The sequence below is a fragment of the Trachypithecus francoisi genome, unplaced genomic scaffold, assembly GCF_009764315.1.
Source record: "Trachypithecus francoisi isolate TF-2019V2 unplaced genomic scaffold, Tfra_2.0 Contig01585, whole genome shotgun sequence".
NCBI classification, from domain to species: domain Eukaryota; kingdom Metazoa; phylum Chordata; class Mammalia; order Primates; family Cercopithecidae; genus Trachypithecus; species Trachypithecus francoisi.
In genome coordinates this window covers 3,807,896-3,868,843 of record NW_022681444.1, presented here as the reverse complement: position 1 = coordinate 3,868,843, position 60,948 = coordinate 3,807,896, and the positions used below count along the sequence as shown (strand labels likewise).

The following is a 60,948-nucleotide window of genomic DNA, read 5'->3' as shown; positions in this document are numbered from 1 at the left end:
TAACATATGTCTTAAGTTGATTGGAGGTTTCATGATATTTTATTACATCATCAATACTGTTTGTGTGTGTAAAATGTCTTATTTTAACATTGCAAAAAAGACTAGTATATACATAATGCATTTTTTTCAGACAATGCATAAAGCTATAAAGAAGAAAATAAAAGGCATCTGAAATTTCATTAATCAGTAATAACCATTTCAATCACTAACTTTTTGGTCTATTTAATTCCAGATTGTTTTTCCATTTTCTGTGTATATACATTCATACACACACATGCAGATATACACATATATATGTTTTAAAATATGTTATATGTATATGTGTATATGTATATAAGATGTGTGCATAAATCTAAGATATTTGTGTGTATCTGACATAAACACACATATATACATCAAAATGTATGTATTATATGTTACATATATAATTATTTTAACAATAGTTTTAAATAATGAGCTTTTTAATATATCATGAACATATTTCTATTTCCATACAGATACATCATCATAATTTTCAGAAAATGTATAGATACCTTTCTATCAATGCATAACATTTTGGTCAGCAAACCCATTTTGTATGTTTAATAATACCTTTGCTATTGGCCATGGAATTTTCCATTTTCACCATAATAAACACCACTCTTGCTCTTTTGTCCTTTAGCATTCATAGATAAATCCTTAGAAAGGATTTCTAGGATTCTCCACCAATTTTTGAGAACGTCTATCAATAGGGAAGTGGAATTGGAAAAGTGGCCAGTGTGGGGGTGGGGTCCAATCATTTGTAAAACCCAGAAAATTCCGGATGGCCCAGGGTACTCGCTTTCTTAGGATAGCCAGTGCTTGGTGGGCATCAGATGGTGACCGGCCAGAATGTGATCCAGAAATTTGGTGTCCAGACTTTAAAAGATTTTTAAAAAGAGGTCTTTTCTTGTGCTTTATTCCAGGGAGTTTATACTCATTATTTCACCTAATCCTTACAACAGCACCGTGAGGTTGATAACTATTACATGATCCATTTTACAGAGAAAGAGACTGAGGACTACAGAACTCAAGACATTCATCCAAGGTCATTTCCTGGGATTATACTGGAGGTTGTGCTGCCACAGCCCAGGAGAACCATGGGTTCTGCTGGAATTATGAGCACAAAGTCAAGAGAGACACTTAGGATGAGATCCTCATCCAAGTGTGTGAGGAACTAAGGTTGAGGGTGCCCTGGAATTTTCCATTCAGAAGGCCCAGGAACATGGCTGGATGACTGCATGGGCCCAAGAGGATCCCCTTTTCTGTAGCAACCCCAGATGGGCCTGGGCTTCCTGTCCCTTGCCGCCCCCTACACATGCTCATTGGTGCTTGCTGGATAGCTGTTCCAGCGTGGGGTCCAGGGATGGCCGGCACAGACCCGCACCTGAGTTGCCCAGTCTGGTAATTAACATGAGCTGGGATTGACTGGCTCCCCTCTGAGGCTGGGGGCTTGGCTATCATCAGCTAAAGAACCTGGAATCCCTTCCAAAGGGAGACTGAAGGATGGCAGAGTTTGCCCCTTCCTCAGCCACACACCCAGGGGCTCATGGCCACTGTTCCTGAAAGGAGGTCCCTGGCCTCCAGCTTCACCTCCTGCAGGAGCGGCCTCTGGGGAGGGGCTGCTTCATGATCAGGCCTAACTCCTTCTCCAGAGCCGCCGCCTCCTCCTGCTGCCACATCACGCAGTCCCGGAAAGCCCCTGCTCCCTGGCAGCCTGGGAAGAACATTTCTCCTTAGTCTTTGTGAGCTCCTCAGATAGCTGCAGGGCAATGACCCAGGGAGGCCCGAACTTGAGTCTCGCTGGAGGTAACACCTCCCAGGGCCTCGCCCTGACCTGATCTCTGGCCTCCAAGAGCTGGCAGCACCTCAGGGCACCTGTGCTAGTTTCTTTTTTTAATTATTTTACTTTTTATTTTATTTTTAAGTTCTAGGGTACATGTGCACAATGTGCAGGTTTGTTACAAATGTATACATGTGCCATGTTGGTGTGCTGCACCCGTTAATTCATCATTTATATTAGGTATATCTCCTAATGCTATCCTTTCCCCCTCCCCTCACCCCCCAGCAGGCCCCGATGTGTGATGTTCCCCACCCTGTGTCCATGTGTTCTTATTGTTCAATTCCCACCTATGAGTGAGAACATGTGGTGTTTGGTTTTCTGTCCCTGTGTTAGTTTGCTCAGAATGATGGTTTCCAGCTGCATCCATGTCCCTATAAAGGACATGAACTCATCCTTTTTATGGCTGTATAGTATTCCATGGTGTATATGTGCCACATTTTCTTAATCCAGTCTATCATTGGTGGGCATTTGGGTTGGTTCCAAGTCTTTGCTATTGTGAATAGTGCTGCAATAAACATACATGTGCATGTGTCTTTATAGCAGCATGATTTATAATCCTTTGGGTATATGCCCAGTAATGGGATGGCTGGGTCAAATGGTATTTCTAGTTCTAGATCCTTGAGGAATCGTCACACTGTCTTCCACAATGGTTGAACTAGTTTACAGTCCCAACAACAGTGTAAAAGTGTTCCTATTTCTCCACATCCTCTCCAGTACCTGTTGTTTCCTGACTTTTTAATGATCGCCATTCTAACTGGTGTGAGATGGTATCTCATTGTAGTTTTGATTTGTATTTCTCTGATGGCCAGTGATGATGGGCATTTTTTCATGTGTTTGTTGGTTGCATAAATGTCTTCTTTTGAGAAGTGTCTGTTCATATCCTTCACCCACTTTTTGATGGGGTTGTTTGATTTTTTCTTGTAAATTTGTTTAAGTTCTTTGTAGATTCTGGATATTAGCCCTTTGTCAGATGGGTAGATTGGAAAAATTTTCTCCCATTCTGTAGGTTGCCTGTTCACTCTGATGGCAGCTTCTTTTGCTGTGCAGAAGCTCTTTAAAGAAGTAAAGGGCGGGAGGCTGAGGCAGGAGAATGGCGTAAACCCGGGAGGCGGAGCTTGCAGTGAGCTGAGATCTGGCCACTGCACTCCAGCCTGGACGACAGAGCGAGACTCCATCTCAAAAAAAAAAAAAAAGAAATAAAGGGTATTCAATTAGGAAAAGAGGAAGTCAAATTGTCCCTGTTTGCAATGACATGATTGTATATTTAGAAAACCCCATCGTCTCAGCCCAAAATCTCCTTAAGCTGATAAGCAACTTCAGCAAAGTCTCAGGATACAAAATCAATATGCAAAAATCACAGGTATTCCTATACGCCAAAAACAGACAAACAGAGAGCCAAATCATGAGTGAACTCCCATTCACAACTGCTTCAAAGAGAATAAAATACCTAGGAATCTAACTTATAAGGAATGTGAAGGACCTCTTCAAGGAGAACTACAAACCACTGCTCAGCAAAATAAAAGAGGGCACAAACAAATGGAAGAACATTCCATGCTCATGGATAGGAATAATCAATATTGTGAAAATGGCCATACTGCCCAAGGTAATTTATAGATTCAATGTCATCCCCATCAAGCTACCAATGACTTTCTTCACAGAATTGGGAAAAAAACTACTTTAAAGTTCATATGGAACCAAAAAAGAGCCCACATTGCCAAGACAATCCTAAGCCAAAAGAACAAAGCTGGAGGCATCATGCTACCTGACTTCAAACTATACTTCAAGGCTACAGTAACCAAAACAGTATGGTACTAGTACCAAAACAGAGATATAGACCAATGGAACAGAATAGAGCCCTCGGAAATAATACCACACATCTACAACCATGTGATCTTTGACAAACCTGACAAAAACAAGAAATAGGGAAAGGATTCACTATTTAATAAATGGTGCTGGGAAAACTGGCTAGCCGTATGTAGAAAGCTGAAACTGGATCCCTTCCTTACACCTTATATGAAAATCAATTCAAGATGGATTAAAGACTTAAATGTTAGACCTAAAACCATAAAAACCCTAGAAGAAAACCTAGGCAATACCATTCAGGCCACAGGCATGGGCAAGAACTTCATGACTAAAACACCAAAAGCAATGGCAACAAAAGCCAAAATTGACAAATGGGATCTAATTAAACACTATTCATATCCTTCACCCACTTTTTGATGGGGTTGTTTGATTTTTTCTTGTAAATTTGTTTAAGTTCTTTGTAGATTCTGGATATTAGCCCTTTGTCAGATGGGTAAGCTAGAACAGGCTCACCAGCTCAGTTCTAGCTTCTGGGTGGAGGAGAGGCCTTTCCCCAGGTAACAGAAGAAACCTGTGCTAGTTTCTTAATGTTGCAGTAACAAACGGCAGCAGGCTGGGTGTGGTCACTCATACCTAGTAATCCTAGCACTTTGGGAGGCCAAGGCAGGTGGATCACCTGAGGTCAGGAGTTTGAGACCAGCCTGGCCAAAAGGTGAAACCCTGTCTCTACTAAAAATACAAAAATTAGCTGGGCCTGGCGGCACGTGCCTGTAATCCCAGCTACTCGGGAGGCTGAGGCAGGAGGATCACTTGAACCTGGGAGGCGGAGGTTGCAGTGAGCCAAGATTGCACCACTGTACTCCAGCCTGGGTAACATAGTGAGACTCTGTTTCAAACAAAACAAAACAAACCCAAAACAAATGGCAGCAGATTTAGTGGCTTAAACAATACAAACATAGTCCCTTGCAGTTCTGAAGAAGTCTAAAAGGAGCTTCACAGGGCTAAGATTAAGAGGAAGGCAGGGCTGCATTCCTTCCAGAGGCTCTAGGGCAGAAGCCTTCCCAGGCCTTTTCCAGCTTTTAGGGACTGCTGTGTTCCTTGGCTTGGGACCTCTTCCTCCATCTTCAAAGCCCATGTCCCAGCCCTCTGACCTCTTCCCCCACTGTCCTGTCATCTTCTCTGACACTCCTGCCTCCCTTTCCCTCATGACTCCTGTGGTTACATTGGGCCTGCCCAGCTTATTTTAAGATCCTCGGCTGAATCATGTCTGCAGAGTCCCCTTGTGCACATGGGTACTGGCATAGTCCCAAGTTCTGGGGATTAGGACATGGCATGGATGTCTTTGAGGGGGCCGTTATTCCTGCCACAGCCCCCACTCCTGGCTTGTTTGCCCAGGGTGAGGCCGCCTCTGTGACATTGTGACAGGGCCATGTTTTAGACCCCAGCACAGTCCTAGCCAACTCAGGCTCACCAGCTCAGTTCTAGCTTCTGGGCGGAGGAGAGGCCTTTCCCCAGGTAACAGGCACGGGTTCAGGAACAGATTCCCTTAAAATGGCTCAGTGCATAAAGCAGCAGAGAGTCAGTGTATGCACAGACACGTGCATGCACACACTCGCACTGGGGGTAGGGTTAACCTGAGGGGGTGATTTCCACCTACTCCTAGATGCTCACTGTGAAAAGCCTTTAGCCCATATAAGCAAATGTAAAAGTAAATGTAGATGCCTGCATATGAGTGTATGTGAGGGGTGTTTTTTAGAGAACGCCCAGGCTGGGTGTGGTGGCTCACACCTGTAATCCCAGCACTTTGGGAGGCCAAGGCCCGGGGGGATTGCTTGAGCCCCATAGTTTGAGACCAGTAGTTTGGGCAACATAGCAAGACCCCTGTGTCTACAAAAAATAAAAAATGAGCCAGGTGTGGTGGCACACACCTGTCGTACCAGCTACTTGGGAGGCTGAGGTGGGAGGACTGCTTGAGCCCAGGAGTTAGAGGCTGCAGTGAGCTATGGTCATGCCTCTGCACTCCAGCATGGACAACAGAGTGAGACCTGCCTCTGAAAAAATAAAAAAATAAAATAAAAGTAAAGAATGGCCAGAAGGCAGCCAGTTTACCATTCTAGGGGACTGACATCATTCATCTCATGAGAGATGGCTCTTTGTTTTGTGAAATAAATTGTCGGCCCCCTTGGGTGTTGTAAGTGGCCTGGCAAGGTCTGCAAGGTGAAGGAGAACAGAGAGCTCAATTTCTTGCATAATTTCTGGGGTCAGCCTGGGAGGCAGGGGATGGAGGATGCAGAGACAAGACAAAGGGAGAGGGGAGGAAAGGCCAGAGGGAATGAACAGGACCCTAACAGGGAGGGAGGGAGGGATTCCAAGGGAAGTCATGGCCAGTACAGAATTCCCTGTACAGGCAGTACAGCTGATAAATTTCTAGGAACAATGACGCCTGATATTGAGTTTTAATTTGCTTCCTGTTGTGTACTGTAACTGTCCCTACATTTTACTAGAAGTCTGCTACACACGACAACCTTTGTTGGTGCCATTTGGGGAAAATAAATGGGGCAGGGTGTGGATACAATCAGCCAAAGTTGGAAGTCAGGACCACAGTTAGGGGCTGGGGCTCGTGCTGAGGGTAGCTACAGTGCGATCTGACTCAGGAGAGTCTTCCTGGAAACCCAGGGATAGAAATATTGGAGGAGGTCTTCCACAGCATGGGGATGAGTGCTTGAACTATCTTATTTTAATATTAGGCCAGGCACAGTGGCTCATGCCTATAATCTTAGTGCTTTGGGGAGCCATGGTGGGTGAATCACTTGAGCCCAGGAATTTGAGACCAGCCTGGGCAACATAGTGAGACGACGTGTTTACAAAAAGTTAAAATAAAAAATAGCCGGGTGTGGTAGCATGCACCTGTAGTCCCAGCTACTGAGGAGGCTGAGGTGGATGGATTGATTGAGCTGGGGAGGTAGAGCCTGCAGTGAATTGTGATCACATCGCTGCACTCCAACCTGAGTGACAGAGTGACACCCTGTCTCGAAAAAAAAAAAAAAAAATTAAAGTAAGGGCTAATCTTTGGGGGTTCTGAGTTATAAGTGTGCCTGTAAGGATGCTGTGACTGTGTGACTATGTTGAGATTTGTTCCAGTCGGGGTCTCTGTGCTGGATATATCTGATGTGAGACCAGTGTCAACCTTACCCCATCAACTACTTCTATCTGGCATCCTCAGTCCCTCCCTAGGAGAGGCTCACCTGCATTAACAGGCTTGTTGCCTAGCCCAGGGTATGTGATGGGAACTCAGAGCTGTGTTTATAACCTCCTGTCTAGCATCTTCTCCTCCCTGCCTCCCAAGCACCTTAAACTCTACTTGTCTCCATCTGAGTCCACTACTGCCTCCTAACAACTTGATTCTTGACCAGGATTCTCAGTGGAGGGCCACTGTCCACCCACATACACAAGCAGGAAACTAGGTGTCCTCCCTGGATCCCCATCTTTCTCACTATCCCTTCACCCAACCCACCAGAAAGGACTGTTGGTTTGATCTCCTAATGGCGTTTTCTCCATCATCTTGTCCTTATCTCCACCAACCACAAATCTAGTCCAATAAACCTTTGTTTCCTGCTGGTACTGATGCAATAGTCTCCTAACCAGTTTCCCTGAATCTGTTCTTGACCACCTGTAATCAGAGTTCTACTCTGCAACCAGAGTTAAAGGCCATTAAAAAAAGACATCAGTGTGTTATATACATTGGTTAAAAAAATACATCTCTGCCCACATCCACCCTAAATCCCTAGTTCTCATCCCAGAAGCCACTTTCAGCTCCTTTACAGCTCCTAGTTACAGTATCTCTGATCACTTGCAATAATGTGCTTCCATTTCTGTTTCTTGATTTATTATGTATCTTTCATTAGTCATTGTATTCCTGCTGTGATAGGTGAGCATTTAGCTTATGCCCCTCCACACAAAAAAACACTATTTAAATACTGTTCCTTTGGAGAGCCAAGTCATGTATTATGATTGTATTTTACTTTTTTAATACCATTCCGCACCCCCAACCCCCAACCTGGAATTTCTACCTGCCCTTTTCCCCTTGTGCCATTTGACATTATCATATTTTCATTTGTTTCCAGCCTTCCCATCCAATTCCATATTTTATTATACCCTTCCCTTCCAGGAACTCCATCTACAATGTGGATTGGCTCCTCTTTGATTCTGTGCATTGCTTCTCTTCTGAGATTTCTCTTTGCTGTTTTTCTGGGTTGGCACATTGTTTCTTGGATACCATGTATCCTTTTCCTTGGTTTAGTCCCTCATTTTGCTGGAGCACATTCTCAAATAATTTCCTTTAAAAAGAGTGCACTGGAGGTAAACTTTCTGAGACTCTTTCTTTCAATCTCACATTGATCAATAGTTTGGCTGGGCATATAAATTCAGTTGAAAGTGATTTCTCTCAGAATTTTGATGATATTGAAAATATTGCATCCAATGTTAGTTACTATTGAAAAATTTGATGGCATTTTGGTACTTAATCCTTTGTGTATGACATATTTTTCTTTCTTGAAGCTTTTTATATTGCCTCTCTATTTTTGGTGTTCTGACATTTCACGGCGGTGTGTCTATATGTTGATTATTTTGCATTCATCTTTGTTGGGCATTCAGTGGTTCTGTCTATTCTGTAGACTTGTATTCTTCAGCTGTGAGAACATTTTTTGTACTATATCTTTGTTAATTCTTCCTCCACGTCCCCTTTTAAAATAAATTTTTTCTGGATCTACTATTAGTCAACTATTGAAACCCTTAAATAAATCCTTTATGTTTCTTATTTTCTTGTGTTTTCTGCCTCCTTTATCTTGATCTTACCTCCTGGGAAAATCCCTTAAATTTATCTTTTAATTCTATTGAATTATCCACTTCAGCACTTCAATTTTTGATTTCTCAGAGTCCTTTCTTATTGATAGTTCCTTTTTTTTATGGACAGTACAGTACAGTCGTCACAAGTTTTTCATCTTTAATTTTTCTGAGCACACTAATTTGATTCTTTTGAAATACTCTTCTACTTTGCATGTTATCTTGATTTCCTCTGGAGTCACGTTTTCTGTTTATACACTTGATTTCTCTATTTTATCTTGGTTATCTGTTTATATTTAAGAGGCAGGCAATGAAAAGCTGACTGGGAGCCCTGTGTACGTGAGTAGTTGGGCCGAAGACCCCAAATGAGGTAGGGCTAGAATGAGGTAGTCTTTTTTGCTGGGGCCTTCTCCAATGAGGAACCCTCTGACCTCTTGCCTGGTGGCTAGACACTGGAGTTCTGGGTGTTCTGTGTGTAGGAGTAGGGTTGGGTGGTCTAGGAATAGATAGCATTATCCACCAGCGTTCAGTCAACCCCCTTGTTTTAAGCCCCATGTGCTACTCCCACTTTCCCTTACACATGGCGTCTTTGAGGCCAAGTCTCTCCAAGGTTCTATGATATCAGACCCTTTTGTAATTTGCTTATTTGCATTTTTGTATAATATTTAAATGCATGAATATACCACAATTTATCTATTTTGATAAATTTTTTCATTCTATTATTTATGGGCATTTAGATAGTTTTGAGTTTTTGACTATTATAGACAGTACAACTATGGACACTTTAGTACATGTCTATGATAAACATTTAGGGTGGCGTATACCAAGGAGTGGAATTGCTGGGCCACGGGTATGCATATATTCAGCTTTAGTAGATAATGAATTTGCCGAAGTACCCACCTACAGTGAATGGGAGTCCTTGTTCTCCATGTCCTCTTTAATATTTGATGTTTTGTCTTTTTAACTATCATGGTGGGTAGTAGCGGTATCTTGTAATTTTAGTTGGTTTGCATTTCTCTTATGACTAATGAAGTCAAGCACCTTATTATATGTGTATTGGCCTTTTGAATATCTTCTTTTGTGAGATGCCTGTTAAAGTTTTTTTCTCCTATTAAAAAAAGTGGTTTGTCTTTTTCTTATTGAGTTGTAGCAAATTTTATGTATCTTATGAATCTAAGTTCTTCATTAAATGAGCTGTAAACATCTTCTCCCACTCTTTCCATTAGCTTCTCACTCTCTTGCTGGTATCTTTTCGGAATAGAAATTTTAATATGTTCAATTTATAAATTGTTTTCTTACATAGCCTTTTTGTGACTTGTTTAGGACACGTTTGCTTACTCCAAGGTCATAGAGCTGTTCTATGTTTTCCTCTAAAACTTTTATTGTTGGCTGGGTCAGGCACGGTGGCTCATGCCTGTAATCCCAGCACTTTGGGTGGCTGAAGCCAGGTGGATCACTTGAGGTCAGGAGTTCGAGACCAGCCTCACCAACATGGTGAAATCCCATCTCTATTAAAAATATTAAAAAATTAACTGGGTATGGTGGTATGCGCCTGCAATCCCAGCTACTTGGGAGTCTGAAGCAGGAGAATTGCTTGAACCTGGGAGGTGGAGGAGGTTGTAGTGAGCTGAGATTGTGCTGCTGCACTCCAGCCTGGGTGAAAGAGCAAGATTCCACCTCAAAAAAAAAAAAAAAAAAAAGCTTTATTGTTTTTCCTTTCACATTTAGTTCTGTAAAGTTCCACAGTAATCTGGAATAGATTTTTGTGTGCGATGTGAGATAGGGGTTAAGACACACTTATTTTCTGATGGATATCCAATGGACCCAGCACCATTTACTGAAAAGATCACTCCTTTCCCATTGGGCAATGATGTTGTCTTTGTCATTATAGGAATCATGTATGTGTAGGTCTGTTTCCAGACTTTCTTCTCTGTTCCATTGGTCAGTTTGTCCACCCTTGCACCAATACCACACTGTCTTCATTACCATAGCTTTATTAAAAGTCTCGGCATACAGTTTTGTTTTCCTTCTTCAAGTTTGCCTTGGATTTTTCTTAGACTCATGTATTAGCTGTGCTCTCCCCACCCCGCCCCTCCAACCCCAGGGCCTTTGCACATGCTCCCTCTGCTGAAACACCTTTCCTTTCTGTTATCACCTGTTAGCTCTTACTCACTCTTCAGATCACACCTCAGTTGTTATTTTCTCAGAGAAGCTTTCCCTGAACTCCCCAGCCAGGTGAAACACCCCACAAAGCCCTCATAACACAATCCACCTCCCTCTGCAATATTAAATGCAATTCAACTTTTCATGTATTCTTGCGGTAATTTGATCAATGGGTTTTCCTTCTGTAATCTGTTGAGCTCCACAAGGAAGGGAATCACTGTTTTATTTATTGATATATTTTCAGGGCTTAGCACAACTAGACACTTAATCAAAGTTTTTGAATACACAAAGGCAAGAGTCCCTTATTCATGGAGGTCTGTGTGTGTGTGTGTGTGTGTGTGTGTGTGTGTCTCTGCATGTGCCCTTGAGTGCATGTGTACGAGCAAAACTTTATCAGTGCATGTGTGTGTGTGTGCAAAAACAGAGCCCACTTAGGAGCCACAGATCAGGGGAGCTGGAGCCGTCCTCTCCTCTTGGGCTCTTCTCCTCCCCTTCCCCTCCCCACCCTTCCCTGTCCAGCACTCCCAGCAGCCTCCTCTCCTTCCTGAGTGACTGGAGGAAGATGCTGGTCTCCAGCTGCCTCCGCTCGGCTGCCCTTGTGCAGTTGTCTGCCAGTTGTGCACGCCGATTACTATGAATGCCACCATCTGGTACGCCACGTGGACATCATAATCTTTTCTTAATTACATTAGCAGCGCAATCAGTTACTGCATTACAAGGCCGGCGATGAGCTTTTAAATCTTGGTGGAAATCATAAATAATTGCACTAAGTACCAGGCGCCAGATGTGTGTGCCAACTTCGGTTGCACTAGATAAATAGTAACCTTACAAGGGTGTGAGACAGCAGGCGGTCCGGCCGGCCACCAGGCCACACTACACCTGGGTCTCGCCGCAGGAAGGCCCTGGCAGCCATGCACCTGAAGAGAGGCAGTGGAAGGAGGCGGAGGCACCTTCTGAGTGCGTGGGTACCAGGGAGAGAGAGAGAGAGGGATCCTCAGAGCCAGAGCCAGGGAGGGCGTGGGAGGAACGTGGAGACAGACAAAGGGGAAATGAGGTGGGTGGACAGGAAAGAAGAGAGAGAATGGGAGAAGAGAAAGTGGGTGGGGAGGAGGAGGAGAGGAGAAAACAGAGCCAGGGAGAGAGACACTGAGACGGAGATAGAGAGACACAGAAAGTGACAGGAACAGAGAAAAACAGAGTGCAACAAAAAGATTCAGGATGTGTGGGGAGGCTGGGAGAACAAAGAGAAGGCCTTGTTCCAGCTGACCTCTTGCTCTTGGCCAGCAGCTGGAAGGGATCCCAGGGACGGGCTCAGCTACTCAGGGCAGCAGCCAGGCATCGGTGCAGAGGGTGAGTGAAGCCCAGGCCGGAGGGGCTTCCTGCAGGGTGCTCCAGGCTCCGGGAAGGAAGCTCTCCTGGCTTCTCTATCTCTTTCTGAAAACCTCCTGAGTCTGAGAGAGAAAGAATGGGTCACAGAAGATTCAGGAGCAGCAGCGCTGGTATGTGACAAGTTAGTCACTAGAACCGCTTTAGGTAGGCAGGAGGCCCGGGACTGGGGGAGCCTCTCTGAAGGGCGACTTTTAAGCTGACACGTGTCTGGTAAGTCACTGTGAGCCAGGTGACGAGCAGGTAAAAGGAGGGGAGCGTGTTCCAGGAGGGGAGGCAGCACACACAAAGGCACAGAGGCAGGACGGCTCTGGCATGTTTGAGAACTGCAGAGGAAGCAGATGCTGCTCACACAAAGAAAACCATGGAGAAATGTCAGGAACGTTAGATAAGATGGCTGTTTGAAGATGTGTTTTTCCTACTCGCTCCTGAAACCTCACCAAAATGGAATTTAGTGGAATTTAAAAATGTATAAACCCACAGAATAAAGAGAACAGGAGAGGAGACCAAAGCAGACAGGAGATTTTCACAAGATTTGGAAGCTGGAGGGCAGATGGATGATGGTAAGGGACTTGCAAAGCAGAGAAAGCTGACATCTCAGCCTGCAGGAAGGGGAGCCTGCCAGGAGCAAAACAACCAGCCCCTGGGACCTGGCGACCTGGGAAAGGCTCAGACATGGGAGGCTGTCACTTCTTTCTCTATCTGAAACAGACTCTCCCTCTGTCACCCAGGCTGGAGTGCAGTGGCATGATCATGGCTCACTGCAGCCTCAACCTTCTGGGCTGAGGCAAATCCTTCTGCCTCAGTCTCTTGAGTAGCTAGGACCACAGGCATGGACCACAGGGCAGAGAGAGGGAGCGACAGGAGAGGACAGGTTGAAACCTCATTTAGCCAGGCGAGCAACTATACCTCCCAGCACAGCAGAAGACAAGAAGTTGACTCTTTGAGAAGCTGACTGGAGGCGACTCAGGATTTGGGGCGTTTGCAAAGGAAAGAGTGAGTTCCAGACTAAAACTGGGAGGAAAACAAACCCTTTTGTGTTATCTCAACATTCCCTTAAAAAATATATGTGTAACATCTAAATCTTATTTTATAACTACAATGTATTGTCTCTTTTTCCTCCTAGTTGCCTTTTTCTATTTTCCTGAATCTTTGGTCTCTGGCTTTCATTATACCACCCGCTTTGGGCTGCATTCCCAAGCAACCCGACTCCGGGAAGACCCGGGCCCGGCGCGCCGGGGGCCGCTACCGGCCTCACACCGTCCACGGGCTGGGCCTCGATCAGAAGGACTTGGGCCCCCCACGAGCGGCGCCGGAGAATTCCTACCTTGTCCTCCCATGCTGTGTATGGGATGTGGGCAGTTAGGCTTCAAGCTGTTTCCATGTCTCCCTCCCTCTCCAGGTCGGGAGACTAGAGAATTCTTTTCTGGCGAAAACACCTGGCATGGGGAAAGGTCTACAGAGACCATGATTTGATATTTGAAGCCCTCTAATGAAATCTCCAGTCTCGGCCTGGTCCCCCTTAGGCCCCACCCAGGTGCCTAGAGCTTGTTTTTTTGTTTGTTTGTTTTTTTGAGATGAAGTCTCCCTCTACTGCCCAGGCTGAAGTGCAGTGGTGTGATCTTGGCCTGAGTTCAAGTGATTCTTCTGCCTTAGCCTCCCCCGTAGCTGGGACTACAGGCAAAGGCCACCATGCTCAGCTAACTTTTTTATTTTTATTTTTACTAGAGACAGAGTTTCGCCATGTTGGCCAGGCTGGTCTTGAACTCCTGATCTCAGGTGATCCACCCGCCTCGGCCTCCCAAAGTGCTGAGATTACAGGCGTGAGCCACTGCGCCCGGCCCCAGTCAGCTTCTTACACCACACTTTTAAACATGAATGACAGTCAAGAGTCACCAGGTATTTGTGGAAAACTCTATAATGAAAGCCAGAGACCAAAGATTCAGGAAAATAGAAAAAGGCAACTAGGAGGAAAAAGAGACAATACATTGCAGTTATAAAATAAGATTTAAATGTTACACATATATTTTTTAAGGGAATGTTGAGATAACACAAAAGGGTTGGAAGATACAGTTCAGAAAACCCAGAAGTTAGAATAAAAACAGATTTTTTTCTTTTTTTTTTTGACACAGGGTCTTGCTCTGTTACCCAGGCTGGAGAGTAGTGGTATAATCATGGCTCACTGTAGCCTGTACCTCCTGGGCTCAAGTGAGCCTCCCACCTCAGCCTCTCAAGTACCAGGGGCCACAGGCATGTGCCACCACACCTGGCTAATTTTTCTGTATTTTTTATAGAGACAGGGTCTCACCATGTTGCCCAACTAAGAAAATTTGTTGTTAAATAGGGTATAAAGTATGAGAAAATCAAAGAATCAATCCAGGAGGTCCAACATCCAACTATCAGAGACCAAGAAAGAGAGAAGAAATAAATCAATTCAGGAGGTCTAGAATGATGCTAATAAGTGTTCTAGAAAAAGAGAAGGGAAAGCAAAAAGGAGAACATAATCAAAAAAATACAAGAAAGTTTCCCAGAATTGAAGGACTTGAATTTCAGGATTGAAAGGTAACACTCCAGGCCAGGCACAGTGGCTCCTGCCTATAATCCCAACACTTTGGGATGCTGGGGCGAGAGGATCGCTTAAGCCCGGGAGTTTAGGACCAGCCTGGCTAACATAGGGAGACCTCATCTCTACAAATAATTTAAAAAGTAGCTGGGCATGGTGGCATGTGCCAGTGGTCCCAGCTATTCGGAAGGCTGAAGCAGAAGGATTTGCCTGAGTCCAGGAGGTTGAGGCTACAGTGAGCTGTGACCACGCCACTGCAATCTAGCCTGGGTGGCAGAGTGAGATTCTGTCTCAAAGGAAAAAAGAAAAGCAGGAAGGCAGGCAGGCAGGCAGAAAGGAAGGATGGAAGGAAGGAAACACTAACCCAATGAAAAAAGACCCACACTTAGGCATATTGTTGTGAAATTTCAGACCACATATAAAGAGAAGATCCTGGAAACTTCCTGAAAGGAAAAAGTTACACACACAGAATTGGGAACCAGAACAATATACCTTCCCGACAGCAACCCTGCAAGCTACGTGACACAAAGACTTAAAAATTATAAGAAAAAACTATTTCCAACCAAGAATTCTGAAGCTCATGTAGCTATAATTTAATTGTCCCTAAGAGTAGAATAAACACATTTTCAGATATGCAAGATAAAAAGTAAAGTTAGCTCTTACGTGTTCCTTCTCAAGATGCTACTGGAAGATATATGACTATAGCTAAACGAGGAAGAAACATCAAGAAAGAGAAAGCATGGGATCCAGGAAATGAGATCCCACAGAAAGGCAAAGGGAAAAACAGGTGAAAACTAGCAAATGATAAAAACTAAGCAATTATTAACTCTGGAAAAAACAAAAATCACACAAGAAAAGCATATATTAATAGTACACTACATGACTCAGCTATGGTCAATATTTATACAGTTTTTATATAAATATTGAGTACTCAACAAAAATTGTGATGTAACTATGTTGGAAGGATGGGAAGAGGGGGATATGTGTGATGTGGTGTAAGATAACTAAATACTCTTCTTTTTTACTAAAAAGTCAACAGATTTTCTTTAAAAATGTGAAACTAGCAGTATAAACCGTTATTTTGAAGTACAAAGGTAAATAGCAGACCAGTGAAAGCATGAAAAGTGACTGTCTTGTGGGAGAGTAAACTGAAGATATAGTGGGGACTATTGCTTTTGTTGGAAGTTCATGCTGCTATTTGACTCTAAACCATATACATGTACTTTGATACACATTTAAAAATTCAATTAGAAAAAGAAATTAGGAGGTGACTTGAAATGAGACTAGCAAGGTGAATAGGTACCAGACATGGCAGAACCTCATGGGCCATTTTAAACAGTTGCAACTTTCCCTAAGAGCAATGTGGTACCATATAGGGGTTTTCAGCAGGGGAGTGACAACGTCAGATTTGTTTTTCTAAAACAAAATTGTGTTTCCAGTTGCAACGTTCGGGGCTGACTTTCCAGAATTACGCAGGATTGACAGGATTGACCTATGGGAGATGTGTGGGCCCCCCGTGCCTTGCAAAGCTTCACATGGGTGATGATATTGAAGGCCAGGTGCAGATCAGTGGGGGCTCCATAGCAAATGAGAAACAGAGGAAGAAGAGCTAAACTTCCTACCCACCAGTGCTCACTGGCCGTCAACCACAGCATTGCTCTTGTTTCTGGAGGAAGGGCCATTGGGATCAACTCAAGAACATGGCAGAACAGAGATGCTTGCTGAATTAGTTGATTGGAAGCACAAAATTATTTTAGTAGTTGTTGCAAATTGCTTCACTTCTCCGGGTTTCAGTGTAAAACTCAATGGTAATGCGAATAGACTTGATCTCCATAGGGTCATTGCAGGGACTCAATGAGATAGATTCTGTAGAACTTTGGGCTTGATTGGTGCACCGTGTTCAATGAGTGTGCTGGGAGAAACTCATCTCCTCACTTCCGGTGTTTCCTTCCAGGAGGAGAGAAGTCCCTCTGGGTAGCACCCCTGGCCTCTGTCTGCTCCTTGAGTTCTGCCTGTGGAAGTGGGATATGCTTGGTAGGGAAGCTTGAGGGCAGGAGCTGGGTCTGGGTAGCTCAGCTGCTTCCTCTTTCATTCTCAGGAGCCAGCTGTCTATGGGAAGCACCCATTCTGGTCACCCCCCGTAAGCCATAAGTGTACAGGGGCAGGCTGGATCCTTCGGGGGAAGAAGGCCCCAGTTAGGGTGGTGAAGTTCGCATATTCAGGATAGTGTTCCCAGCTGACACATTGGGCCTAGTGCCTAGTGAACACGCAGTTGAACATGGGGAGCAAATTAATACTCAAGGACTGAGGCTTTTGAGGGGACCAGGTCATCAGATTTTTTTTTTTTTTACAGGCAAGCTGCTATTTTTATACAGGCATAAGCCTTGGCAAAAGTAGGTTGAGTTGGTTCCTGAGGCCTTAGGCTAAGAGCTGCTGCAGCCCACCCTGGGCAAGGCAGTGCCTTCCTTAGCACTGGCCACGAGGTTCTCTGAAGATGCCAGTAGGCCTCAGGGCCCCTGTGGACAGGCATTGCAGACAGTATGCTTTGATTGTAGGTAAAATAAAGTTTACCCATATATGGACTCTGTTAGTGTCTGACTGCTGTTGTAACAAATTACCACACTTAGTGGCTTAAGACAACACAACCTTCTTATCTTACTGTTCTGGAGGTCAGGAGTCCAAAAGGGTTTCACTGGGTCAGAATCAAGGAGCATAGTCACCTTGAAAATATAGGTGCATATTCACGTTCCCGCCAGAGGCTCTAGGACAGAATCAATTTCTGTGCCTTTTCCAGCATCTAGAATAAATTTCCGTGCCTTTTCCAGCATCTAGAAGCCCTCCATCTTCCTTTGCTGGTGATCCTTTCCTCCTCCTTCAAAGCCAACAGTGTAGCATCTTCTCATCTGTCTCTGTTCTGTTGTTATACCAACTTTTCCTCACTCTGAGCCTCCAGCCTCCTCTTAGAAGGACCCTGATGATTACATTTAGGACCCACTGGGGTAATCTAGCATAATCTTTCCATCTCAATATCTTTAATTTCATCACATTTTCAATATCCCTTTACCATAGCCATAGGCTCCACAGACTAAGCCATAAACATCTTTGGACAGAAACATCGTTATTCAGGCTACCATACAGATCTTTTTAAAAATTTTTTAATTTTTATGAGTACATAGTAGGTATATATATTTATGGGGTACATGAGGTACTTTAATGCAGGCACATAATGCATAATAATCCCATCAGGGTAAATGGGGTAGCCATCACCTCAAGAATTTATCCTTACTTTAGTGTTACAAACAATCCAATTATACTCCTTTAATTATTTTTAAATGTATAATAAATTTGTATTGACTATCATCACCCTGTTGTCTATATTTTTGTCCACATTAACTATCCCTCCTCTCCCCAACATTACCCTTACCAGCCTCTGGTAACCCTCCTTCTACTCTCTATCTCCATGAGTTCAATTGTTTTAATTTTTAGCTCCCACAAATAAGTGAAAACATGTGAAGCTTGTCTTTTTGTGCCTGATTTCTTTCTTTCTTTTTTTTTTGAGATGGAGTCTTACTCTTGTCGCCCAGGCTGGAGTACAATGGCACGATCTCAGCTCACTGCAAGCTCCACTGCCCGGGTTCACGTCATTCTCCTGTCTCAGCCTCCCAAGCAGGTACCTGGCTTGTTTCACTTAACACTTCATTATGTCCTCCAGTTTCATCCATGTTGTTACAGATGACAGGATCTCATTCTTTTTTTATGGCTGAATAGTACTGCGTTGCATGTATGTACCATATGTTCTTTGTCCAGTTGTCTGTTGATGGACACTTAGATTGCTTCTAAATCTTGACTATTGTGAGTAGTGGTGCAATAAACATGAGAGTGCAGATATCTCTTTGATATCCTGCCACACAGACCTCCTTTTTTTTTTTTTTTCCTTTTTTGAGATAGAGTCTTGCTCAGTCACCCAGGCTGGAGTGCGGTGGCACAATCTCGGCTCACTGCAAGGGCTCCGCCTCCTGGGTTCACGCCATTCTCCTGCCTCAGCCTCCTGAGTAACTGGGACTACAGGCGCCCGCCACTACGCCCGGCTAATTTTTTGTATTTTTAATAGAGATGGGGTTTCACCATGTTAGCCAGGATGGTCTCGATCTCCTGACCTCGGCCCATCTCAGCCTCCCAAAGTGCTGGGATTACAGGCGTGAGCCACTGCACCCGGCCCACACAGATCTTTTGTACATTAAGAGGAGGAACAATTACCTATCGCTATTATGATTTTTCAGTACAATTTATACTGCATCCAAGTTCCATGCCTTACAATACCACTTGTGAGCCTGCACCACTGTATTGCTATTGTGAGGCTGAGGTAGACAGCGGAGGGAGGCTGCCAAAAACCTCATGTCTTTCTATGTTGCCTTGTGGTACAGGGCTAAGGAGAACTGGGAATTAATGTGGCTTCCCCACAGGCTCCTGGGGTTCACACACCCCACCATATGGTCTACAGTTGCCTCTGGAATAATCATGGCCTTGGATTTAGAGATTCAACTCCAGGCTCCACTCTCAAAATAGTGTATTTTGTTAACGTAAAGAAGGAACAGGAAATCTGTTATAAAGAGATGTGTTATCATCTTAGGTTCACAGAGGAACAACTCAGTAACGTCGCAAACACAAAACATTACAAAAAGAGCTAAGGAAGCTCATACTTGAAGGACTCTGTCTCTGAGAATTAAGTTGTCCAGGAAATCAGGGTGTCTGGAGCAAAGTATGCCTCAGATGATCAAAACAGACACAGTAGAAGAAAGGAAACAGAATTAAAAACAGCTCCACTAAGCTGGAGGAAGAGACAGATTTTCTGAAGAGAAACATTGAGATCTTGGGAACAGACTGGATGGATATGAAATGGCAAATGTGATCTTGAAGGCAGAATAGACTTATAGGAAAGGGAAATAAACGCAGGCACAGCATTTGAGAAGGGGCCATGTCTAAGTTGTTACTAGACCAGAAATGGTAATTGAGGGCCACAGAAATTCACTAAGGAAGAGAAGCAAGGTCTCAGAGAGGAGACTAGAATGATTCTTCCCAAGGGAACCATATCCAGGAAACCCCTTACACACACACACGCACACACACACACGCACACACACACACACACACGCACACACACACACGCGCACACACACACACGCACACATACACACATGCACACACACACACGCACACATACACACACAGAGAGACGGGGATGGGGAGGGAGAGAGAACAAGAGAAGAAAGAGAGAAAAAGAAGAAAGAGAGAGAAAAAGAAGAAAGAGAGAGAAAGGGAGAGAAAGAGAGAGGGAGAGAGAGCACATACCATTGGAGTAAATGACAACTTTCCCCTTAGATACTGGGGCACCTAATCCCAGGAGTTACAGAAAATCCAGACAAATTTAAGAAAAGAGGAAGATCAGTATAAAATATTAGAAGCATCACTAACTAGGTGAGTTTCAAGTTGCCAGAACCACTGTAGCTGGAGATCAAGGTATTACTCAGTCCCCAAGAAATGGCCTGTTAAGGAATTAGGACCCTCTAAAGCAGTGGTTCACTGCCCTGGTTGCACGTAAGATTTACCTGGGGAATCTTTTCAACCTAGTGATGCTTGAACACCACCCCAGGCCAAATTAATCATCATCTGATGCTCTCAGGCAGGGGTGCTCCAACTTGAGTAGGCATCAGAATCATCTGGGGGGCTTGATAAAACACTAATTGCTGGGTCCCGCCCACAGAGTTTCTGCTTCAGTAGGTCTGGGGTAGAGCTTGAGAATTTTGAATTTCTAACTAATTCCCAGACGATGCTGAGGTTACTGCCTGGGGATCCACTTTGAGGACCACTTTTTCTAAGGAAAGGCACTGCAAAGATAAAACTGAATAAAGGGGGGTCAGGTAGGACAATGACAGATGGAGGCAGGCCTCGGTTCGATGCTGGATGATGGAGAAGATCTCCTGGGAAGATGATCTGATTTAGAAAGTAAAGATGGGGTGAGATATATTTGCTCAATGGATGCTTTCAGCATAGCCAGAACGTTCTGATTTTGTTCTCTCTCACTCTGGGAGATACCACAAGACAAAAACAGTGCCTTCCTGGTAGAAGGGGAACCCTGAGGGAGCATGAAACTTCAGGGACATGCCCCATGATTGCAGAATAGGACAAAGTGAGAAGCATCTTCAGGGCCTGGAACTTTCCAAGGCAAAGAAAGCCTACTCTGAGAAGCACATGGCAGAGATCTTGGTGCTCTCTAGGACGCCAGGGGAAAAGCCTACCAAAGCCGCACGCACTGCATCCATCCAAGCACCTGCTGAGTGTAACTTTGCAGCAAAAGCAAGTGTGGAGATGAAGGAGACAGCATCTGTAGCACAGTGGTTCTCAAATTTTATTGCATATTATAATTACCTGGGAGCTTTTCAACTGCTCTGTGTGTAGGCTGCAACCCATACCAAATCAGAATTTCTGGGAGGTGTTACCCAGATATTAATATTTTATAAAACTCCCCAAGGGATTCCAAAGTACAGCCAAGTTTAAGGACAGGCCCTTGCCCCTCAAAGGGTGGCCCACAAACATCACTCTGGTTACTTTGTTAGAAATGCAGAACCAGCTGGGTGCGGTGGCTCACGCCTGTAATCCCAGCACTTTGGGAGGCTGAGGCGGGTGGATTGCCTGAGGTCAGGAGTTCAAGACCAACCTGGCCAACATGGTGAAACCCTGTCTCTACTAAAAATACAAAAATTAGTTGGGCGCGGTGGTAACACCTGTAATCCCAGCTACTTAGGAGGCTGAGTCATGAGAATCGCTAGAACCCAGGAGGCGGAGGCTGCAGTGAGCTGAGATCGCACTATTGCACTCCAGCCTGGGCGACAGAGTAAGACTCTGTCTCAAAAAAAAAAAAAAAAAAAAAGAAAAGAAAAGAAAAGAAAAAGAAATGCAGAATCTTAGGTCTTACACCAGCCCACTGAATTAGAATCTGCTTTTATCAACACGCCTCGGGATCTGCGTGCACATAGACGCCTGATAAGTACTGCTCTAGAAGGCAGGCTTCTTAGCCTTAAGCACTTTCAGAGCAGAAGGCATTGGCAACAGGCCTGGGGTAGGGTTTTGAGAACACCCGCTCCAAGATGTGATGGAGGCTGTCATCAGATAGAGCCCACGTTCAATTCATCACTGAAGTTCCAGAAACAGAAGCTTCTATGGGACAGCACTGGAGGTAAAGAAGGTTACTCAAGATAAAGCCTGCCGATGGTTAACAGTGGAAAGAGGGAGAGTGACACAGAAAACTTGAGTTTTTGTTTTCAGTGTTTCTCTACCATTTGTATTTCCTAGCCGTGTGTGTGTGCATGCATGGGCACACACAATGGGGGTTAGCAAAGATGATGTTGATGGTGGGATTATGGGATATTCTTTAACATTTTCTTTATTAAAAAATCTAAAAAATGGTATTTTTAAAAAAGCAATATACGAGCAAAAGCTATGAGAAATACCAAGATGAATTTTGCAAAGTCACAATCTTAATAGGATACCTTAATATTATTGCATCGCTTAGTCTTTGTCAAATCAAGTAGGCAAAAAGAAATAAAAATATGAGAGATATGAATAATTTCATTAATAAGGTTATTTACTAGATACATTTCAAAATCAGCAATCTACAAATATAGACTATATAATCTTAACACGTTCCAGTTAGCATTTAAAAAAAAATTGGTCATTCTTCTAACCCACAAAGGAAATGCTAATAACTTTCAAAAGGTAGGAAGTTTAAGTCACAAGAGAGCAGAGAAAATGTCTGTCTCATCACCACTCAATCCTCAGAGTCTAGTACAGTGGCTATATAACTGAGTAGGTTCTCAATTAGCATTTACTGCTGGGAGAAGGCTGTATTTTCTTGTATGCAATAAAACGAAAAATTCATAACAGAAGTTTAAGCCAATAAAAAGCTTAAAGCATTTGGAAAACAAAATAAATTATTTCAAAATAGCCTTTAAAATCAATGAGATATCAATTGCAACTCAATATGATTTTTCATGGAATTTTACAAGCTGGTTCTAAAATTAATATGGAAGAACAAATGTGCATGATTTGACCAGAGGAATATTTAAAATAATCGATTTTTTGTTCTATAAGAGTCATAATTTTATAAAATAATAGGAATTAAAAGGGTGTGCTATTGGTGCTGGAAAAGGCAATTCAATTCACAGAACTGAGTAGAGTTCAGCTATACCGTGTTCATTGATTTATTAATTTAAATAAGATACAATGCCAAATGCTTGAGGAAACTATGTAGTGTTCAATAAATGATATTGGAAAAATTGTATACTATTTGGAAAGAATAAAATTAGTTCCTACCTCACACTATCCATAAGGAAAAAGTTCAACAAATTAAAATCCTAAGAGCAAAATGTAAAACAACTGTATTAGAAGAAATGTAGGAGACTTTAATATCAACTTGGGGCATAGGCAGCTTCTTAGATAAAGCACAGAAACCGAAAGCCATAAATGCAAAGTTTAATAAATTTGACTACACTATAAGTCACAATTCTGTGTGATAAATGACACTACAAAAGATTCTGAAAAATGACAAGCATGCTAAAAATATTGACAACCTATTTAAGAGACAAAGGATTAGGATCAAGATGAAAGGACTCTTACAAATCAATAAGAAAAAAAAAATCCAGCAATCTAACAGAAAATGGACAAAGGATGTGGATAGGCAATCCACAGAAAAGGAAATTAAAATGGTCACTAATCCTATTTTAAAAGATGCTTCATTTTACTAATAATCAGGGAACTTGCTGCAAAGTAAAATAAAGAGGTACTACTATTCACTCACGACCTTAGCAATTTTTTTTTAAGTTTGAATGTAATAAGTGTTGGCAAGATGGGGGTAATACATTCATACATTATAAGAGCAATATAAAGTTTGTATAATATGTACTCAAAATGGCATTCCCACTTTTAAGGGCATTTGGGCAGGACTAAGATGAAAAACTGTACACTCTATAACATATTTCCATGTCTTTGCTACCTTAGAGCAAGAAACATTGTCATTCCTAAGGCAGCTTGTACATGCTGTCTGCTGCAGCATTCTCTATAATAGCAAAACTTGGAAATAATCTAAGTGTCCATTAAACAGAATGTGGTTCAATAAACTATTTTAAATCCATACTGTGCAATACACTGTAATCATTAAAATGAATCAGATTGATACATAGATATTGACAAGAAAAGATGCTTATTACTGATAGAAAAAAGAAAGATGCAGGAAAGTGTATACAATATAATACTCTATATGTTTAAAAAATTTTCTTCTCTAAGTTCATGTATATGAATGCCTAGAAAATCTTGACGTGACATTCAATATAGGAAATAACAAACTGAGATGACGTGGTACCCCTTTTTCTCTCACCTAGAATCCTCCTAGAAATCCTGGATCAAATATTCCGTAATGCTTTCAAAGTACGGGTTCTATTTATTCCCTTACACATAAACACACACACACACACACACACATATGCACACACACACACAAACACCCAGATGATAGAAACAAAGAGGGAAGTTTTCAAAAGCCAGAACTGTAGGAGTACAAATTAAAGTTCAGTAGCTGTTCAGTGAGAAGAGTAGATATGACATAGGGCATTAATTTGGATAAGTTTTAAAACAGTGTGGAATTAAATTTCTAGACAAGGATAACGTGGACAATGTGGAAGGGAGTGGTTATCAGATCCCTGAATGGTTTGAGACAAGGGCATGAATACTGATTAACTCAGACTTTGGTCATTCAAGCGTGCATTTTAAAAATTTAAGCATACCATCCGAAAGCAGAGAAATATAACAGATGTTAAATAAAGCTTTCCAAATAATTAGGAGAAGAAAGGAGGAGAGGAAATAAACAAATCTGATTGATCAAACAGAAAGCACGAAATGAGGGGGTGAGGTGGAGGAGAGGAAGTAAGGAAAAAGGATGGCAAATAGAAAGTTCTCAAAATAAGATCAAGGAAATGTACGTTAGTACTCAAAATAAGTGTAAATGGAATAACTTTGCCAGTTAAAAGACAACGATACTTAGATTGGGGGTGGGGAAGTGAACAGGTGTATAGTGAAGGATTATGTGTCAGAAAGATTGGATTTCTTTTTTTCCTATTTTAAAGACAGGGTCTTGCTCTGTTGCCCAGGTTGGAGTGCAGTGGCACGAGCATTGCTCACCGCAGACTTGAACTCCTGGGCTCAAGTGATTCTCCCACCTCAGCCTTGCAAAGTGCTGGTATTACAGGTGAGAGCCACCATGCCCAGTGATGACTGAATATTTTTTTAAAAACTGGAAAGTGTTACGTTAGAGAAATTTAATCCAAAAACAAATTTAAAAGTTATATTAAAATCTGGCAAAATAGATTTTGAGACCAAAAAATAAAAAATGGAAACAAGGAGTAATGTTATAAGATGATAAGAAACAACCCGAAACATGTAAGAATCCTAAACTTGTATGCATCTAACAACAAATTCAAAATATATAAAGCAAAATATTTCTGGAATTACAAGAAAAAGACAAATCCACAATCATGGAGATATTTAGTGTGCTCTCTCTTATTAATACATCAAAGAGATGAAAAGTAAAACTAGTAAGGATGAGAAGATTTGAACAACACAGTTAACAAAGTTGAAAGAATAAAGTTGTTTAAAACCTTATATTGAAAATTTTGAGAATAATTAGTCTTTACAAGTATCTATGGAATAGTTATAAAAGTCAACCTAGCACTCGACCAGACTAGTTTTTAAAAATTGCGATGTCATGCAGATCATACAGTCTGATAACAGTGTAGTAAAATTAGAAATCAATTATAAGTAGATTGCCAAAATGCCCCATTAATTTAGGAAATGAAACAAAAATAAAAGTGCCATGTTTTAAAAAAATATGAGCAGCAATACTGACAGAAGAAAGTACTTTAAACAGATGGAACATCAATGACTTAAGTATCCAATTCCAGAAAAATAGAGATAAGTAAACTCCAAGGACAATGATAACAATGAGAACAAAGAAAATCATAGAAATCGATTAAATATGAAACAAATTAACAGAAGAGAAGAGAAACAAGACCCTAAATTGATTCTTTGCAAAGATTAATAAAATATATAAACTTCTAGCATGATTTATCAAGAAAAAGGCACAAATAAATAATATTAAAAATGAAAAGGGGAACAAAACTTCAGATATAATAAGTCGAAGGAGGGTGCTATGAAGAATTTTACAACAATAAATTAAAAGTTTGAACAATGTTCTAAGATAAATGGAATTTATAAAACTGACCCAAGAAGGGGTTGCTTGAATAGATCTACAACCATTAATAAAATTGTATCAGTATTTTAAACTATAACCACAAAAACAAGACAAAATAAAATTACTAGGTATAGATGATTTTATAAGTGAGATATATCCAAACCTCAAGGACTAGAAAATCTTTATCCTGTACAATATGTTCTAGTGAATAGAGAGAGAAGGAAAGCGCCTTATCATGTTTTATGAAGCTGATGCAACCTTAATACCAAAACAGAGAAGGAGACTGCTAGGATCGCCTGCTCTAGCACAGTTACTTATGACCACAGAGGCAAAGATCCTTAACAAAGTATTAGTGAAACAAATTGAGTAATACATGAAAAATGGAAGAAAACATTATAACCAAGTAGAGATTATTTGAGGAATGAAAGTTTAGTCTTAAAAAGTACTTACATAGTTAACCCAGTAACATATGAAAAGAAAAAAACCATATTATCAGCTCAGCAATTGTGGGAGAAAGCAAGTGACAAAATCGAGTGCTCATTTATGAAACGTTATCTGGGGAAGAGAGAGGAACATGCCCGGTTTCATAAGGGGTATTGTATTAGTCTGTTCTCACACCGCTATAAAGAACTGCCTGAGACTAGGTAATTTATAAAGAAAAGAGGTTTAATTGACTCACAGTTCCCCATGACTGGGGTGGGGGAGCGTGCCTCAGGAAACTTACAATCACGGCAGAAGGCACCTCTTCATAGGATGGCAGGAGAGAGAAATGAATGCCAAACGACTGAGGAAGCCCATTATAAAACCATCAGATCTCGTCGGAACGGGCTCACCCTCACGAGAACAGTATGGGGGAAACTGCCCCCATGATTCAACTATCACCACCTGGTCCTGTCCTTGACACGTGGAGATTATTACAATTCAAGGTAAGATTTGGGTGGGGACACAGATCCAAACCATATCAGGTATGTATAAAAAAGTTACACTATACATACTATCTAGTTGTGAATAGCAAAAAGCATTCCTATTAAATGCAAAAATAAACAAAAATGGGTGTGGTGGCTCAGGCCTGTAGTCCCAACACTTCGGGAAGCCAAGGCGGGAGGATTGCTTGTGCGCAGGGGTTTGAGGCCAGCCTGGGCAATATAATGAGACTGTCTCTATTTAAAAATAAAGAAGAAGGAGAAAAAAACAAAAACAAAAAAACAAGTAAAACTGATTGCTATGACCACTTGTATTCAATATTGTACTGGACAAACACAATTAATAAGGCAAGATCAATACATGGATTAGAAAGGATAGAAGTGTCATTATTCCCAGGTAAAAATACCCTTGCTCACATTTGAAATAAGTTTTCAGGAAATCTACCAACAAACTATCAGAAAAATAGAGTTTGCCAAGCCCAATAACTACAAATTCCATGTACAAAAATTGATTGCATTCCTCTATACCAGCAACAAGTCATTTAAAAATGTAATTTTTAAAAAGATTCCACTCACAAGATCTAAAGATATGCAAGAAGTTTAAAAAGAATATCCTGCAACTTCTTTGAAGGATATAAAAGACTTCTTTGAAGGATATAAATCCATGGATAAGTCACCTTAATGGCTGTGAAGACTCAATATCATAAATATGAAAATTTTATCTAAATTAATATATAGATTTGATGCAGTACCATTCCAAAACAAAAAGAGAGTTTTCTCTTGAACTTGATAAGCTGATTTCAAAATATGTTTGCAATCACAGAGAGTCAAGAAGAGCTATTTTTTTTATAAGTGTGTGTATCGGCCTATGAGTTCAGTGATAGGTTCTCCTGCCAGCTAAGAAAATGGAGTAATTTAAATAATGTGGCATTAGTGCCAAGACACACAAATAGGTCGAAAGAACATAAAAGAGTCTGGAAACCGACCCATGTGTATAAGGGATTTGCACAAATGGTGAGAACACAATGGAGTATTTAATAAGTGAGGCTGTAATAAATAATCAAGGAGTAGTGGAATTAGAATATCACCTTCTGAAAAAGCCCTAATGAAGCGATGGATCCAGAGAATAATCTCCTATGGTTGCTAACATCCCAAAAATGTGATTTTAGATATTATATCTTTTACTGATGGAAGTACACAAAATCCTGTCGGAAGTGCTCCTACCAGACATCAAACCTGAATGTGATCGAGTCGCTAGGCTGACTGACTGACTGACTGACTTTCAGCTTACAGGCAACACAAGGGCAGATGAACACGTTACAGGATACCAGAGAATACAATCAGGCAAATCTAGAATGTGGGACTCTGTACAGAACAAGCAGTCCAGTTTCTTAAATAAAGAATTTTCAAGAGGAAAAATGAGAAAGGAGATACTTACAGATTAAAATACATTTAGGAAACATCCAACCAAATGCAGTGGATGGACTTTATTTGGTTTTTGATTAAAACAAACTGCAAAAAGAAAATGATATAATTTGTAGAAATTTGTTTATTGATATAAAGGGGTTGTTTTTTGATTTAATAGTGTTATGGTGGTTAGATATCTAAACTTTTAAAGGTTCATGCTAAAATATTTACAGGTGAAATTGTTTGATGTCTGGATTTCCTTTGAAATAATTCAAGAGAAGGAGTATTTGGAGGTAGAGGTGAAATAAGATTGGCTGTGATTTGATCATTACTGAAGTTGGGTGATGAGCGCATGAAGTTTATGATCCTATTCTCTCTTTATACTTTGGTGTATGTTTGACATTTTCTAAAATTAAACAAAGGGAGAAAACAATGCTGGGGTGATTTATTCACATAGAAAAGATAAAATTAGATTCCCACCTTATTTTGTATAAAAAATAAATTCCAGGTAGATTAAAGACTAATTTGCAAAATTTTGAAACTTTTATAAAAATAAATATAGGAACACATGTTTAGAACATTGGGATGGGAAGGATTTGCTAAGTAAGATAGAAAAAGCACTACATCATAAAAGCAAATTGATACATTTTAGTACCTAAAAATAAAATATTTATGTAGAATAAACTTATCATAAAGTGAAAGACAAACCACCATCTGGGAGAAACTATTTGCAACAAAATATTAGTCTCCACAATATATAATGAACGTTTACAAATCAATAAGAAGAAAAATGGGAAAATGGGCAAAGGCTCTAAACAGAGAATTCTAAGAGAAAATCCAAATGGTAAATAAAAGTGAAAAACTCTGCAAACTCACTGGCAATCAGGATAATGAAATTAGAGCAACAAGGAGATACATTTCACATCTATCAATCAGCAAAACTTAAAAGCTGATGATACCTAGTGATGGAGAAGATTCAGGGGAACAAGAACTCTTGCTGGTGGGAGGGTAAACTGGTGCAACACTGGAGATATTCTGGTAGTATTGGACTAATCAAGACGAAGGTGCACCTAACTTGTGACTTAGCAATTCCACTTACATGTATCTCCCCTAGATAAATTTTCCCATGTGCCTAAGAGACATGAATAAAAATGTTTCTCATGTACTGCATGAAATAGTTGAAAAAGAGAAACAATACTACAGTACCTTAAAAAGGAAATGGAAAAATATTCAAGCAATAAAATACTAGCAAGCAGATACAAGGAATGCACTAAATCTTTATGTATCAACATGAGTAAATATAAAAATCAGATTTTAAAAAGATATGAAGAGTATGCCACTGTTCATATAAATTAAAAAAACACCAAACGACTTGTATACACTGCCGTGGATATACACTTATGCTGTAAGCACATGGGAATGACATCCACCAACTCTAAGAGAGTGGTATTCGTGGGGGAGGCAGAGTGAGAAAAGAATACGAGAGGGATAGGTATGGCAAAGTGTTAAATGATAACGCTGAAATGGGTGTCTGTCATCACTTTCTATACTTTTTTTGTATATTCAACATATTTCATAACTAAAATTACTTTTTAAAGAAAACGCACTGATTTAACTCTCCAGACATTACCTTGTCATACGTTAATTAAAGATGAGATGATTTTTCTATCTGGGAAACCCCAGATAATTAACTGAAAAATACTTAGAGCGAATAAGAAATCGTGGTTACCCCAAGAGTAGACTTACTGAAGGGCTTTCACTTTCTACTCTTCTAAGTTCTTTGCATTTTAAAATGATAAATGGGTAGTACTTTTATATCCAGAAAACAATAATGATACTTTCATTTTGGAAATTAAATAAAATGGAGGGGTAAAAAGTCAAAAACTAATATGATTTGGTAAAGTAGCAGTTTATGAAATAAATATGGCAGGAATAAAAATGTATAAAGTAATATTGGGATAAAAATATAACTCAAAAAACCAACCCAAATTATTAAACAACTAAAACATATGTGCAGACCTATGTGGGAAGAGCCATAAAACTTTATATGAAAGGACACTTGAATGAATGAGAAATATCTGAGAATCAGCAAGAAATGTTCCGGAATGAGAACAGTGGACTGCAGATCTTCTGCAGATGTTAATTCTCCCCCAATTAATCTAAGAATTTTTGAAACTCCAAGTAACACACATGGAATTTTATTCTAAAACTCATCTGGAAAAATAAGTGGATTAAGACAACAGCTTTGGAGGGCCACAGATCATTGCAATGTCTGAGATACTTTGTCCCTCAAGAAGCAATTTTTGCTCTCTTGGGGGCCATATCACACCCTTTGAGAAATGTATGCATTGCAGCCTTTGTACATTCCCCCCTCTTGGGGTTGCTCTTATTCTTTTCAATTTTCAGGAATGCTTCATTTGTTCTATGGGTTACAAATAATCCCATCCAGTTTGCAGTTTCTTGGGATTTAACTTCTTATGATTTTTGCTTTACAAATGTTAAAAAATGTAGCCGAATTTACAAATCTTCCTATGGCTTCTGGGTGTTTTTTTTGTGTGTGTCATATTAGAAAGTTCTTTGCCATTCCAAGATTATAAGTACAGTCTCCTGTAGCTTATGGTTTCATTTTCCATGTTTAAATATCTGAGCCACCAGAATTTATTTTGATCATTTTGGGGTGTTTGTTTTAGAGAGACAGGGTCTCACTCTGTTGCCCAGGCTGCAGTGCAGTGGCACAATCATAGCTCACCGTAACCTCAAACTCCTACCACTTCAGCTCCCTGAGTAGCTGGGACTGTAGGTACACACCACCATGCCCTGCTAATTGTCTTAGTTTTTGCAGAGATTGGGGGGTGGTCTCCTTGTGATGCACAGGCTGGTCTCGAACTCCTGGCCTCAAGGGATCCTCCCGCCTCAGCCTCCTAAAGCGCTGAAATTACAGACATGAGCCACCAGGCCCAGCCTGGAATTTATTTTCATGTAAAATACAAAGTCTAGGTTCAACTTTTTCCCCCCAGATGACTGCTTGGTTATCTCAAGATCTATTGTTGAATGATCAATATTCCCCTCCCCATCCCGATTTTAAATGCCGCCTCTATCATACATTAAACTACCGTTGACATCTGTGTATGTAAGTACTGTGCCATTACTGCACTGTTTTACTTATTACAGCCCTACAATGTGTTTTATTATCTGGTGCACTATTTTCCCCTAATTTCTTGGCATTTAAGAATTAGTTTCTTATTTTGGTTTGTTCATTTTTATCTGAACTTTAGAATTGGCTGGTTTCATCATACTATACAGTTGGCATTTTGATGGGATGCTGATACATTGTAAATTAATTTAAAAAGAACTGACATATTCATACTGAAACTGCCTACCCAAGAACATAAAATAACTTTCCATTGTTAAAGTCATCATGTGTGGTCCTCAGTAGTATCTCAAGGCTTTATTCACTTATCTATTACACATTTTTCATTATGAGTATCTCATTATGATAAAATCCTGAATATTTTATCTGATTATGATAAAATTACTAAATATCTCATTATGATAAAATACTGAATATGTGCATATGGGTATGAATAATACATGTATACTCTTGATTTTCCTTTTAATTTTGTTGCCAGCTACATTATTGAACAATCTTACTGTTTATAACAGTTTTTTAGTTGAGTCTCTTGGGTTTTCCAGCTATACAATCATATCATCTTCAAATAAAGATAATTTAATATCCCACTTTCTTATTTTCATACCTCTAATGTCTTTCTTTAATTGCATTGGTTATTTATTCCAGAACAACGTTAAATAATAGTCCAATAGAGTAATATTGGACATTTTTGTTCTATCCTGACTTTAATGGGAATGCTTGTAGTGTTTTTCCCATTAAGCATTAAGAATAAATTATTTTTTTCCTAATAAAAGTATCAACTAAGGCTTATGGGTTGAGATGAATCTATTTTATATGCTAAAGAAATAACTATTTCTTTCTATGTTATTAAATGTCTTAAAAATTAAGAATATATATTGGATTTTTTCAAATGCCTTTTCAGTGTTTAGGAGATGATTCTATGAGCCTTCTCCTTAGATCTATTAATATGATGAATTATATTAATAGATATTTCCCAACATTTTATCATGAAATTTTTCAAACGTATACCGAAGTTGAAGGAATCTTACAGTGAACAAACATATATACCTACCACCTGCATTCTACCATTAACATGTTACTATACTTACCTTATCACAGAATAGATAATAGACTTTAAAATATTGATTTTAATTGATCTTAAAATATTGAACCATTCTTGTATTACTGTAGTAAACTTCACTTGGTCATGGTATATTAGTTTTATTTTGTTTTGAAGTACTGCTGTATTTCCTTTACTATTTTAATTTGGACTTTTGTATTAATCTTCACAAGTGTGTTTTTGCATGTGGGCTGTATGTGTGTGTCTCTTTGTTGGGTTTTGGGGGTCAAATAGTTTTGTCTCACAAAAACAGTTTAAATATCTTTTTAAAAATAGGCACTGGAAAAATTTAAGTACCATTGGAATTACCTGTTTCTTAGATAATTGATAAAATTCCTCTGTAGAACTGTCTGGACACGTTTATTTTCTGAGAAGACGGATAAATCTCCACCACCATTTTATATTTCCTCTATGGTCATTTGTCTGTATATTATTTCTTTCTCTTCTGGAGTCAGTTTTGATAAATTATTTCTACCTAATAAAAGTATTGATTTCTTCTAGTTTTCAAATTTATTTACATAAAGTTGAGCCAAGTATCTCTTACAATGCTTATAATTGTCTCTTTATTTGTGTTTATTTTCCAATTGTCATTGTTATTTTGTGTATTTTTATTTTCTTATTTTTGGGTTAGGTTACCAAACCACTGATATATTCTTTTTACCCCCAGAGTATTAGCACTTGGATTTAGTGGTGCTATATTTTTTCTCTTTTCTATTTTACTGGTGTCTGCTTTTCTTTTTATGATTCCTTCCTTTTGGTTTTCTTTATTTTTTTCCCCCTAATTTCTTAGGTTAAATACTTAGAGCATTTTAGCTGATTCTTTCTTAATCATAAATATGACATCAAAGGCTATGAATTTTCCTCTGAGTGCTCAAAAGCTATGAATTTTCCTCATAGATCTAATCTTCAGGATTTTCACTATTATTATTTTCTAAACACTTTCCAGTTTGGGGTTTAATTTCTTCTTGATCCAAGAATTGTTTGAGAGTTCTAAATTTTACAGATAGAATTTTTTGTGTGTGTTTGGGTATTAGAATTAATTTTTAGTCTTACTGTGATCAGAGAGTATTGTCTTATTATTCCTATTGTTGTTGTTTTCTTTTTGAAGTAATATATGATCAATTTTGTGAATCAACAGAAGCACTAGAAAGGAAAGTATAGTCAGTATTTTTTTTTTTTTTTGAGACAGAATCTTGCTCTGTCACCTAGGCTGGAGTGCAGGGTGCAATCTCGGCTCACTGCAACCTCCGTCTCCTGGGTTCAAGCAATTCTCCTGCCTCAGCCTCCTGAGTAGCTGGGATTACAGGCACGTGCCACCCTGCCTAGCTAATTTTTGTATTTTTAGTAGAGACGGGGTTTCACTGTGTTGGCCGGGCTGGTCTCGAACTCCTACCTCGTGATCTCCCTGCCTCGGCCTCCCAAAGTGCTGGGATTACAAGCATGAGCCACCACACCCGGCCTATAGTCTGTATTTTTTATGATTAGTCAACGTGATTATATGAGACTTATCTCATTAGCTATGTTTTTAGGTCTTTTTTATTATTATTTTGTACGTACATGTCATGAACTTAGAGAAGTGAATTAAAATCTCCCACTACTAATGTGTTTCTGTTTCTTCTTTTATCTCCTATTAGTACACAGATGTGCATAACTATGTTTTCATTAAGAGTTGTAGCTTTTGACATAAATTGTTCACCTTTGTATATCATCTTTTTTAAAATGTCCGAGAATACCGTTGTGTCACAATTTATTTAGTTACATTCTATTGTTAGGCATTGAGGTCTTCTCAATTTTTCTTCCACTTGAAGGAATCCTGTTAATTCAAAAAGGGCAAATGGTATTTCATCACTGTTTTGAGTTGCATTTCCCAATTAGTGTTAAGATTTAACACTTTATATTTGGCGATCATTTGCATTTATTTATTTATAAATTATTAATATTTATAGTAGCTAATAGTTGGAAATAACCTAGATGTTCAACAATAGGAGGTTGGATAAATAAATTTCAGTATATTAAAATGATGGAATGATAATTATTTATTGTACTTTATATACATTATATCATTTGATCTCTATAACAGTCCTGTAAGGTCATTATTACAATTTTTATCTGATTTGAAGATTAACAGATTTTCATATATCAAGATACATAAAATTGATTGCTAGTGTGTCTAGTTTAATTAGCTGTGTCTTTTTCTCTTAATGGTAGCAAAAGGTAATTCTTACAATTGATTCCATATTAGATTCAACAAAATGTAGCATTTCCCCTGTTTCATAATAATGATACTGAATCTCCTAGAAGCATGTAGATCAAACTGTTAAAATGATTCTCTCTGTGTGGGAAGATTATAATAAAATTGTATTTTGTTTCCTTTTGCTTGTCTATATTGTATGCTTTCTTCAATATGTACATGCAAGTTTCATAATAAGAAAAAGTAGAATTGCTTTAAAAACATGAAGAAATAAAATTAGATTTCCAGTTCACATTATTCACCAAAATTAATTCCACATAGTTTACAAAATTAAATATAGCAAGTGAAGGAATTCTAGTCATACTGAGATTGTGGCAGCAGCATAGTTTTTAATTACACCAAAATTTTTCCTGAAAATCAATAGAACAGCAAAAGGGAAAAAAAAAGCCCACAGGCAATCTCTTTAATGAAACTAGATGATGAAGATTCTCTGTAAACCCCAGTGTTAGGGGCAGACATGGCCAAACTCCTGGGAGTACCAGGAAGTACTGGACAGGGTAGCAGCTGTGAATCAGGAGCACCATAAGTGAAGATAGACTGTTGAAATGAAGATAGACTGTTGAGGGACACTCTGAACCACAGAACCCCCAAAATCTCTAAAGAATTTACATACTCCATCCAGAGCAGGCTCTGGGCAAGCAGATCTGAGAATCCCTGTCAACACTGGGATGTGGCTCCCTAAAATGCCAGTTAGGGGTAAGTTCAAAAAAGGTGATGCTGAAGGATGAATTATATGAGGGGTCTAAGTCCTGAAGGATTTAATCCTTATCCACAAGACTCATTCCAGAAGTTTAATATTGAAATAAAATGTCTAGAAAATAAATCCAACAGGGAAGGAAGCCTAGGGGTCAGTGAGAGAAAAGGTTCAGATAGTAGGAAGGAAGTCTTCGAGAGCAGATTTTGTCATATTGTAATAGCAAATTTAAAAATAAAAGTCTAAAACAGTGCTGTCCAAATGAAATATGATGTGAACTGCAAATGCAAGCCATAATTTTATGTTTTCTAGTAGTAACTACTACTTAAGAAATGAAAGCAAACATGTAAAATTAATTTTAATAATATATTTTATTTAATCTAGTATGCTCAACATGGTATCATTTCAACATGTAATGTATTGGTCTGTTTTCATGCTGCTGATAAAGACATACTTGAGACTGGGAAGAAAAAGAGGTTTAATGGACTCACAGTTCCATGTGGCTAGGGAGGCCTCATAATCATGGAAGAAGGCAAGGAGGAGCAAGTCATGTGTTACATGGATGGTGGGTGGCAAAAAGAGAGCTTGTGCAGGGGAACTCCCCCTCATAAAACCATCAGATCTCATGAGACTTATTCACTATCAAGAGAACAGCATGGGAAAGACCTGCTCCCATGGTTCAATTATCTCCCACTGGGTCTCTCCCAAAACACGTGGGAATTCAAGATGAGATTTGGGTGGGGACACAGCCAAACCATATCAAGTCATCAACAAAAGAAGTATTAATGAGCTATTTTACTTTTTTCCATACTGTCTTTGGTATTTTATATATCTCAATTCAGATTTGACACATATTAAGTGCTACAAGTGGCTAGTGGCTACCATATTGGACAACGAAAATTTAAAGCTTAGAGCATTACCTTGAAGAGTAAGTCCCATAGCACTCTGGGAAACCCAGGGCTAGAGGCAGTATGCCTTTTTGACCCAGGCTTAATTCTGAGAAGCTAAAAAGCAGTTGCATAGAGAGACCACCATTTGAGTGTTTCATAATAATAATAGAAAAGGTAAAGAAAGCCATCTGGCCCATCTCTGCCCCTTCTATAGAAGCTTTCTTCTAAGAATCCAGGAAAAATCAGCTTTTTAAATTTAAGAAACAACAACAAAATACAATCTAACTCCAAGTAATAGTTTTTACAAGAAAGAAAAGGAAATCAAAATAAACCAAATACTATTGTGATAGACAACAAGAACATATGTGGACACAAAGCTAAATGAGCTGAAAGCAATTACAAAAATAAAAGAAGCTTTGAAAGAACAGCACACACCAGAAAGAGAAGAGAATGGAAATGAGATGGCTCGACAACAGGAGGATTTCTAAAATTCAGATAGAATTGGAAAACAGAGAGAAAACAATATTTTTTTCAGAAATGAATATTAAATTAGAAGAAACACAAGGGTGAGTAAACATCTCCAAAGAACAGTAATAAAAATAGAGAAAATAGTCCAGGTGTGGTGGTTCACGCCTGTAATCTCAGTACTTTGGGAGGCTGAGGTGGGTGGATTGCTCGATCTCATGAGTTCGAGACCAGTCTGGGCAACATGGTGAAACATTTTTGTATTCTAATGAAAATACAAAAGTTAGCCAAGCGTGGTAGCCCACACCTGTATTTCAGCTACTAGGGAGGCTGAAGTGGGGGAGGTTGCAGTAAGCCAGGATGGTGCTACTGCGCTCCAGTCTGGACAATAGAGCCAGATCTTGTTTTGAAAAGGAGAATAGAGAAAATAGAAAAGTGAGGAAGATCAAACAGAAATAAAGAGATAACAAGGATTTGAGAGAAAGTGATAGATACAGAAGTTAGGCAAAGGAGATCCAACATACATATAATTCAAGACTCTAGCGAATAAAGCCTAAACAACAGAACAGAATACATATTTTAAAACCGAATTTTAAAAGGTATTTCTTGAAATATAAGAAGGTTTAATCTCAACAGTGAAAGGGTACATTCTGTCCTAAGAAACTTAGCTTAAACTGGTCAACACTGAGACTTTGCTTGGTGATATTATGGTTCCTTAAAGACAAAATGAAAATCCTTTAGGCATGCAGGTTAAAAACTCCAAGTTATTTCTGAGAAAAAGAAAATCAGAATGGAATCAAGATCCTAGACAGTAACATTCTATGTTTTAACAATAGAGTAATATTTCAAAGATATTTAAGGAAAGAAAATGGGCCAAAGATTTTGTATCTGGGCAAACTGTTCCACAAATATGAAGGCTGCCAACCAACCAGTTATGAACATGCAGGAACCCAGAGAATATTATTTTCGTGAGACTTTGCTAAGGAGAATAGTAGAGAAAGATATTTAGACAATTAACAAATCATTGGATTTATAAGTTTTGTGGTCAGTATTGAATATATTTAACTGAAAACCTAAAATGAAAAGATAAGGATAAAGGTGATTGAGATGGTTTGGCTGCGTTCCTACTCAAATCTTATCTTGAATTATAGCTACCACAATTCCCATGTGTTGTGGGAAGGGGAGGTAATTGAATCATGGGGCAGGTGTTTCCTGTGCTGTTCTTGTGATAGTGAATACGTCTCATGAGATCTGATGGTTTTATAAGGGGGAGTTTCCCTGAACACACACTCTCTTTGCCTTCTGCCATCCATGTAAGATGTGACTTGCTCCTCCTTACTTTGTGCTATGATTGTGAGGTCTCCCCAGCCATGTGGAATTGTGAGTCCATTAAACTTCTTTCATGTATAAATTACCCAGTCTCAGGTATGTCTTTATTAGCAGCATGGAAATGGACTAAGACAGTGATAAATCTATATGTATCTAATTCTGGGTCCCAGTAGGAAGTAGAAGGCACATTGGCAAAAAGAAAGTCTATTTACAAAGGGATGACTGACAAAGATAGGATTCAGGGACTATCAGGAATGGTGCACTAACCCCGGGCCTACCACTAGATCCCAAGGGATGAGAGAAGTGGTTTTTGGATCTAAAGTCAACTGGGCTGGGTGCGGTGGCTCATGCCTGGAATCTCAGCACTTTAGGAGGTAGAGGCAAGAAGATCACTTGCATCCAGGAGATTGAGACCTGCCTGGGCAACATTGCAAAACCCCATCTTTCCAAAAAAATATAAGAATTAGCTGAGCATGATGTCATGTACCTAATGGTCCCAACTACTTGGAAGGCTGAGCCAGGAGGATCGTTTGAGCCTGGAAAGTTGAGGCTGCAGTAAGCTGTGATCATGCCACTGCACCCAGCTTGGGCAAGAGAGTGACACCCTGTCTCAAAAATAATAATAAATACTATAAATAAATAATAAAAATGAAAATAATAAAAATTAGGTGGAGAAACACTGCCAACCTAAGAGGATTAGACAGGAAGCCTGGGAATCACTAACCTGAGTTCACTGAATTCACTCTCCTCCCATCTTTCAATGTCCTTTGGGCTCCTCCTCAGCTGAGGTGGAGGTGGAGGACACGGGAGGTGGTGGACATAGGAACTGTTCATGAAATCCACACAGGTCAGAACAGAGAAGGGCAGGGAGTGTGGATCCAGAGGGCAAATGGAAGGGCTCAGAGACAGTGTGTGAATGCCGTGTACACTGGCAGTGTAGAAATAGCACAGCCAACACACATGGGGCACAGGAGGACTGAAGTGTGGGGACTAATTGCCTCAGAGGCACTAGCTGGAAGTAAAAGGATGTCACCTGAAGCCTCCAAATCAAGAAGGAAACTTAACTGTACTCAAGGGTACAGAGAGAAACTCCAAACTAAGAGTGGTGACTAAAACTGGGTGGGGAGGGAAGGAGAGATGGGGGAAGAGTTCACGAGCTGATGTCAGTATTGCTCATAGTAGGGAACCAATATAGTCTCCAGAAAGAGAGAACCAAGAGCATTACATGAGCCACATTCCTATACATAAAAGGAATACAAAGAGCAAGCAGAGCACATAGTGAAAGATTGTGTGTGTGCGTGTGTGTAGGCACATAGACATCGAAAGCCAAATGACAGGACAAAACTTAACAAACATGTCCAATCAAATTTTAAAAAAAAATTAAATTTACAAAAGAATGTGATATCAATAATGTAAACAGGGCTTTAACTCACCTTTTAATGGTAGAAAATCATAAGAATATTAGATAATATACTTCTTTTCTTAGGGGTAGAGCCGGGAGTTTGTGGAGGTAGGGCTTTTGGAGCATATATGAGAAGATATTAAGTATCTCCAAAGAAAAAGATGGAGAAACTTGACTTCTTAAAAATAAAATCCTAGGCCAGTCACGGTAGCTCACGCCTGTAATCCCAACACTTTGGGAGGCCGAGGTGGGTGGATTGCCTGAGGTCAGGAGTTTGAGACCAATCTGGCCAACATGGTGAAACCCCTTCTCTACTAAAAGTACAAAAATTAGCCAGGCATGGTGGCCCACACTACTCCAGAGGCTGAGGCAGGAGAATCACTTGAACCTGGGATGGGGAGGTTGCAGTGAGCTGAGATCGCACCACTGCACTCCAGCCTGGGTGACAGAGTGAAACTCTGCCTCAAAAAATAAATAAAATAAAATAAAATAAAATAAAAATAAAATCCTTAAAGAGCATTAATAGGACAAATGAAACCATAAAACAAGTCACAAAGTAAGAAAACCTATTGTCAATATATGTGACATATAGAATTGGTATCAACATATGAAGAACTCTTACTAATCAGTAAGGAAAAGACAAAATACTCAATGTCAAATAGGCAAACGGTACCTTGATAATTCACAGAGGTCGAAATACAAATGGCCAGCAAAGTTCAGACTCTCTAGAAATCAAAGAAATGACCATTAAACTAATAATAGGAAATTCTGCCTATTAAATTAGAAGATTTTTTTTTAAAAAGAATTTGGTAAGGGGCGGAGCAAGATGGCCGAATAGGAACAGCTCCAGTCTCCAACTCCCAGCGCGAGCGACACAGAAGACCGGTGATTTCTGCATTTTCAACTGAGGTACTGGGGTCATCTCACTGGGGAGTGCCGGACAATTGGTGCTGGTCAGCTGCTGCAGCCCGACCAGCGAGAGCTGAAGCAGGGCGAGGCATTGCCTCACCTGGGAAGCACAAGGGGGAAGGGAATCCCTTTTCCTAGCCAGGGGAACTGAGACACAACACCTGGAAAATCGGGTAATTCCCACCCCAATACTGCGCTTTAAGCAAACCGGCACACCAGGAGATGATACCCACACCTGGCCGGGAGGGTCCCACGGCCATGGAGCCTCCCTCATTGCTAGCACAGCAGTCTGCGATCTAACCAAAACGGCAGCAGCGAGGCTGGGGGAGGGGCGCCCGCCATTGCTGAGGCTTAAGTAGATAAACAAAGCCGCTGGGAAGCTCGAACTGGCAGCTCAAGGAAACCTGCCTGTCTCTATAGACTCCACCTCTGGGGACAGGGCACAGCTAAACAACAAAATGGGAAGCAGCAGAGACCTGTGCAGACGCGAACGACTCTGACAGCTTTGAAGAGAGCAGTGGATGTCCCAACACGGAGGCTGAGATCTGAGAACGGACAGACTGCCTGCTCAAGTGGGTCCCTGACCCCTGAGTAGCCTAACTGGGAGACATGCCCCCACTAGGGGCAGTCTGACACCTCCCACCTCACAGGGTGGAGTACACCCCTGAGAGGAAGCTTCCAAAGTAAGAATCAGACAAGTACACTCGCTGTTCAGCACTATTCTATCTTCTGCAACCTCTGCTGCTGATACCCAGGCAAACAGGGTCTGGAGTGGACCTCAAGCAATCTCCAACAGACCTACAGCTGAGGGTCCTGACTATTAGAAGGAAAACTATCAAACAGGAAGAACACCTATACCAAAACCCCATCAGTACGTCACCATCATCAAAGACCAGAGGCAGATAAAACCATGAAGATGGGGAAGAAGCAGGGCAGAAAAGCTGGAAATTCAAGAAATAAGAGCGCATCTCCCCCTGCAAAGGAGCGCAGCTCATCGCCAGCAACGGATCAAAGCTGATCAGAGAATGACTTTGACGAAATGAGAGAAAAGGCTTCAGTCCATCAAACTTCTCAGAGCTAAAGGAGGAATTACGTACCCAACGCAAAGAAACTAAAAATATTGAAAAAAGAGTGGAAGAATTGATAGCTAGAATAATTAATGCAGAGAAGGTCATAAATGAAATGACAGAGATGAAAACCACAACACGAGAAATATGTGACAAATCCACAAGCTTCAGTAACCGACTCGATCAACTGGAAGAAAGAGTATCAGCGATTGAGGATCAAATGAATGAAATGAAACAAGAAGAGAAACCAAAAGAAAAAAGAAGAAAAAGAAATGAACAAAGCCTGCAAGAAGTATGGGATTATGTAAAAAGACCAAATCTACGTCTGATTGGGGTGCCTGAAAGTGAGGGGGAAAATGGAACCAAGTTGGAAAGCACTCTTCAGGGTATCATCCAGGAGAACTTCCCCAACCTAGTAGGGCAGGCCAACATTCAAATTCAGGAAATACAGAGAACACTACAAAGATACTCCTCGAGAAGAGCAACTCCAAGACACATAATTGCCAGATTCACCAAAGTTGAAATGAAGGAAAAAATCTTAAGGGCAGCCAGAGAGAAGGTAGGGTTACCCACAAAGGGAAGCCCATCAGACTAACAGCAGATCTCTCGGCAGAAACTCTACAAGCCAGAAGAGAGTGGGGGCCAATATTCAACGTTCTTAAAGAAAAGAATTTTAAACCCAGAATTGCATATCCAGCCAAACTAAGTTTCATAAGTGAAGGAGAAATAAAATCCTTTACAGATAAGCAAATGCTTAGAGATTTTGTCACCACCAGGCCTGCCTTACAAGACACCCTGAAGGAAGCCCTAAACATGGAAAGGAACAACTGGTACCAGCCATTGCAAAAACATGCCAAAATGTAAAGACCATCGAGGCTAGGAAGAAACTGCATCAACTAACGAGCAAAATAACCAGTTAATATCATAATGGCAGGATCAAGTTCACACATAACAATATTAACCTTAAATGTAAATGGACTAAATGCTCCAATTAAAAGACACAGACTGGCAAACTGGATAAAGAGTCAAGACCCATCAGTCTGCTGTATTCAGGAGACCCATCTCACATGCAGAGACATACATAGGCTCAAAATAAAGGGATGGAGGAAGATCTACCAAGCAAATGGAGAACAAAAAAAGAGCAGGGGTTGCAATCCTAGTCTCTGATAAAACAGACTTTAAACCATCAAAGATCAAAAGAGACAAAGAAGGCCATTACATAATGGTAAAGGAATCAATTCAACAGGAAGAGCTAACTATCCTAAATATATATGCACCCAATACAGGAGCACGCAAATTCATCAGGCAAGTCCTTAGAGACTTACAAAGAGACTTAGACTCCCATACAATAATAATGGGAGACTTCAACACTCCACTGTCAACGTTAGACAGATCAACGAGACAGAAAGTTAACAAGGATATCCAGGAATTGAACTCATCTCTGCACCAAGCGGACCTAATAGACATCTATAGAACTCTCCACCCCAGATCAACAGAATATACATTCTTCTCAGCACCACATCGCACTTATTCCAAAATTGACCACATAATTGGAAGTAAAGCACTCCTTAGCAAATGTAAAATAACAGAAATTATAACAAACTGTCCCTCAGACCACAGTGCAATCAAACTAGAACTCAGGACTAAGAAACTCAATCAAAACCGCTCAACTACATGGAAACTGAACAACCTGCCCCTGAATGACTACTGGGTACATAACGAAATGAAGGCAGAAATAAAAATGTTCTTTGAAACCAATGAGAACAGAGATACAACATACCAGAATCTCTGGGACACATTTAAAGCAGTGTGTAGAGGGAAATTTATAGCACTAAATGCCCACAAGAGAAAGCTGGAAAGATCTAAAATTGACACTCTAACATCACAATTAAAAGAACTGGAGAAGCAAGAGCAAACACATTCAAAAGCTAGCAGAAGGCAAGAAATAACTAAGATCAGAGCAGAACTGAAGGAGATAGAGACACAAAAAACCCTCCAAAAAATCAATGAATCCAGGAGTTGGTTTTTTGAAAAATCAACAAAATTGACAGACCGCTAGCTAGACTAATAAAGAAGAAAAGAGAGAAGAATCAAATAGACGCAATAAAAGATGATAAAGGGGATATCACCACGGACCCCACAGAAATACAAACTACCATATACTATATATAATACATTATATTATATATAATATAAATATATAGTATTTATAGGAATACTATAAACACCTCTACGCAAATCAACTAGAAAATCTAAAAGAAATGGATAATTTCCTGGACACTTACACTCTTCCAAGACTAAACCAGGAAGAAGCTGAATCCCTGAATAGACCAATAGCAGGCTCTGAAATTGAGGCAATAATTAATAGCCTACCAACCAAAAAAAGTCCAGGACCAGATGGATTCACAGCTGAATTCTACCAGAGGTACAAGGAGGAGCTGGTACTATTCCTTCTGAAACTATTCCAATCAATTGGAAAAGAGGGAATCCTCCCTAACTCATTTCATGAGGCCAACATCATCCTGATACCAAAGCCTGGCAGAGACACAACAAAAAAAGAAAATTTTAGGCCAATATCCCTGATGAACATCGATGCAAAAATCCTCAATAAAATACTGGCAAACCAGAATCAGCAGCACATCAAAAAGCTTATCCACCATGATCAAGTGGGCTTCATCCCTGGGATGCAAGGCTGGCTCAACATTCGCAAATCAATAAACGTAATCCAGCATATAAACAGAACCAAAGACAAGAACCACATGATTATCTCAATAGATGCAGAAAAGGCTTTTGACAAAATTCAACAGCCCTTCATGCTAAAAACGCTCAAAAAATTCGGTATTGATGGAACGTACCTCAAAATAATAAGAGCTATTTATGACAAACCCACAGCCAATATCATACTGAGTGGGCAAAAACTGGAAAAATTCCCTTTGAAAACTGGCACAAGACAGGGATGCCCTCTCTCACCACTCCTATTCAACATAATGTTGGAAGTTCTGGCTAGGGCAATCAGGCAAGAGAAAGAAATCAAGGGTATCCAGTTAGGAAAAGAAGAAGTCAAATTGTCCCTGTTTGCAGATGACATGATTGTATATTTAGAAAACCCCATTGTCTCAGCCCAAAATCTCCTTAAGCTGATAAGCAACTTCAGCAAAGTCTCAGGATACAAATTAATGTGCAAAAATCACAAGCATTCTTATACACCAGTAACAGACAAACAGAGAGCCAAATCATGAATGAACTTCCATTCACAATTGCTTCAAAGAGAATAAAATACCTAGGAATCCAACTTACAAGGGATGTAAAGGACCTCTTCAAGGAGAACTACAAACCACTGCTCAGTGAAATAAAAGAGGACACAAACAAATGAAAGACCATACCATGCTCATGGATAGGAAGAATCAATATCGTGAAAATGGCCATACTGCCCAAGGTGATTTATAGATTCAATGCCATACCCATCAAGCTACCAATGAGTTTCTTCACAGAATTGGAAAAAACTGCTTTAAAGTTCATATGGAACCAAAAAAGAGCCCACATTGCCAAGACAATCCTAAGTCAAAAGGACAAAGCTGGAGGCATCACGCTACCTGACTTCAAACTATACTACAAGGCTACAGTAACCAAAACAGCATGGTACTGGTACCACAACAGAGATATAGACCAATGGAACAGAACAGAGTCCTCAGAAATAATACCACACATCTACAGCCATCTGATCTTTGACAACCTGAGAGAAACAAGAAATGGGAAAGGATTCCCTATTTAATAAATGGTGCTGGGAAAATTGGCTAGCCATAAGTAGAAAGCTGAAACTGGATCCTTTCCTTACCCCTTATACGAAAATTAATTCAAGATGGATTAGAGACTTAAATGTTAGACCTAATACCATAAAAACCCTTGAAGAAAACCTAGGTAGTACCATTCAGGACATAGGCATGGGCAAGGACTTCATGTCTAAAACACCAAAAGCAACAGCAGCAAAAGCCAAAATTGACAAATGGGATCTAATTAAACTAAAGAGCTTCTGCACAGCAAAAGAAACTACCATCAGAGTGAACAGGCAACCTACAGAATGGGAGAACATTTTTGCAATCTACTCATCTGACAAAGGGCTAATATCCAGAATCTACAAAGAACTCAAACAAATTTACAAGAAAAAAACAACCCCATCAAAAAGTGGGCAAAGGATATGAACAGACATTTCTCAAAAGAAGACATTCATACAGCCACAGACACATGAAAAATGCTCATCATCACTGGCCATCAGAGAGATGCAAATTAAAACCACAATGAGATACCATCTCACACCAGTTAGAATGGCAATCATTAAAAAGTCAGGAAACAACAGGTGCTGGAGAGGATGTGGAGAAATAGGAACACTTTTACACTGTTGGTGGGATTGTAAACTAGTTCAACCATTATGGAAAACAGTATGGCGATTCCTCAAGGATCTAGAACTAGATGTACCATATGACCCAGCCATCCCACTACTGGGTATATACCCAAAGGATTATAAATCATGCTGCTATAAAGACACATGCACACGTATGTTTATTGTGGCACTATTCACAATAGCAAAGACTTGGAATCAACCCAAATGTCCATCTGTGACAGACTGGATTAAGAAAATGTGGCACATATACACCATGGAATATTATGCAGCCATAAAAAAGGATGAGTTTGTGTCCTTTGTAGGGACATGGATGCAGCTGGAAACCATCATTCTTAGCAAACTATCACAAGAACAGAAAACCAAACACCGCATGTTCTCACTCATAGGTGGGAACTGAACAATGAGATCACTTGGACTCGGGAAGGGGAACATCACACATCGGGGCCTATCATGGGGAGGGGGGAGGGGGGAGGGATTGCATTGGGAGTTATACCTGATATAAATGACGAGTTGATGGGTGCTGACGAGTTGATGGGTGCAGCACACCAACAGGGCACAAGTATACATATGTAACAAACCTGCACGTTATGCACATGTACCCTAGAACTTAAAGTATAATAATAAAAAAAAAAGAATTTGGTAAAAATTCACACAAGTGAGATCCATTGTTCACTGCTGTTTCAAACTAGTACTACATTTTGGGAGAATATTAAAATTGTTCAAATTATATACTTTTTGACCCTGACAGTATACCCGTAAGAATTTAAGAAAATTATTGTGAATTTATGATTGCATTTATCCAACCAATATTTGTTGATTTGTAAGAGGAACGTTTTTGTTGCTCTGTGCTGAGTGTTCATGAAGATTTATCAGCGCATCGCTAATAACTCTGAAAAGCTGAAAAAAGGGGGTCACTGAATTGTGGTCTAATGTTAGAATGTTAGAATAATACATAGCTATTAAAATGTGTTTAAGAATGGTTATTAGCAAGGGGATGTGTTCATAATATACTATTTGAAAACATCAAGCTACAAAGTGTCTTGTGAGCATGATTCGTACTTTACACACACATCCACTCAATAGGAGGACCTTGTCCTCTCAGTGAGGAATGATGTCTGGGAGAAAGGCAGGAAGAAGACAGCACTCTGTAACAGTCTGGCTTGTGAATAAACAGTAAAGACTGAGAAGGCTGAGTGAGACCTTCAGGAGATGATACTAGATCTGGCTAGTAATTTGCAGGGCCCAGTGGGAAATAAAAAATGCAGGACCCCTTGTTCATAAAGCAGGGGAAACATTGGATAAAAGGTACAAAAGGTACTGAAATATAAACCTTTTTCCTTATTTCCATGGTCTCTCTCTGGGCTTGTCATGTTATTTTGTTTCTGAGATGGAGTTTCGCTCTTGTTGCCCAGGCTGGAGTGCAATGGTGCGATCTTGGCTCACTGTAACCTCTGCCTCCTGGGTTCAAGCGATTCTCTTGCCTCAGCCTACCGAGTAGCTGGGATTACAGGCATGTGCCACTACGCCTAGCTAATTTTGTATTTTTAGTATAGGCAGGGTTTCTCCACGTTGGTCAGGCTGGTTTCGAAATCCCGACCTCAGGTGATCCTTCCGCCTTGGCCTCCCAAAGTGCTGGGATTACAAGCGTGAGCCACCGTGACTGGTGATATTTTTTAAATAAACAATTTAATGTTATTCTAAGTAAAAACAAGTTTAAAAATGTAAGTTATTAGAATCCATTTTTCTATTTATCTTTATACTGTGCAATGGCAGTTTTAAATGCAAATATAAGGACATTTAACTAGCATGCAACACATCAAAATTATACAGTTTGTCATTTGTGGCTCAGACTTACATACAGACTTCTCTCTGTTTTGAGACAGGGTCTTACTCTGTTGCCCATGCTGGAGTGCAATGGCACAATCATGGCTCACTACAACCTCTGCCTATTGGGTTCAAGTGATTCTCCTGCCTCAGCCTCCCAAGTAGCTGGGACTACAGGTACATGCCACCACGCCTGGCTAAATTTTTGTATTTTCAGTAGAGATGGGGTTTCACCATGTTGGCCAGGCTGGTCTCGAACTCCTGAGCTGAGGTAATCCACCTGCCCCAGTCTCCCAAAGTGCTGGAATTACAGGTGCCCATCACCGCACCTGGCTAATTTAGACGGGGTTTCATCATGTTGGCCAGGCTGGTCTTGAACCCCTGAGCTTAGGTGATCCACCCACCTTGGCCTCCCAAAGCTCTGGGATTACACACATGAACCACTGTCCTCATACATACAAATTTCATTCTTACCAGAACAGCGGAAATGATGCACAAAAGTAACTTAATTTTTTTTTTCACTTCTTGATATGCACACATTCTACTAACATGTCTACCTTCAGCTTACTGCTGGGTAAGAAAGTACTAAAAGGAAAAAGAACAATATAGACTGTCATATCCTTCCCTTACCTTCTGTCATCATTTCAGCCTAAGTGGTTGGTTACAGGGAGGTCACATGCATAAGAAAGTCTATGATACGTTTCCTTGCTCATTTGCATTTCTGAGAACACCATTGCTCCTCCTCTGCATTCAAAGCAGCTTCTGGTTGTGACAGACAGCATGGCCTGAGTCATCGATGTAACATATCTGCCTTGTTCTGGCTTTGATTTTCACTGGACTCCCACACATTGTGGGCCCACCATCATCCTGTGCTCATGGGGCAGCACACACACTGTATGCCACGGGGCAGTGAGGAACTGTGGCTGGCACACAGACTGGGCACACCTCCCCTACACGTGCTCATGTTTCTTGGTCCCATTGGTCCAAGAAACAAGTGCAAAGAAACACAAGTGCAAAGAAAAAATTATTAAGTGCAAAAAAATTATTAAGTGCAAAGAAACACAAGTGCAAAGAAAAAATTATTAAGGATTTCAAGATAACAAACGCAGGGCATTCAACCAAGCAAAGGTTTCCTTGGCGTGTGGGCCCCTGTGTGACTGCACAAGTTTCACGCCCATGAAACCAGCCCTAGGGAACACCAAGCGTCTGGTGGGGCCAGATCCCTACCAACTTGTCTCTTTCCTCTCCTCTCTCTTCCTACAACCCATTCTCCATGCTGGAGTCAGTGGTATTTCCAAAACACAGAATCAGTCATGTCCAACTCCCAGTGCTCGTTTTGCACTCAGTAACACTCAAACTCTCCAAAATGACTTACCTTGACGTGCCTGCCTTTTTTTCTCTCTCATCCCTTCCTCTCCTGCCCTGCTGCCAGGCTCCAGGGCCTGGACCCACTGATCCCAAGTATCATGTGTCCAAAATTGAATCCCAGTTCTGCTCTCCCTCTCCCAGATTGTCTCTTCTCAGGTTTCCCCATCTCAGGAACCAGCACTTCAGTTCACCTAGTTGTAGACACCCTGGGGTTCTCCCAGATTCTGCTTCTCCCTCAATTCCCACATTTAATCTGCTCTGCCTTTCATGAACCATCCCTTGAGCCTCTTCTTGCCAGAGTCCTTGACCTTGATATTCTTGCCTGTTTGTCCTTCCTTTTCATTCACCTTGCAGTCTTCCACCCTGAAAGCAGCCTGGCTTCTCCACACTCACACTTTGCAGTAAAGCCTTCAGGGGAGCACACCACAGTGGTAAAGATTGGTGTCTCTAAAAAATCAAGTTCTCCAACCTTACATGTTCCCTCAGTTTCTCCCCTCTCTGTCTCAGAAGAAGCCAGGAAGCTTCCCCCATCTAAGAGTAATATCTCACTAGGAATTAACAACTAAAGGAGAGCTAAAATGTTCCATATGTTTGGAACCTTTAATAGCTAACAATTACATAGCACTTGCTCTATGCAGGCATGTTCTGTGTTGGTCATTATATGAGCTAATACTCATTTAAATGGACTGTTTTTAAATGAAGAAAGTAAGGCACAGAGAGGTTAGTAACTTGCCCATGGTTAAACAGCTAGTGAGTGATACAGCAGGGATTCAAACCCAGGCAGACAAGCTACACAGCCTCTGAATTTACCACTTACAGTATAGTACTAAATGTACTGAAGAAGTATTTTACAAGTAAATGAGAATGGAAACAGTACTTGTCAAAACTATGGGCATAGCCAAGAACAACAGTTAGTAAGAAATTTATGGCATCAAATAAACAGATTTGTTTATCAAGAAATTAAAAAATAAAAAGAATAAAACAGCACAAATCCCCCAAAATAAGGAAAGAAACAATAAACACATTTATCAATGACATAATGAAGAAAAAAATGGAGAAAATAAACAAAACCAAAAGTTTGTTTTTGGAAAAAACTAATTAAAAGAGATAGAAATTAATAATAATAAAAGACTGTTAGGAAGACCTAGATGCTAACAAGTTTAAGAATCTATATAAAAACTGTGTAGGATAAAAAAAATTAAAAAATAAATTTAAAATGTGTAGGAAAATATAAAAGGCCAAAATTTGTGCAAGGAGAATTGGACTTGAACAGACATGAATCAACTTGAACCAACGAATAAATATTTAAAATATTGAAATGGTAGTCAAATATCTCTTTTTTTTTTTCTTTTTTTTTTTGAGACAGAGTCTCACTCTATTACCCAGGCTGGATTGCAGTGGCACAATCTCAGCTCACTGCAACCTCCTCCGCCTCCCAGGTTCATGCCATTCTCCTGCCTCAGCCTCCTGAGTAACTGGGACTACAGACACCCGCCACCATGCCTGGCTAATTTTTTGTATTTTTAGTAGAGATGGGGTTTCACCGTATTAGCCAGGATGGTCTCGATCTCCTGACCTTGTGATCCGCCTGCCTCGGCCTCCCAAAGTGCTGGGATTACAGGCGTGAGCCACCACACCTGGCCAAATATCTCCTCTTTCTATCAACATTTCTTCTCTGCCAAAACTTAGACCCAGATGGTTCTACATATGAATTCTGCTAAACTTCTAAGGAATATTTATTTTCTGTTTTATTCCAGTTTTTTTTTTTTCAGAAAATAGAAAAAGAGAGAAGTCTGCCAGCTAATTTTATGGAGCTAATACAATCCTGATTCCACAGCCAGATGGTGACCATGCAAATAAAGAAAACTGTAGCCCTGTTATAAACATAGGTGCAAGAATTCTAAAAAAGGTTGCTAACTGAATCCAGCAGTGTATTAAAAATAATACATCATATTCAAGGAATGCAAGGATAGTTCAACATCAGAAAATGTTTTCATTTAATTCAATATAATAGGAGAAAATTAATATATGATAATGTCAATGCAGAAAAAGTATTTGATAAATTTGAATACCTTTTATGATTACAAAAACTTATAAAACTTGGAGTAGAAAGAAATTAATTTAATAAAATTTATACATCCCCAAGTAAATAATACACATAATAGAGAAACTTCAGACATACAGCTTTAAGACCTCAGTATCTCATAACTGATGTGGTTTAATACAGTATTACAGATTCCAATAAATACTATAAGGAAGGAAGAAAGGAAGATTGTGGAGTCTGGAAAAAAAGACATGAAACTGTCATATTTGTAGATATGTAACCCATCTAGATGAGTACAAAAAGAATGTACAGACCAATTATTAGAATGAATATGAGAATCCAGCTAAGGATGCCCAGGTACAAGAAATCGATAGGATTTCTACATCAGCGATAACCAATTAGAAAATGTAATTTAAAAATTCAGTAGAAGAAAAGATGACAAATATAATATGTAATTGTAAGAAATCATAATAAAAGAAATTTTAAATGTAAGTAAATGTAATCAAAATAAAATATCATCAGAGCAATGAAAATTACAAAGCATTTGGGAATTAAACCAAGATCATATTAGATCTCCATGAATTGAGCTTTAAGTCTTGTGTAATTGATGTCTCTTGATAGGATGACATAATCTCATAATTAAGTCAACTCTAATCAGATTAATTCATAAATTCACTGCCATTCCAATAATAATTACAGTTGTGTGTGTGTATTTAGAAAATTGATAAATCTACTCTAAAAATTATGTGGAGTAATGGAAGTTCCATGAAGAACTAAATCAACTTAAAAAAAGAAGAATGAAGGGGGATGACTTTCCCTACCAAATATTGAGAATGACTATAAAGCCATAGTAACTAAAAACTTTGGTGTTTTTAATTACACCACAATTTTTAATTACTATGAATAGACAAATTATATCAATGAAACCCAAATGGAGAACCCAAAGACCTACCTATGGGAACTCAACAGGGATAAAGGAGGTGTTTCAGCAAATCCATGGGTAAGGGATGGATTGTTTTGCACACAAAGTAGGAAAAACTGCCTCAGACTACCAAGAAAACTATAACTGGACCCCTGTTTCCCCTCATGTGTGGCGTGGGGTCTCTAGGTACATTAAAAATTTAAATGTGAAAGTTAAAAAGCATAGGGTTAATAGACACAAATGTGGAAGGATATCTTTGGGCTTAGGAAAGGGAAGGAGGCTTGTTTAACAAAACTTCAAAAGCACAAGCCACAATGCACAAATTTGCTGAATTTGATTACATCAAAATTCAGAAACTGTGTTTAACAAAAAAAGAATGTGGACCAATTAAGCATCAGATGATAGGATTAAGATTTTTTTAAGTCTAAAATTGACAAGGGATTAACACCTAGAATATACAAGGAGCTCTGCAAAGCAACAAGAAGAGAACATCAACTCCAATAGAATAATGGGCAAATGATATGACAGGCAATTTACAGAAAAGGAAACCCCCAAAGCTAATAAGCACATGAAGCGATGCTCAAACTCATTAGTAGTCAGAGAAATGCAAATTAAAACGAGGTATCACTTTACACCTTAGACTGGCAAAAACTAGAAAGCTGGGTAATACCAATTAATGGCAGAAATGAGGAAGATAGGATTCCTCACACATGGCTGATGGGAGTGTAAATTGGTGAGGCCTTTTTGGAGAGTGATTCCACACTACTTATGCAAATTAAGCACATAGGTACCCTAGGACTCAAAGAAATTCTAACACAGCTGTGCATTGGGAAATCTACAAAGATTTCTGTTGCAGATTTGTGGGAGGAGGACAGACAGTAGCCATCTGGGTTGGCCCTCACTATTATGAAGCAAAGGATCATATATGTACACATAGCAACATGGATAGATCTTAAAAACACAGTGCCAATCGAAAAACAATTAGTAAGAGAATGGCAACATTATACAATACCTTTACACTAATTATAAATACATGCACACCTTCTGGTGTGCCTGTGTCTTCCCAAGACCTCCAAAGAACTAGCACTTTTTGCTTGTCTGTATCAACATGATGTCGTTGATGTAACGGATCAATGTGATGTTCTTTGCAATCTGGAGGCAGTCTGTATCTCCTTGGACAATTTTACGACCGGGGATAGAAGAGTTAATACAGCCCCTGGGCAAAACTACAAACCTACAAATAACTATTGCAGTCTGTTTCAGATCCTCTTTTTGACTGGAATAGAAAACAGTGCGTTCATGAGGTGAATGGCCACATTCCATGTACTTGAGGCTTTATTAATTTACTCTAGCAATGATACCATGCCCAACCTGGCAGCTGCAGTGAGGGCCACAGTGATTGATAGGTGCCATGAGTTTCCCTTTGGAGAGAGGGAGTACCTCAAAGATGGGTAGGGGAAGCTCCTCCATTCAGCCTGGTGGGAAACAAAGAGAGTATAGTATGGGCACAGATCCTATTCTATAGCCAAGATGTTTGGCAGCTATGAGTTGAGGGAGTATTCATTAGATGGCTTCTCTTTGTGAAGAATTTCATTAGCTCATATCAAAGTTTATTATTCTTTGGGGACTTTTTTTTCCCCAAATAATCCTTTCCTTCCTTCCTTCCTTCCTTCCTTCCTTCCTTCCTTCCTTCCTTCCTTCCTTCCTCCTCCCTCCCTCCCTTCCTTCCTTCCTTCTTTTTCTTTCCTTTCTTTCTCTCTTCCTTTCTCTCTCTCTCTCTCTTTCTTTCTTTGACAGGTCTTACTCTGTCACCCAGGCTGGAGTGCAGTGGTGTGATCACGGTTCACTGCAGCCTCAAACTCCTGAGCTCTAGAGATATTCCTGCCTCAGCCTCCCACATAGCTAGGACTGCAGGTATGTGCCACCATGCCTGGCTAATTTTCTTTCTTTTTTTTTTTTTTTTTTTTGTAGTGATGGGGGTCTCACTATATTGCCCAGGCTTGTCTTAAATTACTGGCCTCAAGTGATCCTCCTGCCTTGATCTCCCAAAGCACTGGGATTACAGGCATGAGTCACCACACCCAGCCAACTATTTCTTAAAGATGTCATTTTTTGAAGGCAAACCTACATTGCATCCTGTGGAGACTCCCAATCCACTTGACCAACTCCCCCCTTGTTGGCATGTGGGTACCACCTGGTGCAGCTGGAGCTCTGCACCCATCCATGGGAGGCCTACCTCTCTTTCAGCACCTCCTTCTCAATGAGAACCTGGATGAACAGACTCTTCCTGTCCTGGGGTCTGGCTTCAAAGAGGTTTCTGAGTGCAGCCCTGCCTATGTAAATCCCACCTCCATCCTGTCCACCCAAGACAAGTCCATTGACAGGGGACTGGCCTCCCTGCACTGTCCCTCCAGAGCACTTCACACACACATGCATGCATGCACACACATGCACACGCACACACACACACGCCCCTCCACGGATATACACATACACTCTTCAGGCACACACACTACAAAAAGTCACATAAATGCACACACATATGCAAACACATTGCAGATACTCATTTAGATTCTCCTTTTTTGTTGTTGTTGTTTTTTTGAGAAGGAGTCTTGCTTTGTAGCCCAGGCTGGAGTGCAGTGGCATAATCTTGGCTCACTGTAACCTCCACCTCCCGAGTTCAAGTATTCTCCTGCCCCAGCATCCTGAGTAGCTGGGATTACAGGTGCCCACCATCATGCCCTGCTAATTTTTGTACTTTTAGTAGGGATGGGCTTCACTATGTTGGCCAGGCTGGTCTTGAACTCCTAACCTCAAGTCATCCGCCCTCCTCGGCCTCCAAAGTGCTGAGATTACAAGGGTGATCCACTGTACCCAGCCTAAATTCTTTTTAAAGACAAAAATGTCTATCAGTAGACACATACAAAAGCACCCAGACCTATCTGAGTGCATAATGCACCTGAAGATATATGCAGACACACACATACACACTTATGCACTCTCACGTACACATAATGCATATGATGTGATATATACACACATTTCCTGGTCTATCCCAATCCCAGACCTGCTCCTTCCACAGCTGTCTCCATCTTGGCTGATCATGACTCTCTCCTTCCCGTTTCTCAAACCAGGGATCTTGGAGTCCTCCTTGATTTCTGTCTCACACCCCACATTCCAATGCATCCGGGAGTCCTGTCGCCTGGACTCCTAAAATATATCCATAATAAACCACCTCTCACCACCTCCACCACCACCACCTGGTCCAAGCCACTACATGGATCATTGGATTATCGCACCAGGCTTCTAATTATTCTCCCTAATCTGCCCTCCAACCCAGAGTCTATTCTCAAAGCACCGAGAGAGCCTTTTCAATCCTGGTTAGAATATATGATGCTCAGAACCTTGCAAATCTCTGTTTCACCCACAGTGAAAGCCAAGTCCCTGCAGTGGCTCAAGGCTGTGTGAATCAGCCCCTGTCACCTGGCTCACCGGTCTCCTCCTCCTCTCTCCCTGCCCACCCACTTCTTTGTTGATCCTTGAACCTGCTGCTCTGCTCATTGCAGGGCCCTCACACCGGCTGATCCTCCTGCCCAGACTGCTCCTCTCCCAGATCTCCATGTCATTCACTGCATCAGTCTGCTAGGGCTGTGTGACAAAGTACTACAAACTGGATGGCTTAAAACAACAGGAATTTACTGTCTCACAGCTCTGGATGCTAGAAGTCCAAGATCAAGGTGTCTGCCAGGCCATCTTTCCTTGGAATATATCTATGGAGATGATCCTCCTTTCCCCCTCCAACTCCTTCTCCTTTGTTTCTTTTTTTTTTTTTTTGCTTTTATTTTGTTTGCTTTATTTATAAGATAATTATTTCAAACACTAAAGGATTTTAGAAAGTGAAAGTTGGCTCAAGCCTGTAATCCCAGCACTTTGGGAGGCCGAGACGGGCGGATCACGAGGTCAGGAGATCGAGACCATCCTGGCTAACATGGTGAAACCCCGTCTCTACTAAAAATACAAAAAAAAAAACTAGCCGGGCGAGGTGGCGGGCGCCTGTAGTCCCAGCTACTCGGGAGGCTGAGGCAGGAGAATGGCGTAAACCGGGAGGCGGAGCTTGCAGTGAGCTGAGATCCGGCCACTGCACTCCAGTCCGGGCGACAGAGCGAGACTCCGCCTCAAAAAAAAAAAAAAAAAAAAAGAAAGTGAAAGTATTTCTCCTTTTTTTTTTTTATTATATTATACTTTAAGTTCTAGGGTACATGTGCATGACGTTTATATCATGTATAACTCCCCAAAGCAATCCCTCCCTCCTCCCCCCTCCCCATGATAGGCCCCAGTGTGTGATGTTCCCCTTCCCGAGTCCAAGTGATCTCATTGTTCAGTTCCCACCTATGAGTGAGAACGTGCGGTGTTTGGTTTTCTCTTCTTGTGATAGTTTGCTAAGAATGATGGTTTCCAGCTGCATCCATGTCCCTACAAGGACGCAAACTCATCCTTTTTATGGCTGCATAGTATTCCATGGTGTATATGTGCCACATTTTCTTAATCCAGTCTGTCACAGATGGACATTTGGGTTGATTCCAAGTCTTTGCTATTGTGAATAGTGCCGCAATAAACATACGTGTACATGTGTCTTTGTAGTAGAGTAATTTATAATCCTTTGGGATATACCCAGTAGTGGGATGGCTGGGTCATATGGTACATCTAGTTCTAGATCCTTGAGGAATCGCCATACTGTTTTCCATAATGGTTGAACTAGTTTACAATCCACCAACAGTGTAAAAGTGTTCCTATTTCTCCACATCCTCTCCAGCACCTGTTGTTTCCTGACTTCTTAATGATTGCCATTCTAACTGGTGTGAGATGGTATCCCATTGTGGTTTTGATTTGCATTTCTCTGATGGCGAGTGATGATGAGCATTTTTTCACGTGTCTGTTGGCTGTATGAATGTCTTCTTTTGAGAAATGTCTGTTCATATCCTTTCCCCACTTTTTGATGGGGTTGTTTGTTTTTTTCTTGTATATTTGTTTGAGTTCTTTGTAGATTCTGGATATTAGCCCTTTGTCAGATGAGTAGGTTGCAAAAATTTTCTCCCATTCTGTAGGTTGTCTGTTCACTCTGATGGTAGTTTCTTTAGCTGTGCAAAAGCTCTTTAGTTTAATTAGATCCCATGTGTCAATTTTTGCTTTTGCTGCCGTTGCTTTTGGTGTTTTAGACATGAAGTCCTTGCCCATGCCTATGTCCTGAATGGTACTACCTAGATTTTCTTCTAGGGTTTTTATGGTATTAGGTCTAACATTTAAGTCTCTAATCCATCTTGAATTAATTTTCGTATAAGGGGTAAGGAAAGGATCCAGTTTCAGCTTTCTACTTATGGCTAGCCAATTTTCCCAGCACATTTATTAAATAGGGAATCCTTTCCCCATTTCTTGTTTCTCTCAGGTTTGTCAAAGATCAGATGGCTGTAGATGTGTGGTATTATTTCTGAGGACTCTGTTCTGTTCCATTGGTCTATATCTCTGTTGTGGTACCAGTACCATGCTGTTTTGGTTACTGTAGCCTTGTAGTATAGTTTGAAGTCAGGTAGCGTGACGCCTCCAGCTTTGTCCTTTTGACTTAGGATTGTCTTGGCAATGCGGGCTCTTTTTTGGTTCCATATGAACTTTAAAGCAGTTTTTTTCCAATTCTGTGAAGAAAGTCATTGGTAGCTTGATGGGGATGACATTGAATCTATAAATCACCTTGGGCAGTATGGCCATTTTCACGATATTGATTCTTCCTATCCATGAGCATGGTATGTTCTTCCATTTGTTTGTGTCCTCTTTGATTTCACTGAGCAGTGGTTTGTAGTTCTCCTTGAAGAGGTCCTTTACATCCCTTGTAAGCTGGATTCCTAGGTATTTTATTCTCTTTGAAGCAATTGTGAATGGAAGTTCATTCCTGATCTGGCTCTGTGCTTGTCTGTTACTGGTGTATAAGAATGCTTGTGATTTTTGCACATTAATTTTGTATCCTGAGACTTTGCTGAAGTTGCTTATCAGCTTAAGGAGATTTTGGGCTGAGACAATGGGGTTTTCTAAATATACAATCATGTCATCTGCAAACAGGGACAATTTGACTTCTTCTTTTCCTAACTGGATACCCTTGATTTCTTTCTCTTGCCTGATTGCCCTAGCCAGAACTTCCAACACTATGTTGAATAGGAGTGGTGAGAGAGGGCATCCCTGTCTTGTGCCAGATTTCAAAGGGAATTTTTCCAGTTTTTGCCCATTCAGTATGATATTAGCTGTGGGTTTGTCATAAATAGCTCTTATTATTTTGAGGTACGTTCCATCAATACCGAATTTTTTGAGCGTTTTTAGCATGAAGGGCTGTTGAATTTTGTCAAAAGCCTTTTCTGCATCTATTGAGATAATCATGTGGTTCTTGTCTTTGGTTCTGTTTATATGCTGGACTACGTTTATTGATTTGCGAATGTTGAGCCAGCCTTGCATCCCAGGGATGAAGCCCACTTGATCATGGTGGATAAGCTTTTTGATGTGCTGCTGAATCCGTTTGCCAGTATTTTATTGAGGATTTTTGCATCGATGTTCATCAGGGATATTGGTCTAAAATTCTCTTTTTTTGTTGTGTCTCTGCCAGGCTTTGGTATCAGGATGATGTTGGCCTCATAAAATGAGTTAGGGAGGATTCCCTCTTTTTCTATTGATTGGAATAGTTTCAGAAGGAATGGTACCAGCTCCTCCTTGTACCTCTGGTAGAATTCAGCTGTGAATGCATCTGGTCCTGGACTTTTTTTGGTGGGTAGGCTATTAATTGTTGCCTCAATTTCAGAGCCTGCTATTGGTCTATTCAGGGATTCAACTTCTTCCTGGTTTAGTCTTGGGAGAGTGTAAGTGTCCAGGAAATTATCCATTTCTTCTAGATTTTCTAGTTGATTTGCGTAGAGGCGTTTATAGTATTCTCTGATGGTAGTTTGTATTTCTGTGGGGTCAGTGGTGATATCCCCTTTATCATTTTTATTGCGTCTATTTGATTCCTCTCTCTTTTCTTCTTTATTAGTCTAGCTAGCGGTCTGTCAATTTTGTTGATCTTTTCAAAAAACCAACTCCTGGATTCATTGATTTTTTGGAGGGTTTTTTGTGTCTCTATCTCCTTCAGTTCTGCTCTGATCTTAGTTATTTCTTGCCTTCTGCTAGCTTTTGAATGTGTTTGCTCTTGCCTCTCTAGTTCTTTTAATTGTGATGTTAGAGTGTCAATTTTAGATCTTTCCTGCTTTCTCTTGTGGGCATTTAGTGCTATAAATTTCCCTCTACACACTGCTTTAAATGTGTCCCAGAGATTCTGGTATGTTGTATCTTTGTTCTCATTGGTTTCAAAGAACATCTTTATTTCTGCTTTCATTTCGTTATGTACCCAGTAGTCATTCAGGAGCAGGTTGTTCAGTTTCCATGTAGTTGAGTGGTTTTGATTGAGTTTCTTAGTCCTGAGTTCTAGTTTGATTGCACTGTGGTCTGAGAGACAGTTTGTTATAATTTCTGTTCTTGTACATTTGCTGAGGAGTGCTTTACTTCCAATTATGTGGTCAATTTTGGAATAAGTGCGATGTGGTGCTGAGAAGAATGTATATTCTGTTGATTTGGGGTGGAGAGTTCTATAGATGTCTATTAGGTCCGCTTGGTGCAGAGATGAGTTCAATTCCTGGATATCCTTGTTAACTTTCTGTCTCGTTGATCTGTCTAATGTTGACAGTGGAGTGTTGAAGTCTCCCATTATTATTGTATGGGAGTCTAAGTCTCTTTGTAGGTCTCTAAGGACTTGCTTTATGAATCTGGGTGCTCCTGTATTGGGTGCATATATATTTAGGAGAGTTAGCTCTTCCTGTTGAATTGATCCCTTTACCATTATGTAATGGCCTTCTTTGTCTCTTTTGATCTTTGATGGTTTAAAGTCTGTTTTATCAGAGACTAGGATTGCAACCCCTGCTTTTTTTTGTTCTCCATTTGCTTGGTAGATCTTCCTCCATCCCTTTATTTTGAGCCTATGTATGTCTCTGCATGTGAGATGGGTCTCCTGAATACAGCAGACTGATGGGTCTTGACTCTTTATCCAGTTTGCCAGTCTGTGTCTTTTAATTGGAGCATTTAGTCCATTTACATTTAAGGTTAATATTGTTATGTGTGAACTTGATCCTGTCATTATGATATTAACTGGTGATTTTGCTCGTTAGTTGATGCAGTTTCTTCCTAGCCTCGATGGTCTTTACATTTTGGCATGTTTTTGCAATGGCTGGTACCGGTTGTTCCTTTCCATGTTTAGGGCTTCTTTCAGGGTGTCTTGTAAGGCAGGCCTGGTGGTGACAAAATCTCTAAGCATTTGCCTATCTGTAAAGGATTTTATTTCTCCTTCACTGATGAAGCTTAGTTTGGCTGGATATGAAATTCTGGGTTGAAAATTCCTTTCTTTAAGAACGTTGAATATTGGCCCCCACTCTCTTCTGGCTTGTAGAGTTTCTGCCGAGAGGTCTGCTGTTATTCTGATGGGCTTCCCTTTGTGGGTAACCCTACCTTTCTCTCTGGCTGCCCTTAAGATTTTTTCCTTCATTTCAACTTTGGTGAATCTGGCAATTATGTGTCTTGGAGTTGCTCTTCTGGAGGAGTATCTTTGTGGCGTTCTCTGTATTTCCTGAATGTGAATGTTGGCCTGCCCTACTAGGTTGGGGAAGTTCTCCTGGATGATATCCTGAAGAGTGTTTTCCAACTTGGTTCCATTTTCCCCCTCACTTTCAGGCACCCCAATCAGACGTAGATTTGGTCTTTTTACATAATCCCATACTTCTTGCAGGCTTTGTTCATTTCTTTTTCTTCTTTTTTCTTTTGGTTTTCT

General features: G+C 40.3%; 1 long non-coding RNA gene across 1 annotated transcript; it reads right to left on the bottom strand.

The window, feature by feature from the left end:
• Positions 1-13,229: 13,229 nt before the first annotated feature.
• Positions 13,230-37,981, bottom strand: LOC117070702. The gene is made up of 4 exons (XR_004432015.1): positions 37,953-37,981; positions 21,627-21,630; positions 15,282-15,290; positions 13,230-13,378 (listed from the first exon to the last, which is right to left on the bottom strand). It is a non-coding gene; the product is annotated as an uncharacterized LOC117070702 (long non-coding RNA).
• Positions 37,982-60,948: the final 22,967 nt, after the last annotated feature.